The 71,796-nt window shown below is 44.5% G+C and overlaps 2 protein-coding genes, 1 long non-coding RNA gene, 2 other non-coding genes and 1 pseudogene across 5 annotated transcripts; 4 read left to right on the top strand and 2 right to left on the bottom strand.

Annotated features, from left to right (window-relative positions):
- Nucleotides 1-20,544: 20,544 nt before the first annotated feature.
- On the bottom strand, nt 20,545-23,628 carry LOC123123061 (uncharacterized). The gene is made up of 2 exons (XM_044543489.1): nt 22,197-23,628; nt 20,545-20,825 (listed from the first exon to the last, which is right to left on the bottom strand). Exons 1-2 carry the CDS (start codon nt 23,261-23,263, stop codon nt 20,750-20,752), a joined length of 1,143 nt encoding a protein of 380 aa, XP_044399424.1. The 5' UTR covers nt 23,264-23,628; the 3' UTR covers nt 20,545-20,749.
- A 1,960-nt stretch (nt 23,629-25,588) lies between these two features.
- On the bottom strand, nt 25,589-27,775 carry LOC123091229 (uncharacterized). The gene is made up of 5 exons (XR_006442970.1): nt 27,425-27,775; nt 27,267-27,336; nt 26,917-27,014; nt 25,906-26,808; nt 25,589-25,834 (listed from the first exon to the last, which is right to left on the bottom strand). It is a non-coding gene; the product is annotated as an uncharacterized lncRNA (long non-coding RNA).
- Nucleotides 27,776-27,861: 86 nt separating this feature from the next.
- Nucleotides 27,862-34,252, top strand: LOC123078465 (cytochrome c biogenesis CcmF C-terminal-like mitochondrial protein). Its single transcript, XM_044500992.1, has 3 exons — nt 27,862-27,926; nt 33,616-33,880; nt 34,068-34,252. The coding sequence occupies exons 1-3, from the start codon at nt 27,862-27,864 to the stop codon at nt 34,158-34,160; spliced, it is 423 nt and encodes a 140-aa protein (XP_044356927.1). The 3' UTR covers nt 34,161-34,252.
- TRNAC-GCA (transfer RNA cysteine (anticodon GCA)) lies at nt 31,554-31,624 on the top strand. The gene has a single exon. It is a non-coding gene; the product is annotated as a tRNA-Cys (tRNA).
- A 989-nt stretch (nt 34,253-35,241) lies between the features above and the next one.
- On the top strand, nt 35,242-36,250 carry LOC123091232 (cytochrome c biogenesis CcmF C-terminal-like mitochondrial protein; annotated as a pseudogene).
- Nucleotides 36,251-51,426: 15,176 nt separating this feature from the next.
- On the top strand, nt 51,427-51,501 carry TRNAP-UGG (transfer RNA proline (anticodon UGG)). Its single transcript has one exon. It is a non-coding gene; the product is annotated as a tRNA-Pro (tRNA).
- Nucleotides 51,502-71,796: the final 20,295 nt, after the last annotated feature.

Consider the following 71,796-nt stretch of genomic DNA (forward strand, 5'->3'; position numbering starts at 1 on the left):
ACGTCCGGGGTTGACACGACGAGCCTGATGCTCAGGGACCTCATCACCTGGAACCACACACAAGAACACGCAAACAACCAGAAGGAACGAGCATAAGCCACAAAACACGAGCAAAAAGATCACTGAAAGGTAGAAGTAGAGTGGAAGTTGGTAGAGAGCGGTAGTACCATGACCAGATAGCGGTAGTACCGCCACGAGCGGTAGTACCGCTCCATAGGGAGCGGTAGTACCGCTCCAAGCGGTAGTACCGCCCTGGAGAGGGCGGTAGTACCGCTCGAGACGGGGAAACTGCAGTTTCCTACTACCATGGTCAGATCCGGCACTACCGTCCTACCAAATTCAAAAATACTCCAACCAAACATCAATCCAAACTGCCTAGAAGCATTCTCCATCCTACTCAAGCCTAGATTTGGCCAAAAATCTAAAGATGCAACTGCTACTGCCCCTACGATGCTAGATTGGAAACCTAGACAAAAAGAACAAGAGAACGGGGGCAATACCGGCATCCATGGCAAGAGGACAAGGTGGGGATCGTCTCCACCGAAGGGAATGGAGAGGGACAGCCCGGAGAGGGAGATCCGCCGGAGCCCTCCCGCGGCGCCGGTTGCTAGAGAGAGAGAGGAACAGGCGAGGGGGCGTGCGAATGGGTATGGGGGAGAAGAAACTCCACCTGCCCCCGATATAACCCCCGCCCGCGCCTCTCAGTGGTAGTACCGCGCTGGAGGGCGGTAGTACCGCTCTCCAGTGGCAGTAGTACCGCCAGCAACCAAAAATGCTTCTAGACCAAAAAGAAAACACACGAAAAGAACAGGAAGGCAAAGTCAATAAAAACAAAGACCAACAAGACACCACAAACACGAGCAATGAACCGGAACCCACTCCTTCAAAGCAACCAAACAAAAGAGGAGCGGGCTCTGGCCTCTCTCAAGAGAGAGGGCGGTGGCCGGAGCCACCTATGTTTGAGTCAATTGGTATGGCACCGCGAAGAATTATCCTTGGGCCCATGACCAAAACTCGTCTTTGAAGCACAAGTACCATCAAAAATGGCTAATGTGAAAGAGTTGATCGTTTTATGCATAATGGGGGGGAGGGAGAGTTCATTGAGAGAACAACACTCCCCCTATGTCCATGCCTACACCTAAACTAGACAACAAGTTGAGTGTGGTGGGGGGTGCACGGGTTCAAGTCACATTGCTCAAATCAATGATATTTAGCTCATGCCTTAACTCGTGAAATCTTGCTTCATCCAAGGGCTTCGTGAAAATATCTGCAAGGTTATCATGAGTGTTGACATACTTGAGCTCGATCTCCCCTCGCCTAATGTGATCCCGGGTGAAGTGATACCGAATCTCAATGTGCTTCGTCTTGAAGTGTTGCACCGGGTTGAGAGAAATCTTGATGGCACTTTCATTATCACACCAAAGAGGCACTTTGTCACAAATGACACCGTACTCCTTTAGAGTTTGCCTCATCCATAGGAGTTGAGCACAACAACTACCGGCCGCCACATACTCCGCTTCGGTGGACGAGAGAGACACACAACTTTGCTTCTTAGAAGACCAACTTACCAAAGAGCAACCAAGAAATTGGCACCCTCCAGAAGTGGACTTCCTATCCACTTTGTCTCCCGCCTAATCGGAATCCGTGAAACCTTCAAGCTTGAAGTTTGCTCCTCTTGGGTACCATAAGCCAAAGTTTGGGGTATGAGCCAAATATCGAAAGATTCGCTTGACCGCCACAAATGACTTTCCTTTGGTGTGGCTTGAAAACGTGCACACATCCCCACACTCAACATGATATCTGATCTAGATGCACAAAGGTAAAGCAAGGAGGCAATCATGGAGCGATATACCTTTTGATCCACCGCTTTACCATTGGGATCGATGTCAAGTTGGCACTTGGTAGGCATTGGTGTAGAAGCCGGCTTGACATCACTTAGCTTGAATCTTTTAAGCATGTCTTGAGTGTATTTGGCTTGGTTGATGAAGGTTCCTTCTCTTCTTTGTTTGATGTCAAAACCAAGGAAGAACTTCAACTCTCCCATCGAAGACATCTTAAACTTGGAGGTCATGAGAGCGGCAAATTCCTCATTGAAAGCTTTGTTAGGAGAACCAAAGATAATATCATCAACATATAGTTGGCATACAAACAACTCCCCGTTGACCTTCTTAGTAAAAAGAGTGGGATCGATTTGTCCTACTTCAAATCCACGATCTTGTAGCAACTCGGTAAGGTGGTCATACCATGCACGTGGGGCTTGTTTAAGGCCATAGAGTGCCTTATCGAGTTGATACACATGATCCGGGAAGTAGGGGTCCTCGAACCCGGGGGGTTGCTTGACATAAACCAACTCATTAATAGGACCATTAAGAAAAGCACTTTTCACATCCATTTGTTGCAACTTAAAGTTGTGATGAGAAGCATAGGCAATCAACAAACGTATGGATTCAAGACGAGCAACGGGAGCAAAGGTTTCACCATAGTCGATACCCTCGACTTGGGAGTAGCCTTGTGCTACCAATCTTGCCTTGTTGCGAACGATGTTCCCATGAGCATCTTGCTTGTTCTTGAAGATCCACTTGGTTCCAATGACATTGTGGTTCCCCGATAGCCTTGGCACCAATCTCCATACTTTGTTGTACTCGAAGTTGTTGAGTTCTTCATGCATGGCATTGAGCCAATCCGAGTCTTCGAGCGCCTCATAGACCTTTTGGGGTTCAACACAAGAGACAAACGTGTGATGTTCACAATAGTTTGCTAATTGTCTACGAGTGCTTACCCCCTTTCTTAGGCTTCCAACCACATTTTCCATGAGATGGCCTTGGGTGGTGAGCTTGGAAGCAATCTTCGCGGCACGACGCTCTAATTCCTCCTCGGATGTTGAGGGAGGAGGGTTGACTTGATCATCTTGAGCGCCGTCTTGAGCTTGTTCTTGAGCTTGAACTTGCTCTTGATCTTGAACTTGCTCGAGGGGGAGAACTTGACCTTGGGCATCATTTAGAGGTTCGCCACCATCTTGAGGTTGATCTTGCCCTTGGTCTTGTTCACAAGGTTGAGGGCCTTCACTTTGTTCTTCGGAAGCGTGTGGGTCTTGATGGGGTGATGGCTCTATTTGAGTAGAGCATTGTCCTTCTCCTTCGGCCACAAGGGGTTCCTCAATGGGTAGAATTTGACCAATACCCATTCTTCTTATGGCTTGGGGAGGAATTTCATCACCTACATCACAAGTACCACTTTGCTCCACTTGGGAGCCGTTATTTTCGTCAAACTCCACGTTACACGTCTCCTCAATGAGTCCGGTGGACTTGTTGAGAACATGGTAAGGATGAGAGTTTGTAGCATAACCAACAAATATGCCCTCATGAGCTCTAGCCTCAAATTTAGACAAACGAACACCTTTCTTGAGAATGAAACAGTTACAACTGAACACCCGGAAGTATTTTGAGGTTAGGCTTGTTGCCGGTGAGTATTTCATAAGGAGTCTTATTCAAGCCTTTGCGAAGATAGAGCCGATTGGATGCATGACATGCGGTGTTGATGGCTTCGGCCCAAAAGTTGTACGGAGACTTGAACTCCGCCATCATGGTTCTTGCCGCATCCATCAACGTCCGGTTCTTCCTCTCCGCAACACCATTTTGTTGAGGGGTATAAGGTGCCGCATATTGATGCTTGATCCCCTCATCACTAAGAAACTCATCCAAGGTGTAGTTCTTCAACTCGGTGCCGTTGTCACTTCTTATTGTCAAGATCTTTGCATCATGTTGACGTTGAGCTTCATTTGCAAAGTCGATGACGGTTTGTTGAGTCTCACTCTTCCTCTTGAAGAAGTATACCCAAGTGTATCTTGAATAATCATCCACAATCACCAAGCAATATTTTCTCCCTCCAAGACTATCAAAAGATGGAGGCCCGAAGAGATCCATGTGAAGGAGCTCCAAGGGTCTCTTCGAGTAGATGATGGTTGAAGGAGGGTGAGCCTTTTCATGAAGCTTTCCTTCGATACAAGCACTGCAAGCACGATCTTTGGCAAAACTAACATTTTTTAGTCCACGAACATGGTCCCCCTTGAGAAGACTTTGCAAAGATCTCATATTGACGTGGGCTAAACGGCAATGCCAAAGCCATCCCACGTCAACTTTAGCCATTAGGCATGTCGCGGTCTTAGTGGGTCGCTCCGATAAGTTAATCACATAGAGACCGTTCTCGACATGCCCAACAAAGGCTACTTTAAGAGTCTTGCTCCACAAGAGGGCCACGGTATCAATATCAAAGAATGTAGCAAAGCCCATGAGTGCAAGTTGACGAACGGAAAGTAAATTGAATGCAAGGGACTCAACAAGCATGACTTTCTCGATCGTTAGATCATGAGAAATGATAACCTTGCCGAGACCCAATACCTTAGAATGTGATGCATCACCCCACTCGACATTGGTGGGCATAGATGGAATCTCTTGCACGTCCACCACCAAGTCCTTGCTCCCGGTCATATGATTTGTTGCTCCACTATCGAGCAACCATGATCCCCCACCAGAAGCAAACACCTACACGAGATCAATGCTTGGTTTTAGGTACCCATTTAGTAATGGGTCCTTTGATGTTAGTAACAAGGGTCTTGGGAACCCAAATAGACCATTCAATGTACTCATAAGAAGAACCAACAAATCTAGCATAAACATGTCCATCACTAGCACGGCACAACACATATGACGGGTTAAAGTCGCCGGCTTTGTTTGAGGAAATGCTTTTGCCCTTTTGGACATCAACTCCCTTCACTTTCTCCTTCTTCTTCTTAGGAGCACCCTCTCCCTCTTTCACAAATGTTTGTTTGAGAGGAGGAGGACGATTGGTCTTGTTGTTCTTCTTCTTCTTGCTCTTGGACTTGGGTGCAAACCCAATTCCTTCTTTGGCCACAACTTCCTTTTGATTGCTCAAAAGGTCGTTGAGGTTTTTCTCACCTTGAATGCAAGACACAAGACCTTTCTCAAGTTGATCCTTCAACTTGGCATTTTCCTCCACAAGATGCACATGCTCACAACATGGGTTAGTAGCACATGCATTATCAATTAATACCATATGAGTAAAGGTGGCCTTTTCCTTGATTAGCTTAACTTGGAGTTGAGCATGAGACTCTTTGAGGCTAGCATGAGTACCCTTCAAGACCTTGTGGGCCTTGTCAAGTATCTCAAACTCCTCTTTGAGTCTAGCATGATCAACCCCAAGTTTAGCCTTCTCGGAAGTTAGCACACGAGACATGACAAGAGCATGATCAAGATCTTTCTTTAACTTAGCATGGTCATCATTGTGTGACTCCTCAAGAGTCAAACGATGCACATGCTCTTCCTCAATAGCATTAGAGAGATCCGATATCTCATCAGCATAGTCATGACTATGACCTTCCATCTTGGAGATGGTTTCTTCGTGAGCCTCGATCATGTCATTGGCCTCACCAAGTTGTTCCAAGAGAGCAACAAAGTGCTTCTTGGACTTTCCCTTGATCTTACTCATAAAAGACTCAAATTCATTCACTTCCTCATTAGACTCAACATGTCCATCAATGCAATCCTCCAAGGAGGGATTAGTAATGATGGTGGTTGTGATGTTGGGGGTTACCTTGTTTGAAGCTTTAGCCATGAGGCATCTAGCGGTGATGTTTTCGTTGGGTGATTCGAAGAGAGACACCCGGGGAGTGGTAGCAATGGCAACGGACGCCATGGCCATTGCTTCTTCATTTTCATCATCATCGTCATCCTCTTGGTACTCTTCTTGAACCACCAACCCACGAGTGGGAGTCTTCTTGGCGAAGTTGTTCTTGTTGGGGAAGGACTTGGCTTTGTCTTTTCGAATGAACTTGCCACCATTGTCTTCCCGCTTCTCGTAAGGACAACCCGCAATGAAATGGCTCACATTGCCACAGTTGAAGCAAGTTCTAACTCGTTGCTTGCCCTTGACGCCACTGGAGTTGTTCTTGTTGAAGTTGGGTCTTGAACTCTTCTTGCTCCAAAATTGTCTTGAAGCAAGGGCCATGTGCTCATGGTAGTCAAACTTGGTGTCTTCGGGGTTGCTTTCCTCATCTTCCACTTCTTCCTCTTCTTCCATAGTAACCTTGGCCTTCAAAGCAAGGTTAGGCTTCTTTGCTCTTTGAGAACGGAGCACCGCATTGTCGGCGGTCTTGTCCAAGATGCTCATTGCAACGAACTCATCCAACACTTCACTTGAGGTCATGGAGTGGAAGTCCGGTTGTTGATGAATGATGGAGGACATGGCCTTGTTGTAGGGCATCATGGCCTTGAGGAACTTCCGCTTGATCCAATTTTCATCCGTTTCCTTGCTTCCATGATCTCGAAGTGCGACCGCGAGTTTGATCACTCTTCGAAAGATCTCACGAGGTTCTTCATCTTCTTTCATTGCGAACTCATCGGCTTCATCTTGCACCACTTCATAGTTGGAGCGTTGAATGCTAGCACTTCCATGATAGAGACCCTCGACACATTTCCATGCTTCTTTAGCCATGACATGGGGTCGAAGGTGAGGGAGATCTTCGGGAAGGATTGCATCTTGGATGATGAAGAGAGCACTCTCATTGAATTGATTGTCCACGGCTTCTCGAGGGGTGAAGTTGCTTGGGTCATGAGGATAAAAACCTTCTTCAATGATTCTCCAAAGGTTAGTGTTCACATGTTTCAAATGACGCTTAAAGCGATAGACCCAAGAATCAAAATCTTCATGTTTCTCATATTTAGGAGGAGGACCGGCATGATTCAAATGAGTGGAGGGAATTGGCCCTCCATAAACCGGGGGTTCCACATGGGCAAAGATGCCGGTACCATTTCTACCACTAATAGAAGGACTCTTATCAATGTTAGCTTCCCCCTTGTCGGAGGGAGCATCCTTCACCTTGTTGGTGGGATCACCCACTTTCATCGGCGAGGTAGATTGTTTAAGTCCTTCTAGGAAATCCTTAAACATGTCCTTGACCTCGGTCATCATGGAGGTTTTCAATGTTTCCAAAGCAACATTGAATTCCTCACGTGAGATCGAGTTACCCCCATCTCCCATAGATGAGATCGGATTCGCACCGGAGTGCTCTCCCACCTCATCTATGACATCAACCATACTCTTTGGACGGTAAAGTCCTTAAAAAGAGACGAGGCTCTGATACCAATTGAAAGGATCGATATGGTTGACTAGAGGGGGGTGAATAGGCAACTAACAATTTTTAAGCTTTTCTTTACCAAATTAAACTTTGCAACAAAATAGGTTGTCTAGATGTGCAACTAAATGAGCAACCTATATGATGCAATGACAACTAGCACACAAGCAAGCAAAGGATGTAAAACAAGTAGGCTTGCAAAAGTAAAGGCACGAAATAACCAAGAGTGGAGCCGGTGGAGACGACGATGTGTTACCGGAGTTCCTTCCTTTTAAGGGGAAGTACGTCTCTGTTAGAGCGGTGTGGAGGCACAATGCTCCCCAAGAAGCCACTAGGGCCACCGTATTCTCCTCACGCCCTCACACAATGCGAGATGTCGTGATTCCACTATTGGTGCCCTTGAAGGCGGCGACCGAACCTTTACAAGCAAGGTTGGGGCAATCTCCACAACAATCGGAGGCTCCCAACAACAACAACAACACCACGAAGCTTCACCACAATGGAATATGGCTTCGAGGTGACCTCAACCGTCTAGGGTGCTCAACACCCAAGAGTAACAAGATCCGCAAGGGATAAGTGGGGGGAATCAAATTTCTCTTGGTGGAAGTGTAGATCTGGACCTTCTCAACCAATCCCGAGCAAATCAACAAGTTTGATTGGCTAGGGAGAGAGATCGGGCGAAAATGGAGCTTTGAGCAACAATGGAGCTTTGGGGGAAAGAGGTAGGTCAACTTGGAGGAAGAAGACACCTTTATATAGTGAGGGAACACATCCAACCATTACCTCACTGAGCATCCCCGCACAGAGCGGTACTACCGCTGGGGCAGGGCGGTACTACCGCTGAGAGCGGTACTACCGCTCCCTACCCAGCGGTACTACTTTGCTGGAGAGGAAGCCAGGCCACTGGCCCCAGAGCGGTAATACCGCGGGAGTAGGAGCGGTACTACCGCTCGGAGTGGTACTACCGCTTCTACTACCGCTTTTAGTGCCGCAAAACCCGACACAAGAAAACACCGTCTCGAATCGAGGCGGCAGTAGGCGCGGTACTACGGCTGAAGCCCGCGAGCGGTACTACCGCTCAACGGAGCGGTACTACCGCTGGGAGCGGTACTACCGCTCCATGGAGCGGTACTACCGCTGGAGGGCTTCGGCGGTACTACCGCTGGAGATCGCGGTACTACCGCTGGCACAGGGCGAAGCAGGTGCGGAAGAGAAGTTGTGGCTCCAGAGTTGCGAAAGGAAGACGACGGGTGTGATAAGGATGTGTACGTGTTGATTCCACCCTAGTCTTACCAAAGCGGATCCCCTCTTAATAGTACGGTGACTCCTACGAAACTAGTCCACCAACAACGAAACGAAGGAGCTACACCGTCTTGAATAAAACACTGAGGGGAGGAAATCGTCTCGTGCCAATGGATGATTCTCTGAAAGAACTTAACGCACACAATTAGTTCGCAAAAGCATTGTCATCAATCACCAAAACCACTAGGGGATAAATATGCCCTTACACCTATGATTCATGGCGCTCTCCACCTCAGACCTGGTGGCGGACAGCCTGTCGGCATCCTCCGTTGGAGGAGCATCCGGCTCATGCCTTGTGTTTGCCTCCCCTTCCGGACCACGCGTTGGAGCATGGCTGGCGGAGGCTTGATTGGCAACCTCTCCGGACACTGTCCGGCGAGCGCTCTTTCTCCTGGAAAAGTCATGAGCGTTAATAAAACTCCTATGGATCTTTCCCTTAAAAACGGCGGTGCGCCGTACTGTTGCAGCGACGTTTCGATTCACGCCGCACTCCTCTTCCGCCTGCTGGGCTGAGCTGACCCTTGTTGGTCAGCCGCCGCGGGTTTGGCTTCCCGCCTTAAAGACGCCTCCTGCGATGCACCATCGGTATATGATGGTCAGAAATGAGCATGGATCAAATAATGATGCCAGGACTCCGGTCGTAGTCACCTGGGAAGCCGGAGATAAACCGGGGTAGTCAGCCGTAATGGCGACTAGAGCATTATCCATGCTAAGTTGGTGGAACACCACGTCAATCAGCTCCACCTTTATGTCCGGATCCTCTTTGGAGGCCGGATCAAGGGATCGTCCTGGATCCTCGGGCTGTGGAGTCAGGCTTTGAATGCCCTCCACGTCCCGGCGCAGCTCTTGCGTCAACATCACAAAGTAAGACACTTGACTTTGGAAATACGAATCGGATAGACAAACGTCCGCTTACCCAGCTCCGAGGGTTATTCATGGAGAATCCATTCAATGGACTCGTGCGGAGGAAGTCCTCCTTCTCCCCCTTGTACAAGCCGGACAGGATCTTTACTAGATCGGCGGCCGATCCCGGCCCTTTGCGGCCATGACGGGTGGCGTCATCTTCCCCGTTAAAATCCCACATGGGGTGGCCCCTATATTGGAGCAGCTGCACCCCTCGCATAATGCACGTGGCCACGACTCCAATCATGGTCAAGCCGGAGTGGGCCAGTAACTTAATCCGGCCCATCAGATAATGGACGCTCCCATCATCCTCCCGTTAAGGGCTCCGCGGGCGCCAACTCAGGCGTTTCTTCAAGGGAACGTTGCTGAACTCCGGGAGGCCGATCCGAACTAGATCCGGCAGAGGGGCGTCCTCCATATAGAACCATTCCGAAGGCCAGTCTTCGGACGCATTCTTCGGGGTACCGGATAGATATCCGGTCCCGGCGATGCGCCATATTTCGGCTCCGCCCACTTGATATATCGACCCCTCGTGAGAACGGGGAACGAGGCAAAACAATCTCTTCCATAGCGCAAAATGGGGCTCGACGCCCAAGAACAGCTCGCAAAGAGCTACAAAGCCCGCGATGTGTTGGATGGAGGCAGGCGTAAGGTGGTGAAGCTGGAGTCAGTAGAACTCCAAGAGCCCCCGGAGAAACGGATGTATGGGAAATCCGAGTCCCCTTATTAGGTAAGGGACGAAGCATACCCTCTCTCCTTTGGAAGGGTTGGGGGCGCTCTCTGCCTGCTTTCCACCCCTGAAGGTGGCCAGTCCGGATCGAACCGGAACCATGAAGGCTGGGGGAAGATATCCCTCGGTTTGGAGCGTCACTAGCTCGCTGTGTGGAACTGAGCACCTCCCCCAATCTCCCGGCTGAGGGCTGGGAGCGCGAGAGGAGGAGCCGCGCCGACTATCCATGATGGAATGGATTTTTTGTCAGAGGCGCTTCGATGAGTTCTTGCGGAAGGAGAATGGTGTGAGTTGGATCTAGATCCTCGCCTCTCTTATAGGTGGCTCATTCGCACGGCTAGGGGGTAAAACGTAAAAATGCCCTGGCTTTTCGCATACATATGACACGTGGAAGAGGGCCATTATTGGGCGTAGAAGCCGAGGAGCGCAACATTTATAAGGAAGCCGGACACTATTCGGAACGTACATGAAATTTGAAGAAGAACCCGCCTTGCAACGCCGAAGACAATATACGCGCCGGATTCATCGTCATTGAAGCCTGGTTCGGGGGCTACTGAGGGAGTCCTGGACTAGGGGGTGTCCGGATAGCCGAACTACCATCATCGGCCGGACTCCAAGACTATGAAGATACAAGATTGAAGACTTCGTCCCGTGTCCGGATGGGACTTTCCTTGGCGTGGAAGGCAAGCTTGGCGATACGGATATGTAGATCTCCTACCATTGTAACCGACTCTATGTAACCCTAGCCCTCTCCGGTGTCTATATAAACTGGATGGCTTTAGTGCGTAGGACAGAACAACAATTACAACAATCATACCATAGGCTAGCTTCTAGGGTTTAGCCTCCTTGATCTCGTGGTAGATCTACTCTTGTAATACCCACATCATCAATATCAATCAAGCAGGACGTAGGGTTTTACCTCCATCAAGAGGGCCCGAACCTGGGTAAAACATTGTGTCCCTTGTCTCCTGTTACCATCCGCCTAGACGCATAGTTCGGGACCCCCTACCCGAGATCTACCGGTTTTGACACCGACATGCATCCAAAAACCATTAAACCCAAATCTTATTTTTCAAGTGTCCACCATACCTACCTAGGGATTGAGGAAGATCCCTCAAGTAAGTTGTCATCGGTGCAAAAAGGCAATAAAAATTGCTTCTAAATGTGTGAGATCATTTAGTGTAAGAGAAAATTGAGCGTTGTACGAACTTGGATGACAAAGAATAAAAGCGACAGACTGCATAATAAAGGTTGTCATCTTAAGGGGCAATACAACGTGACGTTCTTTTGCACTAAGGGATTGAGCATACAAACAAATAAGCGCATGGCAACCTCTGCTTCTCTCTGCGAAGGGTCTATCTTTTACTTTTATGTATTTACTTTTATGCAAAGAGTCAAAGTTTTCCTTCTACTCCTTTCTACTTTTCTCCTTTGGCAAGCATCATGTGGTGAGGAAAGATCTAGGCACATATGTCGAGTTGAATATAGATAGCATGAGTTATTATTTTTGACATCACCCATGAGGTGAGTATGTTGGGAGGCGAAACTATAAGCCCCTATCTTTCTATGTGTCCGGTTGAAACGTTTTGCTCATGTGTACGCGGTGAGTGTTAGCAATCATAGAAGACTATAGGATGGTTGAGTATGTGGACTTGCCTAAAGGCTCCGACACGTGACCCTTCCTGAAAAGATGATGAATTGTAGTGGCAAAGTTGACTGAGAACATAGTTTGTTGGTTTCTAATAGAGTTTTTGCTTTATACTTCGATTGTGTGATGAATTGTTACTTATTCATGAGAAGTGTATGATAAAAGTCTTATGTTTAAATTTGGTGTTGTTATAATAATCGACATCATGCTTCTATGTCCATATTTTGTTTTTATCGACACCTCTCTCTCAAAGCATGTGGACATGTTTTTCGATTTCGGTTTTCGCTTGAGGACAAGCGAGGTCTAAGCTTGGGGGAGTTGATACGTCCATTTTGCATCATGTTTTCTTACTATTATTTATAATGTTTTTATCCATAATAATGCTTTCTGGAGTAATTCTAGTGCCTTTTCTCTCATAATTTGCAAGGTACACACCAAGAGGGAGAATTCCAGCAGCTGGAAATCTGGACCTGGAAAAGCTACGTCAGGCTACCTATTCTACACAACTCCAAACAAGTTGAAATTTCACGGAGATTTTTTATGGAATATATAAGAATTATTGGAGCAAATAACTACCAGAGGGGGCCCAGCAGGTGGGCACAACCCACCTGGGTGCCCCCTGGTAGGTTGTGCCCTCCTCGGCTCACCTCTGGTGCCCATCTTCTGGTATATAAGTCATTTTGACCTAGAAAAAATAAGGAGAGGACTATCGGGACGGAGCACCGCCGTCTCGAGGCGGAACTTGGGCAGGAGCACTTTTGCCCTCCGGTGGAGCGGTTCCTCCAGGGGAACTTCCCTCCCGGAGAGGGAAATCATCGTCATCATCATCACCAACAACTCTCCCATCTTGGGGAGGGCAATATCCATCAACATCTTCAACAGCACCATCTCATCTCAGACCCTAGTTCATCTCTTGTGTTCAATCTTGTTACTGGAACTATAGATTGGTGCTTGTAGGTGACTAGTAGTGTTGATTACATCTTGTAGTTGATTACTATATGGTTTATTTGATGGAAGATTATATGTTCAGATCCATTATGCTATTTAATACTCCTTTGATCATGAGCATGTTTATCACTTGTGAGTAGTTACTTTTGTTCTTGAGATCACGGGAGAAATCATGTTGCAAGTAATCATGTGAATTTGATATGTGTTCGATATTTTGATAGTATGTATGTTGTGATTCCCTTAGTGGTGTCATGTGAACGTCGACTACATGACAATTCATCATATTTGGGCCTAAGGGAATGCATTGTGGAGTAGCAATTATATGATGGGCTGCGAGAGTGACAGAAGCTTAAACCCCAGTTTATGCGCTATTCCGTAAGGGACCGATTGGATCCAAAAGTTTAATGCTATGGTTAGAATTTATTCTTAATACTTTTCTCGTAGTTGCGGATGCTTGTGGGAGGGTTAATCATAACTAGGAGGTTTGTTCAAGTAAGAACAGCACCTAAGCACCGGTCCACCCACATATCAAATTATCAAAGTAGCGAACATGAATTAAACCAACATGATGAAAGTGACTAGATGAAATTCCTGTGTACCCTCAAGAACGCTTTGCTTATCATAAGAGACCGTTTTGGCATGTCCTTTGCCTCAAAAGGATTGAGCTACCTTGCTGCATATTTGTTATTACTATCGTTACTTGCTCGTTACAAATTATCTTGCTATCAAACTACTCCACTACTTACAATTTCAGCACTTGCAGACATTACCTTACTAAAAACTACTTGTCATTTCCTTCTGCTCCTCGTTGGGTTCGACACTCTTATTGAAAAGAGCTACAATTGATCCCCTATACTTGTGGGCCATCATGGCGTGAACTTCGTTATGCCATGCTGGATCAGAAGGTGCCCACTTATGGTCCTTATCTGTTTAAGTTGATTGAGGAAACCCGGGCAGCTGAGTTTCCACGGGAGTCCCTTCCCACTGAGCATATGGTGACTCATGGGTTTCTGAACTTACGCCACAAGGAGAACTAGGGTACTGCTCCTACTGCCCCTACCGATGAGATTATACCTACAAACTTAGATGATGAGCCTGAGCCTAATTATGAGTTTGTCCCCTCTCCAGAGAAGGTACCATGTTGGGCATCCAAGCTCAAGTCAAAGATGACAAAGCTCTTCTGCATGCAAGCCAAGGGTCGATATAGGGCTCACGTGGCTGATAAGGTGGCTCGCAAGCGTGACAAGACCATGATGAGGCACATGGGTCTGGAGGTTGCTAGTGGCTCTGAGGAGCGGGTTATGGATGAGGAGACTTGGATCTCGTAGCACTGTCAGTGGTCAGACTCCAAGGCCGAGCGTCAGCGTGAGGCAGCAAAGGATTCTGAGGAGCACGAGGACTCAGATGAGCATGAGGAGTACTGATGATGTCTGGAGCATCTCTACCACCTTGGAGTAGTTTAGTGCTCTTTGCCCTTTTGGTGTCTTGATGCCAAAGGGGAAGAGAGCTTAGCGATTTGCTGAGTCACGAGTGTGTCTTCTTTGCCGTTGCTTTCGTTCTCTCATGCACTGTTTCTCGTTTGATTTGCTTTAGTTTGTGTGTGGAACCTTAAGTACCTATCATATGGTGTGACACATGTTCTATCCTATCTTTATCTTTATGTCAAGTACCTTCTTAGCTTGTGAGATGTTATCTATCTTGTGCCCTATCTTTGTGCTCACATGCTACTTTCTTGCATCCATGCTTATCTATCTTATATTACTGATGCAAGTGTTATCAGTCTATAAAATATAGGGGGAGTGTTGATCCTAGTGTGTGTGCTTTGCATTTCAAAGGCATACTTAATTAGTGCACACATCTAGGGGGGCGTCTATATTTTGTAGATGTTGGGTTTGCATATTATCATGTTTCATCCTTGTGCAAATCCCGCATTATCATCAATCCACCAAAAAGGGGGAGATTGTTAGGGCATATTTCTCCCTTAGTGGTTTTGGTGATTGATGACAATGCATCTGCGGACTAATCGTGTGCTTTGAGAATTTCAGAGAATCTATCATATGGTGCAAGACGATTTGTGCCCCTCGGAGCTATTGGGAAGACGGTGTTTTTCTTGCATTTCATTTTTGGTGGATTTGAGTCGTAGGATCGCCGTACTATTAAGAGGGGGTCCGCTTCGGAAAGGTTTGGGTGTAATCAACACATACACAGTCTTTTCGCACCCTCTTTGTTTCCTGGCAATTGAGCTTGTCCTTCCTCTATGCATGGGCTTTCCAGAGTCACTTAAGTGGTAGTACCACTCTGCTCAGCGGTAGTACCACTCCAGCAGTACTGTCGCAGTTCAGTGTTGGCAACACTTCCGCTTGTTTTTAGTGTTCTGTAAATGGGTGGTGGTAGGGCGGTAATTCAGTGCGGTAGTAACGCTCCAGCGGTACTGCAACCCTGACTACCACCCCACTACCGTAGATTTACTGGACTTCCAACAGCTAGGCAGAAGTACCGCTCCTGTGGAGTTGTAGTACCACCCCGGTGGAACTACCGCTGTTCCACTACCGCAAGGAGTACCGCTTATATTTTGCTCTCTGGATAGCACTGTCGTTCGACCAGAATTAGAGCGTCAGAGCAGAAGTACCACTGGTGGGAGCGGTAGTACCGCTCCGGCAGCACTAGGGCTGGAATTCGAGCCGAGTCGAGCCAGCTCGGCTTGACTCGCTAGAGCTCGTTTCATTAACGAGCTAGCTCGACTCGACTCGTTACTATAACGAGCTCAAACCCAAGATTGGCTCGACTCGTATAACTCGCGAGCTGGCTCGTTTAGCTTGTTAAGCTCATTTAAGATATATAAACATAAAGCCCTCAAATATGATAAAAATAATTATGTATATATTAAACATATATATCACTATACAATTGTAATTTTCTTGTAACGCGTGAGTCTCCTAGGAGGCTAGGCCTTCAACTGCTCGGCCTTGGGTTGTGCGCCTGGGACGTACGCTGTTTAGTGGCTGGTCTTTCTTTGTATTGGGAGTGGCTGATCTATTGTATCGAGCCTAACGAGTTACACGAGTACTTGTGAGATTGGCTCGTTTAACTTGGTCTATAAACGATCTTAAACTAAAGCTCGGCTCGACTCGTTATTCTTCGAGTTCGAGTCGATTCGAGCCGAGTCACGAGCTACTTGTTTAGCTCGCGAGCTTCGAGCTTTTTTTCCAGCCCTAGGCAGCACTACCACCTCCCTGATGTGTTCAGTTAAACACAGCTGCAAAAATCTTTCGTGCCAGCGGAAGTACTGCTTGCCCGAGCGGTACTACCACTTGTGCACGGGCTGAAGGGGCATGATGGTTGGATTTCATTCCCCACTATAAAAGGGAGTCATCTTCTCCAAGTTGACTTACCTGTTCCTCCCCCAAGCTCCATTGTTGCTCACAAGCTCATGTCGCCCGATCTCTCCCCCTAGCCAACCAAACTTGTTGATTCTTTAGGGGTTGGTTGAGAAGGACTAGATCTACACTTCCACCAAGAGAAATGATTCCCACCACTAATGTCTTGCAGATCTTGTTACTCTTGAGTGTTTGAGCACCCTAGACGGTTGAGGTCACCTCGGAGCCACATGCCATTATGGTGAAGCTTTGGGTGGTGTTGGGAGCCTCCAATTTGGTTGTGGAGAGAGCCCCAACCTTGTTTGTAAAGGTCCGGTTGTCGCCTTCAAGGGCACCACTACTAGAATCACGTCATCTTGCATTGTGCGAGGGTGTGAGGAGAATACAATGGCCCTAGTGACTTCTTGGGGAGCATTGTGCCTCCACACCGCTCCAACGGAGACGTACTTCCCCTCAAAGGGAAAGAACTTCAATAACATATCCTTGTCTCCACCGGCTCCACTTGTGGTTACACTTTTACTTTGTGCAAGCTTTACTTGTGTTTTATCTCTTGCTTGCTTGTGTGGTTGTTGTTGCTAGCATCATATAGGTTGTTCACCTAGTTGCATTTATAGACAACCTATTTGTTGCTAAACCTAATTTGTTAAGAAAAGCTAAAAATTGGTAGTTACCTATTCACCCCCATCCCCCCCTCTAGTCAACCATATCGATCCTTTCACTCTTGTTCCTCATGATTGGCTTGTCGTTGAGGACGAGGGTTTCGTGCCCGGTTCCTCCTTTCTTGGCGCTCCTCAAGACGAGCGGATTCATCTTGTATCTCTTGACGGAGCATTTCTTCTTGTTCACGCACTCGAGGTTGCGCTCATCGACGACACGAGTGGCCTCTCGGAGTGCATGTTGTGATTCAAGCGCTTGTTCCTCACGGCGTTGTTGCTCTTGCCGTAGTGCATCATCGTCTTTGTTGCCTTGGTGTTGGCGTCGTGGGGCTTGCTCTTGTTCCATGGCACCTTTTTCTTGGCGACGAAGTCGTTCGCGCTCTCAAAGATAGTCTTGCAAACCATTTCCATGGAATGGATTTTCTTGAGCTTGGCGATCTTGATGGACATTGCGGCGATGAGAACGAGCTTGTTCAAGACTTACATTGGAAGAAGGGTACGAAGAGTGTCGACTAGAGTGGCGTCGTTTTGATAAAGATGATGTGAATGACGTGTGGTTAACCATCATGTGACGAGATTCTTCCATTTGTGTGGATAGCTTGGCATCAAGATAGTCCTGGTTCCTTGCTTTCGGTTGACGAAGGTCCATGGAGAGTTTCCCGATGCGGTCTCCCAAAGCTTCGCTTTCTTGATGTAGAGCTCGTTGAATGCCGAAGAGATGATTTTTGGTGGCGTAGTCATGCGCTTCATCTCAATCCTCGAAGAGTGGGTTTGCCGAAGTGCTTGGCCTATCCATGATAGTCAAGTGGTGGTGAGTAGGAAATGAGAGAACAATACCGAAGTTACCTTTTCTAAAGATTGAGGATGTATCGAGTATAACTCAATATAATGCTACAATAATAGAATTGGTACAGGGTTTGTTTCTCACACCTACAAAAGTAAGGGATTATCGAGGAGCTTGGTTAGGATGCGTGGCACAAAATTCAAGCAAGTGTTAGTCAGGATACTGATAATGCTAAGAAGGTTCACAAAATTACAAGTAATGCAAATATATCAAAGCCTAGGATGTCACTTGGAAACACACACATGAAAGATAAGTGGGATCCGCGCAACCAAGGAAGGAGCAGAAAATGTGTAATCACAGAAAATGCTCTTGTTGCATGGATACAAGAGAGACAACAGCTCGATTGCTCAAATGGGCTAGATACGCTTGTGCACCAACCTATGAGAGTAATGTGCCGTCTTCAATACAATTTTGTTATGTATGTATGATCTAATATGATGTAATTATGCAAAGATGGCTCAGTGCTATTGCTTACAAGCTCTTTGTTTCTCCTCTTTTGCCTAAAAGCTTTGTCTTTCTCTCTTTTTTTCGTCTTTTTACTATGCCACAATGCTTGATTTGCAAGCGAAAATATGAGACAATTATGTAAGATATGCACAGGACAGATTTATGGCACAAAGATGATAGCAAGATGATTTTCACGCTAAATGTAGCTATGTGGAGTAAGGGTATCACTATGGTGCACAAAGAGTGTGGCCCGGCAATTCTCAACTCACTAGTCTCGATAGGTAAGTGACACAAAATGGATGGGGTTATCAATACAATGGCAAGGAAAGGTACTAGGTGTCGTCGAGGTTACCATCCTTGCTTACGGTTGGTATGAGGATGAAGTGCTCGTTGTCGATGTCGAGTCCGTGGTGATGATGAATAGTGGTGTTGTCGATGTCAAATTGTTCCTAATTAGCCGAAACACCTTAGGAAACAGAAACCACAACTCAAAATCGATCAAATGCAGAAGGTGGATGCTTTTATGGTGAAAATTTTTATGAAAGCAAATGGTGGTGGTAATAATCTACGTGGATGAGGAATGTCAATAGCTACAAAACGAGCTAAAGAACAAGCAAAACAAACTTCGGGAGTGAAAGTTATGATGAAAACGATGTTAGGTTTGGGCTGAAACTAGGGGGTGCGGGCACCCGGGGTTTGGAGGGTGCGGGAGCCCGGGGTGGTCAGCGAGGGTTGGGCAAAAATTTCCCAGGGATTCGGGTGCCCGGGGGTAGCCCTTTTGGGCGGAAAATTAGGGGGGTAGAAAAATTGGGTGGATTTAGTGGTGGGCATGGTGTGGATGGTTGGGGAGAGGCTAGATCCACTTGCCAAACAACAGATCCATGGACCAAAACAATAAAATCTCACAAGAACCAACAAAATGCAAAAAAAATGGTAGGCTATTTTTGTGAGGATTTTCAAATTGGGACCAAAAGGCAACAAAATTAGGCTCGCAAATGGGGGGTATGGACTCCAAGATGTGAATCGACCTAGTTCATGACACCAGGATGTTGTAGGGTAGAACCCCAAGTGAGGATGTTTTCACACTTGGAGGGGTCCGAGCACCCGGGTAAAGAGACCGTGCATCAGGGGGGTCGCTGGGAGGAGGGGGTCGGGCACCCGGGGTCGCGCCAGGTGGGGGGCACCCGGGGTGTGAGGGCTCGGGCACCCGGAGGGGTCAAGGGGCAATGCCCCTCCTGTGGTCGCCGGTCCGGGCACCCGGGGTGGTCAGGGAGCTCACCTGGGTGGCGACTAAGGGCCCGGGCACCCGAGGTGGTCCGAGGCCTTCGGTTCTTTGCGTATGGGTGTCCTTCCTCCTCCTCCGTGGGTGCTTGGGTCTCCCTAGAGTTGGCAATGGGTACCCATTACCCGCGTACCCTGCGGGTGAAATCCCTATTAGGGCAAGGGTATGGGTCAAAAAAATACCCACGGGTACATAAATAGGAAATTTTCATACCTATGTACCCGCATATATTTTGACAAATAGGCCTTATATATTATTTATTCACATATTAAAAATACCATGTGTACATAAATCCCACAGCCCTAAAAGGATCTCATCATGCATTCATGTTAGGCCACCGCACCACAATAACTAGCCCACGAATGAGTATGTGTTGTTGTCATGATGTGTTGTTGTATATAAATTATTATTATAAGTTGTTATTTATGACTGTGTAATGCTCAAATTGATGTGCTGCAAATCTGGATAATTTTACCCGCGGGTACCCATTTACCCTAATGGGTGACGGGTATGAGAAAAAATTATACATGTCAACGGATATGGGTAAGGGTGATGGGTAAGGTTTGGGATGACTGGTAAGGGTATAGGGTAGCTCCACCCATACCCAAACCCTGTGGCACCTCCTTCTCCCTCCTTGCCTCCTCTTCACAGCCTTCTCCTTGGTACCTAAGAATGCATAATGTTTTGTTTGAGGTAGAAGCCAATTCTCATGTGAATCCAAAGAATGCTTAAAGAGGAAAGAGTTAACTTCAGTTTCAATGGCACGTGCTCGTGCTCTCATCATTGGTCCGCTTCATGTTTACGGTGGTGATAGAATGTCCATGCAGATGCATCAATTTTGCTGGGATGCAGACGCATCAATTTTGCTGGGATGCAACAAAGAACATGCATCGGTGAACCAAAACAACCGCTAGACAGTCTTACTGGGGTTGGGATCCTCTGCAGTACCATATGATGCTGTAGTGCCGATGACATGTGGGGCCAGGTCCCACATGACAGTGACTGTACAGCACTGCAGAGGATCCTAACCCGTCTTACTGGTAGGCGCAACATCTAGATGCCACGCTGACGGGCAGGCGTGGGCCACGGTCAAACGCAGCACGATGTGCCAATCCAACGGCCCAAAACACACCACGATGTGTCAATTCAACAGGCTGATTGGACGACCCATATCCACGATGTGCCCATCCAACGACACACCACACCAAAGACCCTGAGGAGGTGGGTCAACAGCACCACATACACTTCGAGACACTACGCGAATAAGCTATTACAAATTGAAAGGACACTGCAAGATTTCCTATATGAAACAAATACGAAGTAATTTCATGGAGTCATCTACCAGATGTTCCAAAAGGTGATAAAAATTCTGCATTCAAACAAAACATGCACTTTTCAATTATTGCCCGTCCTTTCACGTTGTTGCTTGACGCATAACATATCTATCAAACTGATAACTTCATCACATTAACTTCCTCTTCTTTTCAGGTACTGCAATACCGATAGCTTGATCGCTCCCGCCTTGGAGAAGACCAGTCCTACAAGAATACTGCCAAGTTAATAGAACGCCCATAGTTGATTCAGATAGGTACAGTGCAGAATATCACCAGTAGGGTTGTATACCCAACATGGGATAAACAAGGGTGGAAAAATGTACTTCCAACTGTGAAAACAAAGACTACTTTACCACAACTACATTAGACACAATGTAGTGAACCAGTTATCATGTAGAAGCATTTGCTTTGGAAGAGCAAAACGCAACGCAACCATCCTTCCAACACAAACAGAACAGAGTTACATACACAGAACATAGAACCGTTCATGTGCTAGACTGGTGTTTTGGTTGCTTGCAGACTCCAGGCAGCATAAGATATGAATAGTAGTACAAATAGAGAATACCAATGTTTCACTATATAGATGATGGACTAATCCAATTTTTAGGGTTAGCCGCTCAGAATGAACATACATAGAATCTTCCGGATATCAAGTCACATGTATGTCTTGACTAATAAAATTAGGTCAGACCCTCTGTGATGTCAATTGTTTTGTAATGCAAATGACCAGACCTCCATGTGATTGTCAGGTACAGTTAAGACTGTGTGAGGTAGCAAATGTGCTGGCGTAAGGGATGCATGGGCCGTAATGGTGCAGGCAGGCTGTTGCCAAAGCCATGGAGTTAGACAGGTGAAACTATGGCACCCAGCACCATGGGGGCAGTAAGGACTTGCAAGATGATAAATTACACATTCTACAGTAACAAGGTGGTGCAGTGCCATATAAATGGTTGCATCCAGGTCGGATAGAATTCCCTACTCCGGGTGAATGCATTGTCTTGAGCTCTAGAAAAACACAAGAAACCCACCAACGAACAACAAAACTAAGGGCATTGTATTACTATATAAAACTATGAGTCCGGCTGCTAAAAGATGACACCAAACAAAACATCAAACAACAGAGACATCTCTCTGGCGGATTCCTTTTTCTAAAGGGCAGCATCTACACCTTGTGTCTCTCCCACCAACATTGTCTCAAAAAGAAGTACCCAAAGACTCGGTGGTAGAAGGTGCAGCTTGACTTGCTGGAAATTGCAGGTAGAAAGATTTGGTTGAAGCCTTGAAGGATGGCCATCATACAGATGTGACAGCTAATATGAAGAGAAAAACTGAGAGTAAGACAGTACTCCTATTGGTCACAGCCAACTAACATCTGTCTTCAAAATTTTGATTCAAATTCCAAACTCTAGATCCCAGGTTATTTTTGTTTCCTGGAAGTAAGATCAAGACTGCCCTTGATTGACACAAACACCAAATGGGGCAGGAAGAGTCTAGACACATAAGTGGCTGAGAAAACAAACAGTCCATATGAATATTGTGCACAAACCACAAAGTAAATTCATGAGAAGCAATTACCTTGTTCCAAGCAAATTGAGGTGCTTGGAGAACTCGGCAGGAAGAAAGGTAGAGTAAACCTGGGGTTTTTCTCTGGCAAAGTACAAAGCTTCATCAGCACAGAGGTCCCCCACCTGTTCTGTACCATTGATGTATGCAGATGACGACTTCACCTTGCCATTGCTAATGTCAATGGCAACAATCCATACCTTATTATACATGTACGATGCTTGGTCATGCCCGATCATGAAGTAAATGACACTGGGCTCATACATGCTGATAACAGGGTACTCTAATGGGGTACGAGGAAGATGTGTGAGTCCACCAAACCCTATCTCACTGGATCTAATAGATGCATCCTGCTTCCACTTCATCACGCCGTTGCTTTCTGTTATTAGTGCCCAGGAGGTGATGGTGAAATCATCACTGGCAGGTTCAGTGGTTTCAAAAAACTCATCATTGCCATCGACAACTTTGACAAATTTCATAACCTCACCCTCTGTGACACCAACGGTGTGGTACGCCTCTACCCATGCTCGGCCCTTGTGTCCGGCCCATAATATGGGCAATTTAGCCGGGAGTTCCAGGTATAGGAGCTTGGGGCTCTCATTGAACACATCGCAGAACAAGATACCAAAGGAGTAATCAACCCAACACAGGTAACTCTTGAAGGGGATGACTGTGTGAGCATCAAAGTTCTTAAAGACCTCCTCCAAATCAAATTCCTTCACATCGTCGCAGGGTACGATGGGCGGATGCTTGACCTCCCAACTGCGAGAGATAGACGGGCACAGGACCTGGAGTTTAGGTGGCGCCCCGGACTCGGTGATCTCGAGCTGTGCGACGGCGACCTCATCCTCTCCGCGGCACAGGACGCCTAGGTCAAGGCACTTCAGCCTGCGCAAAAACTGATTCGTCATGACGTCAGCACTGGCCTTGATTTGGTCCTGGACCTGGGCAATGGTCCCGTCAAGAGGGGGTAGCCGCTGTAGAGACGGCGGAGAGCCACCACCGGCGGTATAGTAGAGGAAGTAGTCGATCATCGGGATGGTGTTCTCGTAGCCTGGCACAAGGATAGGATAACTCATCTAGAGGAGCACCGCGGCGCGGTGGGCGGCGACGATGTCGAAGCTATGGGACTGCGACAAGCCTTCATCCATCTGCAGATAAAGGCGGGACACCTCCGGCGGCTCAACGAGTTTGAAGCAGATCTGGAACTTTTTATCCATGGAGTTGGTGCCGGTGGCCAGGGTTGAATCGGCGTCCTTGGGGAAGGTGAAGTTCTCGCTCCAGAACACGAAGCGGTCGAGCATCAACCAATCAGGTAAGGTGGTGCTGGTGGAAGCCATGGCGGGTCGGGCAGCAGCGGCGGCGAAGGTGAATTGGTGAAGTGAATCTCCCGACAAGCTAGGGTTTGCTTGTTTTATCTCTTTCAGAGCGACGATGGATTTGTTTTTCTTTTTTGTTCGGTATATATTCTTACGACCGCGCAACGGCGCGCTTGGCCCAGGAAAGCCCATTCTGGCGCCGATTGGCGGTAACCACCTCGCCGTGGTGCGACAGCCCAACTCTTACCTCCTCAAAATAAAAAAAGTACATAAAAAGGCACATAAAAAATAGTTTTACATCATCAAAAAGTGCATTATACATCAGTTTGAGCATGCCCCTAAAAAAACATCATCTAACATGTTACTTTAACCGATGATATAAAATAGACACCATTTGCTCCAACAAATGATGTATATTGAGCATGATAATTGCATACATATTGAACATATTCGTATCAAACTCATCTTCTCAAATAAATCATAAACACTACAAACAAATTGTTCATCACACATCACATACATTATTCAAATTATTACACAAATTTTTCATCACACATCACACGAGAAGATGAAATTAGGGATGTTGTTCCCCATGTCACTTCCACCATTCCTCCATGGCGTCCTTTTAAAGATCACTAGGTGTTGGGGCGCGCCCGTGGCGCGCCTCTTGAGGGAGAGCTGGGCGGTGCCTAGTTGTAGTCGCCCCTTTAACATCTATTTCTATTCTAATTAGCGTTTGGGATGATTGCTTTAATTAAGAAACTTAGCAGCAGAAATAGAAATATATATACAGAGAAAGCCTATTATGAATCTAAACATGAAATATCTGACTGAGAATAGTGCATTTAACATAAGCAGCAACATAGGTTTAGCGTCTTGAAAAGCATGTGATAAGAGGGCCCAAAAGCAAACCATAGGTTATCACAGGATAGAGCATAATTAGGAGTACTTAGTGGTACATCTCTACCTAATAATAAAGCAAATTGGGTTTCGGCGGTACGTCACGCACTTTTGCAGAACCCCCTGCGTTTTCTATGAATTAACCCGCAGTACACATTTAAGTCATAACCGAACCGTTATTTTAAATTTTTACGAAAACCCCCCTGACGTATTAGATAATTCACCCGCCAATCATATATAAGTCAAACACATGTTTTTTCTAAATTATCCGTATCTCTTAAACCGTAACTCTGATTTTAACATGTTATATATGAAAATTGATTAGAAAAATGTGTAGAATCTGAATATGATGTTATTTTGTTTGTTAAATATTTTTTAAATATTATTTTGAAAGATATTTAAGTCAAACAAATATTTTTCTTAATTATCCATATCTATTAAACCGTAACTCTGATTTTAACATGTTATATATGAAATTTGAATAGAAAAATATGTAGAATTTGAATATGATGTTATTTTTACCTATTAAATATTTTAAAATATTATTTTAAAAGCAAACTTGTAACCTATAGGGCACGTCCATTTTTCTTTCGTACCGCGATGATCTGGATTGCAAATAAACAACCACTAAAATCATAAAGAGACGAAAGAAAACATCGATAACCACACATGAGCACCTCTGAACAAACTGGCAGGGGAAAAACAACATTCAAACACACTTTGGTTTGTGTGAACACTGAGGCCACTGAAGGTGAGAAGGAGGATAAGTGGCAACACAAAAATGATGCCTCGCTAAAATAAAGGGCATGAACATATTATGGTTATTGGGTTAAGAGTGTGCGTTATTTTTTTTCTCCCGTTGCAACCCACGGGCTCTTTTGCTAGTTATATTAGATTATACTGACACAGGGGCTGCAGTGTCTTCGATGGTGCATCTAGAGGCGATGCACGGTGAGAACCAGGCGGCGCTTTGAAGTGATCCTTGAGTGTATCAGCAAGTCAGATGAAAAAATGTCCATGAGCTGATGTTATTTGTATGTATTAGCAAGTCAGATGGATAAGCCCAGAAATACTAAGATTATACGAGTTGATGTCCATCAAAGTGATTGTACTGGTGTGCGGATTATATTTGTTTGAAAAGCAAGCATGTATATAAACACAAAAGCAGCCGAGAAATTATGAGCTCAGATCCATTATACTAGTTGTACATGTAACGAGGACCACCCATTACAGTTTGTCCAAAAGTAGTGTAGCACATATGTCTCTTGTATTTATAGTACAGGAAAGAAGAAATCCGGACAACTCTTATTACTGTCACAACATTAAATGATCAGCCTCTGCTCAAGTGCTTGGCATGTAAGATCAGATCCAGTGCGGCGAGACGGTCTGAGCCCTCGGCTCATACGACTGGGCTTCATCAGTATTGCCTACCTGCTTCTCCAAGACAATTCAGAAAAATTATGAAAAACAACACAATGTCTTTGTCTTAGTAATAGACTTACTAATATCTAATTTATTTCAGATGTCCGATCATTTGAAGATAACACAACTTGAATTTCCTAGGTAGATATCTCAGTCCCCTTCAAATTAGGAACAATAACAGCAATGAACACCAAGCTTTGAACGATTTTTTTTTCAGAAATGTCACTCAGGCCTGATAATCCTCCTGCAAAGATGCACAACCTTTGTCCAGAAAAAAACAAACACTGTGAATACAACAAAAGAGGATGAGAGGAAAATTAGGCAGGCAAAGAACATGATGAATTGAAGGCATCACCTTCCTGGTGGCATCTATTTCATACTCCCTCCATTCCGAATTACTCATCACAGAAATGGATGTATCTAGATGTATTTTAGTTCTAGATACATCCATTTTTGCGATGAGTAATTTGGAACGGAGGGAGTAGATCAGCACTCCAGGCTGCATTTATTTATTTATTTTACTTGAAACATCATGCATGATTTCTTACTGTTTTGTTTTTAAATTAGAATTTGGCAAAAAGAACAAGAAATTAGTTACCATATCAAAAAATCACTTGACCCAGAGTACAATTAAAATTCACAGTAACCGAGATAAGCTTAGTCCCTGAACAACCAACAAAAACTCATGCAATATTTTGATATAAATGGCACAATGAATGTCAGAGTTAACCAAGAGGAGGGCGGCCGCGTGACCCTCATCAGAGTTGGTGAATATCTACGGTGCAACGACAAGCTGTAACTGCTGAAGCATTTAACTGTCACAGACCCCTCGCTGATGTGATGTAGCAAGAAACATCAGAGGGATTTTGAGGCATCGAAAGCAGTAGGTTCCTCAGGACAGGGTCCGGCTTCAACTTCTCATATGGCAATTTACCGTGCATGCTGGCGTGGAATTCCTCGTAGTCGAAATCATAGCCCATAAGCTGGCACATCAACAGGATTATGAAAAAAAGTTAGAAACAGAACATGTAGTTGAAATACTATGAAACTAACAGAAACTTGTTAATCTAAGCGTTGTGGGACATATATACCTTCAGACCGGCCATTGTAGTTCCTTATTCCCTGTACAAATTTAGGCACATCTTGGGGACCAAGCTCTCCTCAATCTGAAGCTTGTTCAGCATGCAGTCTGCGATTTCGTAGATACAACTATATGAGCACACAAATTCTGTAGCATGAAAACCGAGGATTGGTGTAAGTTTATTATTTTTCGTGCTCGGCTGGGAACCGCTCCGCTAGTTTGTCACGCTGGGCGGCACATGATATGATAATGCCATTGTGCTACTACTAACAGTAGGTCCATGTAGGACGGATTATCTGAAATCCTAATCGGATTCAAACCTAATGATGGTATACAATCCTTCAAAAGGCAAGAACATACTCTAGAATTTGACACATTAATCTTCTTGTGCGACTGAAATGCTCATTTCCTTGGAGACATCCGAAAAATCCTAAAGGAAACACACTTCAAGTTATAGAAGACTTATAATTGCAAGTAATCAAAGTTATGAACCAAAAAAATTGAAATGGCTACTGTACCTCAAAGATTTGCTTGATGTAAGGCTTCTCTGGAGGCTTTGATACATGCATCCAGAGATCATTGCTCCAGGAACCAATGATATTCAAGTAAATTGCATAGTCAATAATATCACACACATGTTGGTCAAAACTTCAAGCCACTGTAACAAAAATTGATAACCTTGCTAGTTCCATTTTAATTGTAGGGTCAGCCAGATGTTAATCCAAAGAGAAGATTAAACTTGCTTCTGGTCTTAGGGCTTGAATAGATGTGTGAAAAGATCCTTGCAATTTTCAGAAGAGCTACAACTCCGCTTCCATTGCTATGACTTCCCACGGAAAGCGCCTGAGAACATATGTATTATGAAAATATCAGAAATAATATCAAAGAAGATTCTTGGAATATTTTTTCAGGGTTACATACAGGTGCAACACCAAAAGTGTCAAAGTCTGCAACTATGGCAATAGTTGGCATGGATGTGAGTACACCATACACCATATTCAGAGTTGAATCATTGAAAAAGCTTTCAATAGTCTTAGTAAGTTTCAGAAAGGAGAATACCAAGGTTGAATCGAAGATAAAAGTCAAGCAGGTCACACCGCCGTGTAGGAAGGATTGCTTGTCAAGCTCTTGAGGAATTTGGACTTATTATTTTGACTTATGGCTCTGAGAAAAACCCTTTTCTAGATTAGGCTTTTAGATCTACGAATTACGAGAGAGATCTCCGAAAGTATAAGCGAGATGCTCTTACACTAGAAAGATAGTATAAGCTAGTTCTCACTAGCCGGGCCCTTACTCCTACTACTCACCAGCCGAGCCCTTACTCCCATCTACTACTTCTTATTAAAGCTGCAAGTGCAGAGGGGAATTTCGCAAGCTAGGAGGAATAGAAAATCCTAACTAAGAAACAATCAATCAGTCCACTAAGTCTGTTAAGTAAGAGTTATACGAAATACTCTGACTCAATGTACGAGTGACTCAATCCTAAAGGTCAATCCAGCCAGCCGATTTTCAACAACAAAGGAGTTCACCGTGGAAAGATAAAGTCTAATGACAGACACTGGTAATTCTCTCACTGGGCCAGCCACTAGAATCAGTCAATGAAAAAGCAAGCAAGGAGATGTCCTCACTGGACATTTATCCTATTTGTGAAATCCTTTCTATGTTTCTGAGACCCGGAAACCTGTCAAGTAAGTAGGGATTTCTTTCTCCCCATCCATGGTTTCTTTTACTTTTTGATAGGCGTCCGACGCATGCATACAACCATTCCTTCTTCTCCTCGGAACGTCAGGTCGGTCGGAAAGAAAGCGCGGTGTAGCTGGCATCAGCATCTCTTGTTAGGTTCGCACGCACAAGGGTGGTGGGTAGGTCTCTTTACGTGTCCCGCGAGGCAAGGAATTCTTCGACCAATGATATCATGGTATCAGAGTCGCCGATCGAGATTTCTCATGGCTACCCATTATTTTCGCTTGAAAGATCTTCACATGTAGGCGGAGCCGTCCCTTCTGAAAAGTGGATCTTTAGTCCATTCATTCTAAGTACTTTATTATTTATTCTGTAGAATAAGAAGGTTTCGCAGGCATGTGCTTCATGGCGACAAGTCGTAAAGCATGGATAGGTGGAAATGCGCTATAAAGATTCAGCATCGCTCGATCAAACAAAGGGAAAAATCATCAAGAATCTGATCTTGCTCTGAATCATCTACCAAGGGTTCGCTGTCAATGCAATTTGAGTTGGCCAACTCCGGTGCCTCTAAGTCAGAAGTATCTCTATTGGCAAGCTCTCATTGACATAATCCGGTGTAGGTGTAGGGAGCTGACTCTCATGTGGATCAAGAAATATCTCCGTAGTGCTCAGGACAGGCCGTGAGCATCTTATCTGCTTGGATCAGGTAACAGCTTCATTTCTTTTCAGAAGCTCAAACACAGTGTTTTCCTATATAGAAGTGGAGTAGTTCTTGTGCAATCTAGGCATAGGGCTACTAGAATCCATCACTAAAAGAGGAGTTTTCCGAGCTCTATCGACACAACAGGACTCTAGATATTGGCAACAAAAGGGCACTTACCCCTAAACTAGATTACTCTTCTTCTTCCTATGATAAAGCGGGGGCTGAAAGGGACTCTTTAAAGTACTTCAACGTTATCACTAGACTTTCGTGTCAATCCAACTGGAGGAGGGAAATCGGGAGAATAAAGAAGTCTTGCACGAGGGCGGCCTCTTTCCATGCCTTCAAATCCATTTGCCACACTTTCAGATCTCGGATATACAATGATGAATCCCGACGATCTACGATCACAGAACGCAGTAATATGAATGTCTCTCACGAGCCCCAAAGAGTCAATCAAGTATGCCTGCTTTGTTGGCACAGGGAAAGGTAGAACGACCTTCCGCCATGTCAACCGCTCACTAGGCTTCTTGCTGCGGTAAAGTTGCCTCATCACCCGGCTCAACATCAGCCTCATCCCCCCCATTTTAAGTTTTGGTTATAGTATCCTTTAGTTCCACTTCTTCACCGATCTCTCCCGCAATCTTCTTTCCCCACTCCTCATCCAAGTGAGGAGCTACCCGAGATCATCAAAACCCACCACACAAACCCTAACTGGCAAAACCGATCTACGAACACCAAGGGCGGGTAGAGGCGTCAGATGACAATTGAAGTAGGGGTCTGCCTCTTTCAACCAAAAAAAGAAAATCAAAATCAAACGAATCCGAATATAACCAATCTATCGCCTTTGATGAATCATTGACACCCTCCTCAACCCAAGCTTCCATCTCCTGCTCCAGACATCGGCGCTTGCCCGCGCGAGTCCATGAAAGGTGGATGAAGGTGAGTTTGACTACGAACTCGAGGATGCTGGGAACGACCTCTTTTCGGGGAATCACTCCCGTCGAGAGGCCCTCTTCCTCCCTTTTTCTGAATCTGGTAGAGAGGCAAAAGAGAAGTCCAGAGAGACCTCGACTCTTTCAGGGAAAGGAGGGAGATCGAATGCGAGATGGAGTCCCTGCCGAATGGAATGGACATCCTTGGGGACAGCTATGTAAGACTTAATTTACCATAAAATTGGACGGAAAAACTACTAAAAACATCACAAGAAACCCAGCTCAAAGTGAATGGAGAGAGAACCCCTGCGCCTTGGAAGGATCTGAAGTTGTTCGGACACTCATAGACAAGTGAACTCCAATCCAGGATCCCTCGAAAAGTGAAGTGAACTAGCCAGGTAGAACAGTCAGGTTAGGAAAAGAGTCTTTCATGTCAAGGTGAACATAGACAGACAAGGTTAGTTTGTTTTCCTTAATTCTCAGAGAAAAGACTCGTTGCTGGAACCGAGAGCACTGGCGATTGCTTTCTTTCTGACCTTCAGCCGAGAAATTCCATACCTTCCACCGACTTCTTTTGTGTGTGGCCAGAACGTGATGCTTTCCAATGCCGAGTACTTTTCTTAACAATGCATGAAGCCCGTAAAACCGAAATCGATCCAAATCCACGACCTTGACGATCGAGGAAAAAGGGTATGTATTATTATGGTGTGAGCCTTCTTTCTTTTTGGCCTTCGATTATCATAAGCGAGGAATGGTGCGTGCTAGCCTTCAGACTATACTTTATTGTAGGGAAAGGGAAAAAATGGAGAATATCTTTAAGAACCCTAGAAAGAATTTCACTTGGAGCAACAGGGGTCAGGTCACACTATATCAATATCATAATTCTCTTTTTTTAATTGATACTGATTAGCCGTAAATCAATTTGATTTTGTTATGCCATTAAGGAAACACTACTTGGGATACAATACCCATTTTAGAACCGTTCACTACTAACAAATAGGATTTATCAAAATAACAAATAATAACAAATAATATAGTTAATGGTTCCAATTTTTCCTAAATTTGCTGTGACTGGAAATCCTTTCTCTTTTCAATAGAAAGAGAAGGTATTTAAGCAATGTGTGTTTTGAGATACAATCAATCGAAGAGAATAAAACTGGGTCCAATAAAAAACAGGAATGAATTTATTAAAAGGGATTGGAAAGGGATAAGTACAAAGGGATTCAACGATCTAAAAAATCAAAAAGGGTTTCATAATCCCCTCCTACGAATAAAAATTAGTAAAATAATGTGGATGAATAAGATTTTGCTCTATTTTGGATCGGATTTGGCGGCATGGCCAAGCGGTAAGGCAGGGGACTGCAAATCCTTTATCCCCAGTTCAAATCTGGGTGTCGCCTGACCAAAAAAATACTTAGGATTTCTTATTGTACTGATTGAACTCGACAAATTCTTGCCCTGCATAAGCAAAGGAAAAGAACTAGGCCTGTCGATACTGGATTTTACCATAGTTCTAGTTCTAAAAAAGACTGTCAATTTCTTCTTAAAAATAGGGCTCTGGTAGGGTTCTAGGTAGTGGCCCAAACCGATACCAATAGGGATGAGGGATATATACTTATGAATTTCATAATTGATTCTATTCCGCAATTCATAACTACGAAAGTAAGAGGTCGGAAATCTTTTTATCCAAAGGTCCCTAAAGGACATTCCTTTTTTGCTCCTAGGATTGAAGAAGAGATTATACGAAAGACTATCAAGATTTCCTAATTATCTGACACTACCTACACTAAAGTAAGGTCTACTGACTCTGTCTGGAATTAGATTGGATAGGCTGATGGGAAATTTAGGAGTTGTGGAAAGAAGAGACTTTCTTTCCATACTTACGAGAGACTCCGAGTACTCAAACATTCAATCAGGATGGTTGGTTAGCTCTTATCTTTTAGAATAACTTAGTAAAAAAAAGTAAAAGTAATAAAGAAAATGAATCTCCTAACTCGGTAGCCCATGAGGTTCCAATGGTTAGTTTTGGATTTTTTCAGGCAAGAAAGCAAAGAAGAAGGGAGGATTCTCTATTACCAACTTCCCCCATTATCCTGTCCTCATTGGTCATTCATCTTTCCTGATCTAGTGCCATCGTTCTTCAAGGTGCCGGAGGGTTTGAAGCATACCTACTACCCCTCCCCTGAGCTTAGTTCAAAGTTGCCTCAGCGCGCTCGAGTAATAACTGGGAAAATCAAGGCTGGACAGGTCTTCGAGCCAACTTCAGGAAGAAATGCAAGTGAAAGAGAATGCTCCCGAGGGCGCAGGAGTCTTTTTCTGTCTTTCTTATTTGAAATCCAAATCGAAATGCCTCAACTTGATAAATTAACTTATTTCTCACAATTCTTCTGGTTATGTCTTCTCCTCTTTGTTGGAAGATGAGTACACATCGGGTAATCCGCCCACGAGAGCCCAATCACAAGAGGCTCATACAGAAAGCAATCAGCCCATAGCCCAATATCAAGACCACAGCCTATTATTCAAACCACAAAGGATCCGTCTTTCATCGTCCAATCTTCTCGATCAAACATATTGACATCAATACTCCTTTCCATGGCCATTCATGGCCCGCGAAGATCAACCACTCGTGCCCGAGATCACTATCCAATCAAAAACCAGACTTCCAAGATCCATCTCACTCAGACCCTTTTGAATGTAGCGGATAACAACGGAGTGGGGCTATCGAATTGATATGTATTCGAATCTTAGGAGCTGGTAATCACTGATATGCTCATATTGGTGACGTTATTGTTGCTGTAATCAAAGAAGCAGTGCCCAAAATGCCTCTAGAAAGATCAGACAGAAGTAAGACGAGCTGTAATTGTACGTACATGTAAAGAACTCAAACGTGACAACGGTATGATAATACGATATGATGACGGTTGTCATTGATCAAGAAGGAAATCCAAAAGGAACTCGAGTTTTTGGTGCGATCGCTCGGGAATTGAGACTTATGAATTTCACTAAAAGAGTCTCATGAGCTCCTGAGGTATTAAAAATACTAGTAGTAGAGACTATGATATAGTAGGGTATCAGAATATAGATCAATTAGTAGATTGTGTCTAACGCATATACATGAAAAAAAAAGAATAATTAGATAATAATAAGAATAAGAATTCGAATCTTAATAAAAGGAAGGGTTCGAATAGCATATACTAATATTACCGAAAACTTTGTGAAAATACTTCTACGAGAAGGTTTTATTGAAAACGTTCGAAAACCATAGGGAAAGTAACAAATCTTTCTTGGCACATGCCCCTGCTCCTAGTCTTCGAACTAGTCATTAATGGTCGGCAACATAGGTACCCTTTTTCAGTATGCGTTGCGAAGACTTTCATTTTTAGCGTCTCACCTTCTCTGGAGAAGCTCAAATCGAGCGGATAGAGCAGATGGTCCAACTACAGAACTTCTTCTTTTTCATTACTTCCATGGTCGTGCCCCGTGGCACGGCAGCACCCGTACTATTGAAATGGTTCGTCAGTAGAGATGTTCCCACTGGTGCCTCTTCTTCCAATGGTACTATAATTCCTATTCCTATCCCTTTATTCCCTTTTTTGGTCTATCTACATTTAAGGAAATTCATACGCTCCATGGACAGAGCAAAAAGTGGAGTGTTGGTCAAAGCAAGCCGCCCTATTCTATTACCAAACAAAATGGAGAGAAGCTCATCCGCTAGAAATGCTTTATTTCGTTTCGTTCCCGTTCTTCATTTCCTTATTATCGAATCCATGGGGGACTTGTCATATTTAGAATCTTTCTGCGGTCTGCTCTGTTTACAATTCTTTCGTACTCTCTTCTCTTTACCACGCGATAGGTCAGCGAAGCGTGAGCGGGCGCTCCGAAGTAAAGGCCAAACACTTCGGCCTAAGGGGAATGAGCAACAAAATGACAAGATGAGGTGCCCCGGGCACCCCCATATAGAAAGAAGGGTCGAAGGTTTTGGGCCTGTAGCTTTCCCCGCCCCCCCCCCTCGTCGAGTGGTGCTTGTTTGGGGGGTGAGCCACCAGAAAGCGGGCTTGAAGCTCTCGCCTTACCAACGAGCCGACTGCTGATGGCTGTTGGTCACGACTACTACAAAAAAGTGAAGATGAATCTTTCTATTTCACATGGAGGAGTGTGCATCTTTATGTTGGGTGTTCTTCTGTCGTGCGACCCGATGGCTTATGTGCGACTTGCGGCCCACGCCTCCTATTCTATTTGTTCAGGGCGGGCGGCGTGAACTCTGATTCGATCCAGGTATTCAATCCCGCCGCTGAGATGCTCAGTTGACTCCTTAACCTTGATAGGAAGATGGCTTATTCCAAAATTCGTGCATAAGGGTAAGGAACTTTGGATGAATTAATGCGAATGGGTGTAAGCCTCGCTGCTCGGAAACACCCAGTGCTGACCACACTGAGAGACACAAAAGCGCAGGTAATGCCAGTTGGCGAAGTGGCGTTAAGCATCCCTAGCGGTACGCAAAGAGAGGTCGTGATGATACAATCTACGTCCGTACCGCTCCTCGTGGAGTAGATCCCGCATCCAACCAACCCTTTTTTGACCAGGGAACGGGAGAATTCCCACTACCGCTGGCAGGCCAGCCGGGCCGTGAGCGCGGTGGGAACGGGCTTCCCAAAAAGCGAGCCCCGGCCCGGGTCAGCATAGAATGGGGGGGGACGGCCCTAATGTTGTGTTGGCCGGGTTGCGGGCGGATAAAAGCGGACGTGGGGACTCGGGTCGGGGCACAGCGTAACTAAGAGAGCCATTCCATTTAGGGCGAGACAGAATGGGCGGGCACAAGTGGTCTGGTGTCCGAGCCGATTGGTTAGACGACGACTACTGCACATATTAGATTCTATTAGCCGCCTATCCCGGAATGGACTGGGATGGAATAGAAAGAACGCGAAGCAGCAAGCAAGGGATGAGCGCTTTGTTGCTAAAGCGCATACGTTTTCTTGCTGGGTCAGTTTGTTTTTGGGGGGTGGGGCAATAAGCTTGCTTCTTCACCAGCTTTTCCCCGCCCCCTTTCCTGTCCGTCCCGACCGGCAGCAGTTGGGTCTCCCCATCTCTCCTCAACTTCCCCGGTCTTCGGCCCGAGCTGTATGAGGCAGAAACTCGTCCCACGTACGGTTCGGAGGCCGAGCCCCACCCCTGCAATAATGGTGCGTCTTAGGTCAACTAATACGAATAAGATACAGTTCACTCAACGATTGCCCTTGGGTCCCGAACTCCATATGGGGAAGGAATGTTGTTGTTTGCGAGGTCTCGATCATTTACATGGACCCACTTCTCATTCCATTTGTGGGAATTTTATGATTTATAAACCGTCCCCAACGAGCGAAAGGTTCATGTTTGAACATGATGAATCACTTCGTGCCGACCTGTTGCCCATAAACTTTCCTGCCTCATATGAGAATGGAAAACTGGAAGATTTTCTGCATCGGTGGATGAAGAATCACGAACATAAGAATTTCTGGTTTAGCATGTTCCCAGAAAGAAGATACTTTTTTCCATTCGAGAAACGAGGAGCACGACTGAAGTGGCTATACATACAAATCCATTTACGGATCTATATGCTCTGATTGGAACTGGAAGTTCCAGAACTGGCGGCTGGTATACCACCATAATGAAATTGCCTTTTATTTTAGTATTCGGATAGGATTTCTGTTGGCTTCATCGGGAGGCTCGCTTAGTTTGTTACGTCAACTCCTAAAGGATAAGTTGCATTGGAATCAAGAAAGTTTCGTTCATAATTGCATAAAAGGAGTAAAAATAGTGGCTGCGGCGCGTCGAGGGTCAACCTTTGATATCGAATAACCTTTCGAGCCTTCCCCAATGGATCTCTATCCTCCTTTGAAACCAATAGAAGTTCACTGACCATCCCTGTCAAACATAACCCAAGGTAGGATCGAGAGGAGAAGAATAGGACTCTTGCTAGTATCATAACCTCTCGATGGGAGAATGAAACCATTAGATTAGTGGAAAGAAGAAAGAATGGGAAGAAACCAGCCAACTTACCAAGAGGAAGAAATGATGACCACTTTTTGTATTATCTCGAAAGTTTTCATTGGATCTAGAAGTAATCACAACGTCACTTTTCTTAGGAGATTTCATGGTAGTTTTTGGAAACTTCAATTGATTAATGAGGTCAGGAGACTCTATAATTCGAATGATATGTGGAGAGAGCGGGGCGTCTTACCCGCATCAATCGATACCATGGTGTCGCATATACACGAAGGTTATTCTTCATTTCATCCCAAATTGGTATACAAAACCTATAAATATGGTAGGGGTGGTATGACTTTGCAGGAACATTTCACTCTGGAAAGGCAAGATGAGCTTGGCTATTTAAGTGCCAGGCGCCCACTCATCAATGCTGGTGATTGGCCTTGTATGGCCGTGTCATCTCTTCCAATAGATGTACTACCTTTGAAAGTGTTAGCTAATATCTTAATGCGGGAGTTTCTAGTAATAAGAAACAATCTTCCGTCTAGATTATTTTATTATAATGAAATGTTGGATTACCACCAAAGGTTCTGGCATGGTCAAAGTGGTGTAGAGAAAATAGTCTGTGTGGATTTGAGTCATAGTATCCGGTATGTTTCTACTCCACGTCTATGGAATACCTTAAAGTGTCTACACAATCTGGATGTGATTTCCCACATCTTAAAGGAATTTCTATCTCTCCCGATATATAATGCTGCCACTAACCTCCAAATTCCTCATTCGAATTGTATACCATTGATAGGTGAATTGAGCGACGTGCTCCTACATCTCTTTTTGCAACATCAATTCAATAGGGAGGTCCTGAGCCGGTATGAAGGTGTTCTTTATACAAGATGGGACACCAATGTCCTTCTAGCTTCAACACGCTATGATTCATATCATCTTGACCGTCCTCAAATTCTGGACATCTTAAGGCACGTAAATCTAAGTGGATTTATTTCTGTGATCGAACGTGGTGGCGGGGGCATGCACGTGACCCCTGAGAAATCTCAGATATTCCTCAGTGCAGATGGTGATGTTAGTATCCCTCAACTAAGCGAAGGTGAGACTGACTATGATAGTGAATGATTCCGGGGAATTGGATAGAGTAACCTATTCATAATAATGATGAGTATCCCCGGGGGCATGTCCTACTTTGTGAAGTAAGGTTCAAAGAAAGGGAGAGAAGAGATAGATGGATCTGAACCTGGAATCAAAGGGATCTGCGAAAGGGATTTTGAAGAATCTTACGTCCTTGAGAAAAGTTAAAAGATAGGAAAGGGAAGTAATGTCAAACCTGAAAAAGAATATGGCACGAGAGATTGAATATAGGGAGGAATGAATCGGGCATCAAGTAAACTAAGGCATCAAGGAAAGTAAGGCTTGAGGATGGAAGGGAGGAAGGAACCAATAAGCCACCGTCAGTGTACCAGTCATTGGGACAGGTGCCGTGTGTTCGGTCTACCTGCCTTTAGTACGACCCGGATGAAAAGATGCTGACTTTTCTTAAAGGTTAGGCCAAATGATTCTAAGCTTGAGGACCCATTCTATCCGGGCGTAAATGCTGGAGTTTCAGAATTCACTCTACTTCTTACTGACTTTCACCGAATATATCCTATGTGCTTAACACATTGACGTCGGCGGCTAAGCTTTCTTTCTAATGGTAAGCCGGGGATCTAATAGTCCACTTCACCCTAACAAACTTGACCTCGATATAGGTTGCTTTTTGATGACTAGTTAATAGAATAGACGGTATCTATTATTTTCTACCTCCTCTACCTAGATCTCCTTTTCCTAAGGAGGGAGAGAAGACGGTTCTTCGGGACGGAAGACATCTCTCACTCGTACATATATGGATGGGTTTTCTACCACAGAAAGGGATGAAACTGAGCAGCAGAGATTGCTAAAATAGCAAAGGGGATCCAAATTATTTCAGAACTCCAACTGAATGATGCTATACTCGAATCTGATTCTGCTGCAGCTTGAGAAGGACCTGTGAAAATGCTGATATCTCGAATCCCTATCTTATTAAAATGGGGTAGCTTTACTGAAGTACTGCAAGAAAATTATGGAAAAAAGCATAGTCGGTACTTCTTAATGCGGTACGTAAGATGGTTATCCTGACTAACAATCATGCCTTGCTTGGATTTAGGGATTAGGAATTCTTATTGGGAAAGAGATTGGATTGGCATTCAAGTAGGAGTAGATCCTATTGGTCCAAAGTAGGCATTCTTGTATCAATTAAAGTAGCTATCTTCATGAAATAAGCGCTAAGATTCTAGTTCAAAGATAGGAGCATTAAGCTCTAAATCCAGTCAGTCCAGCTGGAAGTTTCACTAACTACTTAGGGAACTAGGGACCAGACCAGAGTTATGATTGGTGTATTCCATTCCTACCGTAATTGAGACTTGCCCTCGCTCGCGGGTGATTCCTTATAGCTTGATCCATGTGATGGCTGTTCTCTGCAATGAACCACAACATGTCCATGGACTTGACAGAGAATTGAGTGAATGCACTAAAAACCAAGAAATGACATAGTGAGAACTGAGTAGCTCGAAAAGCTTGGACTTCGTATATAGAAAGTAGAACTAAAAGCAGATGAGTAGAGATTGAATCGAGCATAGAAATAAGAGAGTTTTGCTTAGCACTGTTCGGTTCGTCTTTCTTTACAAGTCAATCTATGCATAATTCTATTTCTTGCAGCACTGAATCCGCTTTTGAAATACAGATCAGGGGGCGGTATTCTTATTCCTTGGCTCGCCACTTATGAAACAAAACTAGATATTTCTTATTATTTTCTTAGGAGCTGAGCTCCGCATGCGGTTCGATTAAGATGCGACAAAACCTTATCCATTAGTCTTGGCGATGCCAGGGATGGAGGGAGTTCAGTCGCACAAGCTTATTGCTAAAGCCAAGACAGGACATAATAGCTTCTAAGTAATGCCATTGTACCCGCTTTCATCATGCCCAACTCAAAAACCATTTATCCCATACTTCTTCTTTTCTTGTTTCGTATACCATCAACGGAGTCAAACCGCTAGAGGGTCACATATATCTAAATACTAGTTCCGATCATACCAGTACTTACTTCCGTGGAGATACGAGAAAGGGGGAGAAGATGCGATTTTGTATCATAAATACTAAGGCCAGACAGACTAAAAGGGGCTTTTGGATACGAAGAAGGTTTTCACGTCTTGCTTTGGGTGGTATGCTTCCTCACTGTTGCTATTCTGCCCTTTCCCGGTAGTCAACCACCAACGAACACAAGGAGATCTGGACCTGCATGTAATGTTTTTTTTGCCAATACTCTAAAGCAGCTTCCTTACATCAACATGGGATTGCAAAAGGGAGGGAATTGAAAAAGGCGACTCCTCCTTAGTAGGAATAGTAGCTGAGGCTGCTTCAACTCATAACAAAGCTATTCCAGCACATAAGTCCGGGATGATCTGAGGTCGCTGGTCTCACATGGAAGAGATACGAGCCTCCCCTGGATAAACACCAGAACTGGTATCGGCTTCTTTTGTTCGTAACGAACAAGCAACGGATTGGGGATTGTCAACCAGGATCACCCCCATTGTAAAGAGAACATGGCACCCATTTCCGTAGGGGCTCGCAAAGGTATTATACTGGATGTGCGCAGAGAGCTAATGAAACTCCATTCCTTTTTCTCTATACTCAAGGATCTACTATAGCTTGCTTTTCCAAGAGTATTGTATTGACCTGATTCCCCAGGAAAGAGTTGATGGCATCTCAACGCAAGAAGGTAGAGAAGAATCCCTAGCGAAGATGTGCCGAGAGCGAGAAAGCCTGTCTTCCCCGAGATTATTTATTCCTCTTATTTCTTATATGAATAACTGAAATCAATCCTCACTTGTATTAACTTCATGAGTGAAGAGATAGAGAAACCCTCAATACCGGCACTGCTCCTATCAAAATCAAATAATTGGATTTGTTTCCCCACTTCCTCCACGGGATTCGTACATCGGATGAGGATTCCTACAATGGTACAACGGATCAATCCATTCAAATCAATGAAACCATTAGGTACGCCCCGGGATCTACTCTATTTTTAGATTTGCTAATGCCGAGATCCAATGCGAAAGCAAAGCGAAGGTTGTTATTCAATAGTTGTTGCCGGTAAAGGAACAGCGGAACGGGTATCTTTAGCAAAGCAATTTGGATTGGTTGAATCATATTGAGTTCCGGTCTCTTATAGGGTCTTTCTTTGTCCTACTTATAGTATCTTTCCTCCAGCCTATCGAAACTCGTGTTTTTATTAACCAACAACACATGCACTTTGTTAGAACTAAAGAAAAGGTTATTCAATCCACTAGTGCAACTGAAGTGAAGGAATTACCTATTCTGAACCTCCACAAGAAAGAGCTCATAACCACTGCTTGTGAACAGTTCTCCTCAACTGAAGGCGCACTACTTTTACTATCAGTCTAGTCTCTCGAGGGCACTCTTTCGATCTCGAACAAACTTACTTCTCCGGAAGAGAGATATTCAGAAAACCCGATTTCCAGTCCTGTCTTAAGAACCCGAATCCAAAGAAAGAAAAAAGAAAAGCGGACTAAAAGAGAACAACAAAAGAGAGATCACTTTCGACGATTGAACAACACTTTGATATCCAGATTGGAACTGGACTTGAACCTCCATATCCAGATTTCACTCCACTTTCACTTTCATATCAGGAACGTCGACTTGCACTTTCAATAGTGAATTATTCACTTTCCAGAATTGGCTCATATTCACATAGGCCAAGAAAGACGAATAAGACCTTGAACTCCCTATTTCACGTATAATCGAGAGACTCATAATATCAGTCCCTTGGGTAAATGCCTACCAAAGGGAGAAGATTACCGAACTTTTTTCTGTCTTCTTCGCTTCCTAAAATATTTAGGGAACAGGCTAGCTTTCATGTTCATAAGTTCTCTTTGTCACATACATCCATCGCTTTCGTCTTTCTTGGCTTACTCAGGTGATCTAATTAATGGGCAAGCCCCACTCAAAGCAATTCAGTCCCGGAGCTCTTTCTTCTAAATGCGGATTCAATAGCACCGGTGACGAAAGCAAAGGATATTCAATCCACTTGTCGTCTTGTGGGCCTGCTTCTTTCCGTTCTTTCTCTTCTTTTGCAGAGGTGTGTGTTGCGCCACGCATAAAAATCGTTATTTAGCCAAAGGGTGACTTTACCACTCGCTTCTGGTTCCAATGGATATGGGTTAGATGGATGGAGTCTTCCTTATTGAAGTGGGCAAGGCAAGCAGCTCCTCTCGAATAGGCTGATCGGTGATACGTGATTTTTGAATAAAAGCTAGATGACTCAGCCCTCTTCTCATCTCAAAGCTCGACTTCTGCCACTACTATTGCTTCCCTAGCCAAGCCATACTTCTCATTCTTTGCTTGAATCCATCAAAAAACAAATTCCGTCGAGTTTCCTTGCATGGGTTGATTGACCTTGAAGTCCATATATAGATTCCCGTAGTTCATCTCAACTTGACCAAATATTGAGAATGGAACAAATAGGGGAGATGGAATTCTTCTATATTGTCTTTCAACCCTTGCTCTTGCCTTGGCTTCGCCTTCCACCTTCAGCTAAGCACCTAACCCGTGGGACGGGACCTTCGGTCTAGCCTTTCTTCGGGTATGGGACCGACCTAGGATTCTTCCATCCGAGTGAGTACCGCCCTTCTGATTTGGTTTGAGTACGGGACCGACCTTCTCTTTTGTTTGTAATTGGGCTTGCCCGAAACAAAGGAACTTTGGTGTGAGAACCCACCCGAGTTGGTAACCCAACGTTTTCACCTACGATTTCTCCCTCGTCTTCTTTGCCTAGCCTTTAGCTTCTTTCTTGTCTGATCTTAGATTTCACTGTTAGGAAATAGGGCATTACCTGTCACTCTGCCTTTCTAAGAAGGCATTTCGCTTAGTTGTCCTTTCTACTAGAACTTCCCTTTAGCAGTTCTGGAACATCTATAGTATGCTTGAATGTCGGCAATTTTTCTATATTCTCTTCCTCCTCGTCCATTAGTTCAGTTCCTTTCCTTAGTGAAATCTGCCCCCTCCATCTTTCGAGAACAATAAGAGGGCATTCTCAAGCAGGCGTATTCTTCTTGACTTCCTAAGAAGACATTTTCTTGCTAACAAGCCATTCTGGCAAACAAAAGAGCTACTTCTATCAAAGAGGAGCAAAGGCCAAGCGGAACTCCTCCCTTCGTGTCTTCTTCCTTTCCAAGCTTGTTGCGGGGAATCTGGGCTCTTTTTCAGCCTCTAAGGACTGCTACTTTGATGAATGAGGCCTGACGGTCTTAATTCCTAATGCTACTCCTACTGCTATTGCTATTGTTACTGCTTTTGGGAATTGGCATCTTTCTTCATAGGGGCCTAGCCAAGGTAAGCTTTCCCATTAAATGAATGTGCTTGCGTACTCTTCGATTCCTGCGGGAAGTGTGGGACTAATTGAATTTCATTCTTGTCTGCTAAGAGAATTATTCTTCCTTACAGCTTGCATTCGATGCATCCACCGTACTAAGAGCTCCTTCTTGAAGAACCGATTCTGTAACAACCCCAAAGGCGAATCTATCTAAATAAACCTAAATAAAACTCCCATTATGATTTGAGATTGCCTTTCCATTGCGCCCCTTGCCTTTCTTACTGGATTTCCAGTTGATGGGGAAGGCTTGGCAAAGAAGTTTGTGTCGGAAGAGAAGTGGAAAACTAAGATGTTCGGGCTTAACTTAAACCTGATTGCCCTAGTAGGAGTCAGACTAAGGTTGAGGCTTGAAGACAAGCAACTGACATCTCGGATCTTGCCATTGCCAGGAGCATGGATGCCCAGAATGCCCTCGGTCTATGTCTGTCTATATAGGCTTTAAGGAAAAAGGCAAGTAAGCCGTAAGCCACAAATCAAGGCTTTTAAGGACCTTCGACAGCTTACAAATAAGCTAATAATAGATCTTTTGCGTCTTTCGAGATGCGAAGAGAAGTAAGAAGGTTTACTATTGGGATAACGAAGATATGACCATATTTCAAATCAATTTTCAACAGAGGAGATCAGATAGTAGAATAGAGAGAAGGATTTGCTGCTTTCTTAAAATGATAGAGAGTCAGGAGAGGGTCTATGTTAATAGAGCTCTTTAGATAGGGAGAGGAAAGATGTAACTAGACCGCGGAAAGAATAGAATCTTTTACCGCTACATCCGCTGGAGAAGAAAACTCAGCAAAGGAGATTCCTATCCTTTCTCTAGTTGAAGACTAATCTGGATATTCCCGAAGATGCTTGACTTCGAGTTCTTGGAGTGACAGCTTTCTTTGTAAACAAGGGTCCCTTACTCTATTACTTTTCCACTTCATTGATCTGAAAGAAGTGACAGAAGAAAGCTATGGGCATATACCCCTACCCCGGGGGAACAGGTGCCACCTCAACAGCTATATTCTAAATCGTTAAGCCTCGCAACCCTTTCCTTTGTATCGGACCTTTCCCGCTTTCCTTCCTCACTCAAACTTCAAAAAGTCCTTCCATGAATCTAGGGAAGGAAAACCACCTCTGACTTCACCAAGTCTCCCTTTCTTTGGTCGAAGGCTTCAGGTCAAGATCCTTTTTCCTATCTATTGAAGATGCAAAGAGAGATGCTTCTTCCTCTTCAAGTTGGAAGTGCAAGAAGAAATGCGGTAAATAGGAGTTCCATCTACCACGCACTCGCCCCACACTCCAGCTAACTTCAGCATCCATACTCAGCTAGGAGGAAGGTGCCGGGGACACTATGAACACACATGTACTTGGTTGACTTCACGTCCCGTCTCACAACCGGGTAAGATCAAATAAACAAACAGCTTGCTTGCCCAATCCCTATTGAGAGGATTTCTTGAGCTTGAACTTCCTTTTGTAGCTTTGCTCACAAGGACTTCTTTTCATCCGCAATGAAGCTTATACCACCACTTGGTCAGTAAGGCCTGATTAAAAAAAGATCAATCACCCCCTTCCCTACTTCAATGGAAAAGGGGGAATCGCCCTTTCACAGCCGCCCCTCCACAAAATTTATACCTATCGTTTTGCCTAAGATGATCACGAACGAAGACAGAGAATTGTGTAGATAGGAGGAGGAAACGAACCAACCCGAAAAAACAAACAAAAGGGAATGAGAGAAATATCGGAACGATTGAGGAAAGAAAGAGAATGGCGGCCCCTTTCCTTTCGCCCAGGGGGCATCGTCGTCGGGGACAGGCTTCGAGGGTTCTTCCATGTCTAGATATAGAGATAGATGATGATAGAGATCTAGATCTTTCTATAGATAGATCCTTTGAGAAATTTCTATTGATCCGCTTTCAAGATCTATGAACAAGAGAGATCCAAAAAATCTCCATGTAAAAAAAGAGATGAATAGATAGGGCTGAGCCGATAGCAGGACTAGGTACGATGATGGGGCGAGAGAGGGAAAAAACCCTTCGGGATGGATCGGGAAAAGTGACCTCCGGCTCAGCGCACGACTTCCTTCCCTTCGCATAGCTTAGGTGACTCCCTTCCCCCTTTCTTTCCAGAATGAATTAGCCCAACACGACGAATCCCGCCCTCCTGTCTTTCTTTCTCATTGAATGAACCACTGCCTAGGACGCCCCTATGCCTATGAATTCAATGATTTAAGGGCCCCGGGAGGAAACTTCGGAAAGAAAGCCTACTGGTTGGTCTGGTTGTCCCCCGGCGGTGCCCGGGCGGGCCTCAGTTCAATCTTGCCGATTCTACCTAGACATGGCTCAAAATGAAGGGGTAAGGCCAAGTGTTCTTAAAACAAAACTCGAAGTGCACACTTCGGAGCACGGTCTTCCGTTAGGTCCTTTACGGACGACGAAAGCCCCTTGGCTATACTCTACTCTTCGCCTCCGGCTGTTCTGTTCTTTTCTTTTGGCCCGGCGGAGCTGAGCTGGGTTCCATTACACTCTGTAGGAAATGCATAGACAGTCCACGCAGCAAACCAAGGCCCTGCGTGCGCCGTACGTACCGCCTACGAATAATAGGTAGCCCCACCCCAGGCAGAATTTGTGAGCCGTGTAATAGGCGACCATTTCGCGCAGTTCGGGGGGCACTTGAATAAGCCGCCGGCACCCGGCTGCGTCTTTACCCCTATCCAATTTTTGGGCCAATTCCCCCTTCGTACTACCAAAAAATGAGATTCTTACTGAATCTGAGTTTGCTGCCCCAACCATTACAAAACTAATACCTATTCTGTTTAGTACTTCAGGTGCTTCTCTAGCGTATAATGTAAATCTCGTAGCGGATCAATTCCAACGAGCCTTTCAAACTAGTACTTTTTGTAATCGACTCTATAGCTTCTTCAATAAACGCTGGTTCTTCGATCAAGTTTTGAATGACTTTCTAGTCAGATCGTTCCTGCGTTTCAAATATTCAGTCTCATTCGAAGCTTTAGACAAGGGTGCTATTGAGATATTGGGCCCTTATGGTATCTCGTACACATTCCGACGATTGGCCGAGCGAATAAGTCAACTTCAAAGTGGATCTGTTGTGCGAAGAGTGCGTTATGAACCGTGGCCGCCTACCTGCTTTGGTTGGTGGGGGTGGCTCCTCCGTTGTGGGTAAACGGGAAACCCGACTCTACGAACCCGAGGAAAGGCTGCACAGCTTCCGTAGGGGCGTTAATACCGGAGCTTTTTGTAGTGCTAGCAGGAATGCAAGTGAATGAATCCAATCCCATCCCCTTTAAAATCGGCGAGGTAATACCTTATTGAAGTAGGGCACGCTACGACAACACAGGACTGCTGAGGTGGGGGCTTGCTGTCTACTTGGCGAGCCTTCACTGCCCCCTTCTGTAACTTCCCTTCTTTCGTCCGTCCATGAGGCAGTCAAAAGAAAGAGAGAAAGGGGCGGCTATAACGCAGGAGTCGTGGCGGTTGTATGCCACAAGGTCCCTATAGACAAGGGGACAAGTGAATCATCGCTTTTGGGCGCAGGCAACCCTCTACCATCCATCCCATTGCATTCCTCTCGTAGAGTACTGTACCGTTTCAGACCAGATACATCTATGGAAAGAAAGGATTTCATAGAAAATCTGCATTTTTCTATTTTTTTTTATCCCCATGCATTCCGTTATTCCCGTAACTATGGATTGATTGTCCCTACCTAACTAAATGGTAGTGGTCTAGGGAGCGCAATTGCTAGAGCACGGGAGAATGAAGAGTAATGATTTAAGCAAGAGCAGCCGGACGGACTACTATAGTCAGTCTAGTGACTACTATAGTCTTTTCTTTCTTTGTAGTTAAGTAATAATGTTTGGTATAGCAGCCTTTCCGAGCGAGTCTCTGGGATCTCCTGTAAACCCCCATGATGTGGTAAAGGGAGGATATTAGGGGAAGCAGTGAGTGGAGATTCCCCTGCGGAGAGCCGGATGAGGGGAGACCCTCACGTCCGGTTCGGAGGGCGGGGATATCCCGACCCTACTATCATTATGCCTTTGCAATGTTACTTGGTTCAACTCCATTTGTGACCTTTTCTCATATGTTGGACTCTCTATCTTCTTGGGTAGATTCTAGATCGTCTTCCATTTTGTTAGTGAGTAGTTTTCTTATTAATAAGTCAAGTCAAGAGTAATAAGAGAACTGTAGGAGCTTGCCAGGATGGCTTGGTAAGCAAGCTACCTATTATGTAGGCGCCAACTCCCAGTTCTTTCTCTTCTTTCTTTTTGATTTTTTATTCTCGTTTTTTACTAAACGTACAGTCTCCTTTCCGGGGAAGGGGTAACATAGACGGAGGCACATGTAGACAGATACAGACTTTTTCAATCTTTTGCCTATGCGAAGTAGTTGATCCCTCCGAGGTAAGGGCGAATCGAGACCGAAAGCGACTAATAAAATAGCATAATCTGAACACATAGCTGAACACATAGTTTAAGTAGAAACTGTTAAAGCTCCCTGGTCTCGAAACGGCCGGCTTTGGTTCAGCTCTCGGGGCCACCTTACACACTAATAAAATCGTCAGCTTCCTTCCCCACTCATCGCCCTCACTTTAAGACGAAAAATCCAATTCGATTCAAAGATCAGAATCATACCTCCAGCGGGCAAGGTCGGCTCAAGAAATGGAAGTTGTGAGATGGAAAGAAAACCACGAAAAAAGAACTAAATTAGGGATCAATCCATACGCGGCTTGCCTTCTCCCCTTCCCCATAGTAAGCCAGCCAATAGAATAGTACCCTAACTTAAGAAGTTCTCTTAGCTAGCGCATGTCCATTAATGTGACCACCGCATGCTCCTGCATGAGTTTCATGAATGGTTTGTTTTCAAATCCTATCTCTCTAGGGAAAGGTATCTTTTTTCAGTTCGAACAACGGTATCCCTACCTGGCAAACTATCCTCGTTTTCGAAGTCCCTAGTTTTGTCCTCTGCTGTAGTATTCCGGTTAGTTGACGGCTTCCTTCATTGGAAATCTAGCCAGTGCTTTCCATTAGGTGTGCAATGAAGGATAGCCTTGCTTTTCTTCTGATTCTGATTCAGTCCAAAGATAGAGACAAAAGAAAGGTAATTATTGAATCGGACTTGGCCTCTTTTTCGGCATGGGCAAAGGTTTGGCAATTCCACCATTAGCAAAGGTTTAATCGGTTGACGATATCCTTGGCGAAAGGCACCTGGTGAGAGTAGCTGCTGCTGCGCTACCTCCAACTATGAAGTTCAGCACATGAACAATACAGAGTACTTTGTTTCCAAAAACAATACAGAGAACAAGACCACAAGAAAACAATTTAAAAGAACTACTTTTAGGCAGCAGCATCTGGACAACAGGCTTAAAAGCTTCCAGAAAAATGATAGCACAGACATCCGAAACAATTTTCCTAATATTTCTTTAACTTGACCTTTTTGCAGTACATCTAACAGCATATAGGGGAATGCCTTTTTTATATTACATTTGCACCAAACCAAGCTATTCTTAATACTAATTCCTTTGCATAGATACTTTCCAAAGTGCTGAGAATAGCAATAGAGAGAAAACGCTGCAGAAGATATCACAATTGAATTAATAACCTGGTACTTGTTCATAGATTTTCTAGCATCTTCAATAAGCTTTGATTCTTACTCAAGTAGTTTGGTTTGTAGTGTCGTTTTTTTTCTTGACTCTAGTAGTGTAGTTAGCATGCCTTCCGTTCCTTGCTTGCTTATGCACTTTTGAATTAAAGACGACCTTTCAATTCATTATTGACTGGATAAAGTAGTATTAGTTAATATAGGCTGATTCAGACAAATCAAAAATAAGAGACAGTCTTTTTCGATACTGTATGCTGGGACAGACCTGTAGGTGAGCACAAGCACATCCAGCCTTCCACCTCTTTATACTTATGTTTAGCAGTGTACCTGGTCTTACTTCTTTTTCAGTTTACGCTTGTGTCCCAAGATTGCAAGTTCGAAGAAGAGTATTGTATTGACCTGAATCAAGTTGTTTGCCTACCCGCCGTTATGTCTTAGCTAGGAATGAGCTGTGAACAAAATCGAAATAGTTGTTACTTGAGTCGATAATGACTTTGTGTCGGTTTGCTATTTTCTATAAATTGGACTGGTACCATGTATTGTAACATAAGCTTTTGTATAAGAGCTGAGATGTAGTTAAGATTACACTGGATCCTCTCTCTGTTTTGTTGCTTCCTTCCATTATCTCCAACAACTGGTATCAACACTAGGAACCTTCACGGTTAGGGTTGATTTTCTTAGACCACTATGAACACTTGTAATTGGTTCTTTCTACTTCAGGCATGTTTCTCTCTAGTTAGTGGAAGAGTGTACAACATAGGGATTGGTATCAGTCACACATTTAGGAAAGAAAGTGAAAGGGGAGGGCAAGAGCGGTTCGAAGGTCAATGAAACGATAAAAAACCACCAGGTCGAGTTTGCTTCTCCCTTCCTTTTGGTGTTTAGGATGTGAAGTTTATATAAGAAGAGAGGAAAGGGGAATTGAGCTAAATGGATAATTTCATCCTGGTGATGGGCTATTCCAATGGGCATGCATCTGAGATATGGGCTTTGAGCGTAGGAACGCCCACCTTTACAAGAGCTCAGTTCTAAGATTGTTTGCGCGCAGGCACCACTACTATTCTGTCTTTTCTTGTTATGCACCCGGTCCTAGAAATATTTTTTTTTCTGATCGGAGGAAGAGAAATAAAAACGTCACTTCGCTCGCCTTGGGGGACCTAATTAGGAGCTGATTGATTTCTTTAATAGATATGAAGATGCCTTGAATGAACCCAAGCAAGCCGAAATAGAATACTATAAGTATGAAGTGGACATCTATGGTTTAATTGGAAACATCTCTTTTCTATTTAGATTTTGCCAGTGCCTCCCTTTGTGGCAGAGCGAGCGCCTTGACTAAGATAGATTGACTCTTTCATTCTTTTTTTTAATTTTATTCTGGTTCCAATCATTTGAGGAAAACCCCCTTTGGCATCAATGAAACTCTGTTATATAGGAGTTCAAAAACCTCATTTCGTTTGAGAGATAGTGGAATTTCTTCTTTCAACACGTACATCGACGAGGGTGTCGATGACTTGAGTGAGGAATGGTCATGTGCTAGAGACCGTACCTTTGGAGTAAGACCTCCACAAGGGGGTGTGCAGTTTAAATGTAAATGACGAGCATGGAGAGGCCAAGGTCATTTGTAATTAGGTGCGGCTGATGCAAGAAGACTGGCGAGCTGTCCATGGTGAGAAAAGTTGTGATGCTACTGCAGGGGGCATCCTGGTGTAGTTGAGGGCGCAGAACTTCTGTGCGGGTACAACTGACACTTAAAAGACCTTCCGTGTAGATGAGTTCTCTTGAGTGAGACTAATCGAGTTACGAAGAAACCTTTGTGATGGTGCTGTGCAGTTGGGTTCTCTATGGAGGAACTTCGTTGTGGGGACCAAGGGGTCTTCTTAAGAAGAGTTGCTTTGATGAAAAGAGTGTAGCCATGATGGCAAGTCAAGGTGGGGCCCTGTGAAGGCAAGCCTTGTGTATGTTGGCGTGATGACGAGAGAAAGGAAATGCCCAAGAACAATAGCTGTCCGTAGCACACCCTGCAATGACTTCGACCAGCGGACCAGCCTATCCAATACCCTACGCCATGACCTTAGAAGTTCGTACCCCATGATATTCAATGACACCCGTAGACATTTGATCATTCATACCTCATAGTACGCTTTCTTTCTTTTTTTTGGACTTTGAATTCCAAGCGAAGGAAGCTCAGTGAAAGATAGACTGGGATTTGACAGCAAGAAGAAAGCAATCATAGTACGCGGCACACACCGCTGACGAATGAGATTGATGTCCCAAACCAACACAGGTTCAAGACTAAGTGCAGAACCAAGAATTCCGTGGATAGAAAAGTGAGTGCTTCCTCAAGCTTCATGAAGGAAGGGTCCAAGGACCTAAGCGACAACCTCTACGAAAAAGAAAAACCTATATATAGATAGTGGTATGTGTTCGCTGACACTAAATAGACTTGGCTCGGGGCAGAACTGAGTGGCTAGGCTAAGTTCCCTAGTCTTCTATTGGCCCACCCACCCCTACGACATGGAGGCGCTTACCCTTCTCCAACAAGCGTTCCACCACGCGGCGATTGATTACCGCTTTCCGTCTCAATCCGTTCTAGACCAAGCCCCTTCTCTGATCGGGGGAAGGTCATTCTAAAACATCAGATCTCCCATTGATGCTGGTCAAAAATAAGTTTATCCACCTAGAATATATGATAGGTACCGAAAGATTGGATGTCATTTCTCAACACTAGGCGGGACGAGCAGCCCTATACCACGTGTAGCCACACTCTAGTGTCCTTTTCTACTTAGTTGGACAGATCACTTCAGAAAATCGTATAAAAATCAAGCAAGAAAATGGATGCGCTAACGTGCAATGGCTTTCACGCTAGTTGCTCAAAAAATCGTATAAAAATCAAGCAAGAAAAAGGTTCTGGCAGGCTGCGTGGGACTGTAAATCCTCTTTCGCTGGCTGGGCCCTTTGGACTCGAAATCCAAACGGAGTGAGTGGTTCGATTCCACTCTCAGAACGAGACTGAACGAAATAAAATGCAAGTGAAACGAGACGAGAATCAAATTGTAGGCTTCTTTCCTAAAAGCGGTGGTTCTCGCCTCCCCGTGCCCAAAGCGGGGTGGGCGACAGCGCTGCGGTTCTTTTCTTTATCGATCGGGTAGATCCATATGTTCTGAGGGGGGGACGAGGTGTAGCGCAGTCTGGTCAGCGCATCTGTTTTGGGTACAGAGGGCCATAGGTTCGAATCTTGTCACCTTGATGTGGTATTCACACAATGGGGCCGAAGTGCAAAGCCCCGCAGCCTATCCGTGGTCGGGAAGGCAGGGGTATTAAAAGTGAAACTTGGCTTGCGTGTGCATGCACACAAAGGAGACTGAGTTGGATTGCAAAGCCTCTCAGACGGAAGGAACCTGTTTTAAAAACCCCTTTCTACAATCTTGAGAAATCTCACGCAAGCAACTACACGCCGCAAGTCTTCGGTATTGTTCGCAAGGAATTTGAAAAGATTGACTCTGCTTTTTTTATTTTCGAGCATGCCAAGCCTCCAGTAGAGCGGAGTTCTGTGCATGAAGTAGGCGCAGTTTACAAACTAGTGAATGGTCAAATGAATAGGCTCGTTTCATCAGGGGTAACCAAGGAGTAAGAATGATTTGATAAAGTAAACATTCCCTTTGAGTGCGGTTCCTTTAGAACAAGCTCTTCCCTTTTCAGATTGCTTCTTTGGGCCACTTGAGCATCGACTGGGCAAGGTTGGATTCCCTCTACTTCTGGTGGCTACTATTTCTCAACAATGTTTTTTCATTTGATCCAATAGCCCTCCGTTAGATAGGAACAACTTTGCTAAATACTGAGAACTCTCGAATAGAATATGAGAAGGGAAAGATCCTTTACATAAGGAACTATTGATCATAGGCGTACACTCTGAAAAGAATTGAGTGAAACTCTCTTGTTTCATCAACTTTGATATCATTAGCTGTCTCTGTAGCTGGCTCTCATGTCTGGTGTTCCAAGTAAAAACTTTTCAACTAGCTGGGTCACCGCTGTTTTAAACCCTAACTTGGAATCAGAGCCATAAACGAGTGATTCGGTCGGACGGACGATTGAGTTCTTAAAGCTTGGATCGGCACTTCTTGTGTTGAAACAAACACGCTGTTGCTAGCGCCCTCAACGCTCTCTTCGATCCTTCGCAAACATAGCTCCTTCCACGGGAGATAACTTTCGATCACTTTCATCTCAATTCGTTTCATTGGTTGGTCGAGTGGATGATTAGACACAGGTGGAGTATTCAAGTTGTCCCTACTTCAAGTTGTCCCTACTAACTAACAGGTCTAATTATCGCTGGCTCACAGGCTCCTTCAAAGCAAACATTCGCAGCGCCCCTCACATTCAAGCTCTTGCTTTGTCCTGCGGCCTGCCCTTTAAGCAAAAGCAAGATCTAGACAAGAGTGAAAAGCAGTCAGAATATTAATAATCTAAAATGGCCTTCCTTGGTTGTGTAGCTAATCCCCCTCCTTGACAAGAACAGAATTTTGCATCTTCAAACTGTTTATGGGTGATAGCCTCATTCCCCATTAACTCACTAGAAAGCCCTTTGAATAAGCCTCAGGAACACCCATTCCTTTCGGATCAGGGGGTGGTTGTTTTAACTACTCGTTCGGGGAACATTAGACAAAGTTACTTATTTGAGAAAGTAAATGAACCTGAAATAGGACCTATGTGATAGTTTGCAGCATGAGCATGTAGATGCTGGTTATGGTATCAGATCTGAGGACCAAGAATTTCAAAAGGATAGTATTAGACTCAATAATAAGCTTTCAAAACATAACTTCTCATATTTGGTCTGTGGGCTACCATGCTTAAGCTTTCTTATCTTACTCTTTCCACTAACGTTAGGACTTAGGCGAGCTGCTGAATACAAGACACTTCTTTCTCGGCCGTGCGTGGTCTTCCCTCGGGGATGGGAGAATATAGAAGGTGGGTGGGTGGATCTCTATTCTCCATAAGGATAGGGTTGATTTGATTGGCATTCACGCCTTTTAGAAAGAGCCACTCAATGCAATTCTCTTTTAGGCGAAGAGAGTATGCCCAACTGGAGTGGTTTCCGCCTATATTCCTACTAATGTAATCTCCATTATAGATGGACAAATCTTCTTATCCGCGGATCTATTCCATGCCGGAATTCGACCTGCTATTCATGTGGGTATTTCACTTTCCAGAGTAGGATCAGCGGCTCAAATGTGCCGCAATGAAACATGTAGCTGGCAAATCCAAATAGGAACTAGCTCAATTCGCAGAGTGACAAGCCTATTATTCGCCTTTGCTCTCGATAAAACTAGCCAGAATCCATTGTTTTTATGACGGGAATTGCTTAAACAATCCCAATCAAACCTTCTCCCAGTGGAAGAACAGATAGCTACTATAGCTACCGGAACGATAGGATATCTTGATTCGTTCGAAATTGGACAGGTCAAGCTATTTCTGGACTGGATGAGTTACGTAAACACCTCAAAGATACTCATTCCAAGAAATTCGATCTTCTAGCCAGCTTCTAGCCAGGTGGATAAGGATGGAATCTGGTATCCAAGAAGAGGATGTTGGACATTCTTCATCCCGGAGGGCCGGGAAGAGGAGAGATAGCATCACTCTGACTTTGCCGGAAGGAGGAAAATCCAGAGTTGGCTTTGGGAGAAGAGAAGGAAGCTCTCAGGTTTAGTGATTCATACCTGTCCTGTCTTTTGTTTCCAGGGTTTCGATTTCTGGTCCAGAGCTAGTCTACTTATTTATTTTATACGGAAACAGAATTTTGCATATTATACGGAATTTGTCATACCAGGTTTTCCTAGAGTTGAGGAATTCTATCCATTCTAGGAAAAGCACTGGTTTGAGAAACTACACTACAGGAAAGTACTAAGGAATAGGAAGCTGCTACTTATACTTCTTATTCTTGTCCAAAGATGCCAGGCCGAGACAGAAACCCAACTAGTGAAATAGAACGGATCTCTCTAATAAACTGGGGTTCTTCTCTTCGGGTTGCTGGTATCCTTATATGGATCCGTCTTGTCTCCTCGGCTCGATAGGCTAGCAAAGTCAGTTCGTTGGATTGGTCTGTCCGGTCAGTCAGTCAGGAAAGCACGTCAAGTCATTTAATAGCTCTGGTCCGGTTTCTAACTCGGTGAATTGGTATGGTCTGGAGGCCCGGCAATGACAATAGCAGACAGGTCAGTTGTTCAAGTCCGTCTGGTTGATAGGTCAGCTGGTATAGAATCTTGTCTGGTTTCTGAAGTCGGTAAAGTCCAATCAGTAGAGTGCCAGTTAAGTTCCTCAAGTAAGGATCTTTGACTCCTCCAATTCGGTAGGTAATCATAATAGTCTCGGCTCGGAATGCGAAGATGCTGCTAATCTGTTAAAGGGATCTAGATCGCATTTATTTGATATGCGTCCCTTCTTCAATCCCGGATGTGTACCTGATGCCAGGGAATAACGTAGTTCTAAAGTAGTGACTCGTGTCTTGGAGGTCGTCCATCCAAATGTTCCTCTTTGCCATTGCCCGCGTCTACTCCTATAACCGAATCGATGGCCTATAGCGCCATGCCATAATGAAATTCTTGATCATTTCTTTGTTCGTAACATGGCGTAGTGTATCACTGGGTGCCACAATCCCATTCAATTCTTGTCCATTCAATACCATGGATATATCGATTTCTATTTTCAGAAAGCTCCTATTTCGATTGATATCTCTAGCAAATATATGCGTAGCGTATGTCAAGATAAAGTAAATCAATCTGTATGACGGCAGGGAGCGGAGGCAGCTTCAACTCAAGTGAGGAGCAAGCTTACCTCGGGCAGGTAGATTGATCGGCTCCTTCATATCTTGGGATTTCGCTTAGGCCACCCAGGCCATACCATAGAAAAAAGATCTGGTTTCCTTTCCCTCATCAACCTGCTGTTCTTTTATTTCACGAAAGAATCTTTCCGTCCGTATTGAGCAACTCAAATTCCTAGAAAGCCGTTGGTGCACCCACCCAGTGAGTAACTACTAATGCAGTGAGTAACTACTAATGTTACGAACAAAGAAACTTTCAAAAAGTGGACCCAACAAGCAAAGCAACGGATTGGGCTGCACTGCCTTTCGGCGTTTTAGTTAGGCGCATCCTCTTGCGGGATGAAAATCTGCCATAGCACGCTCCGCGCCTTTGAAGGAACATTTGCTCGATGATGGTCCTACCCTACGCGGGCTTACTAACGATGGCCAAGCACGCAGTCATTCCTGTTCTATTTGATAGGGGAAGCAAGCTAGTCAAAGAAGAAGGAAGCATGGGTATAGGTAAGTCTAGACATATTTACACGGGCGTATACTGAAATAGGCATAAGGCCGCTAACGCTAAGGAGATAGCACCGCTTCTTTGTTCGTAACTAGGACATGTATTGATGCTAGAGGCAGACTCCTAGGACTTATCACTCCTTAGATGAAGCAAGACAAGAGTGAGTCTGCTAAGGGACAAGTATGACTAAAAAAATGATGGCAGATTTTTATGGAAATGATTGTATTTGAGTATATTGTCTCATTGGGTTTGTCATTATCGATAGCTATTCTTGTCGCCGTTAGGGCTGGCCGGATGATCCATCACATAAATGCTATTAATGTTGAAACACAAGTAACCGATATATCCAAAGATGTTCTTAAAGAACAAATCATTTATCAATTGGAAATACTCTATAAAGTCTATAGAGATACTACTGAGGGTGTGCAGTTACCGGCAGGAGTCAATCTCCAAGAAGTAAGCACACATCTCTTTTTTGTAGACGAGAGAGTGAGCCTTCTAAACATTATCTACTGTGATCTTATTGCAAAGGGAACTGGAAGTGAATACTTTGGCCAAGTTATACAATTTCTTCTGGGATAGCTTGTTGTGGGGCTTTCCGAAGGGTCGTTCTAAGAGTGGTCTCTTTTCTTTAAGGTTGCATATATTGTCGGAGAAGGGAGGGATCCAGGCCAGGTCTAAAAGTGCCGAGTTGGGTTTGGGACAAGATCAGGAAATAGTGCATCTTATATAGTGGGTGCCAACTTGATTGCTGCTGGGATTGCTTGATAGGAAACTTTGATTGATACGAGTAGATGTGAATGAATTGAAATAGTCAATAGTGGTGATATGATCCCGGTATCTACACTCGGATCTACTTTTGCTACCGAGACTGCTGCTACTGTAAAAGCATCAGGAATGTGTCAATTCACTGAATAAAGTGCTCTTTCCATTTATTTATGGATGAAATCACAAAAAAGAGAAGGAACCACCGATTCTGCATCAAAAACAGGGGTTCTGGAGCCAGTTTCTCAAATCGTAAGTAGATCCAATCCAGGGCAGTTGATAAGTGAGGTTCTCCGGTCGAATGCAAATAAGCCAGAGCATATCTCTTGTTTCGAGGAAGAAACAAACATCCTGGTCTCAATAGATCTTGATTCTATGCATGCGTCAGACACATCACGAGCCAGAACAAACGAGTGCTTTCAACTCACGAGCCGGAGCAGACGAGTGCTTTCAACAATAAGCAATACCCGAGCTTCCTTCTACCAACCAGGATTCCAATACCAATTCCAATCTGGCACATCACAAGGAAGTAGCACACCAGAAGAACCAATACGAGAACCCTTCCTTCCAGCCAGAATCCGTCTTTCTTGTCCTTTGCATTCGAGGAACGGGATCTGCCTTGTGGAAACAAAAGCTATTTGTTCGAGTCAAGCAAGCGGATAGTCAGCTAAGAATACTGGAAGAGAACTCTCTAGCCCTGCACTTAAACTAGACTAGAAATCCGAAAAAACACTAGTTTTGGCCCATAGCGAAATAGAGTTTTTCTTCTCCGCGGACTCCCCATGCTTGGCGCCATAGGCTTTAGGACTTTTGGCACTAGGGAATCATACTTTGATCAGATCCGTGGACAGGCTCCCGAGGTCAAATCGGATTATGGACTTTTCCAGCTAAGTGAAAACGCACTTCACTACTAGCAAAGAAGTCAGCTTAGGGCAGGGCCGGTGGTAATCTCAGATAGGAACTTGCCGGGATCCTTCCATACCTGCCATCCACCACTACTACTGATCATTTCCCAGAACGAGCCATACCTTTTCCTAGAATGAGAATATGGCTGAGGACAAATAGCGGTGCCTAGCTTTAGTTTCCACACGACACGATGGATCTATCACTCTCTTTAGCCAGGCCATTCTCTAGAGGAGAGTTCCGAGAATGAATTCCAATCTGGTACCAATCGTAGAAATCGTATTGTAGAGTTCTTCTCACGCCTAGCACAGCTACAAGCATTCCTCGAATGCAGAGACAAGACGGAGGATATCTGATCCCGCGGAACATCTGCTACCAACTACGGATTACCTTGTTTCCATGAAATCCATGTTTCTGGCACCTTGCCCCCCTCTACCTACGAAATTCTGATTCCTATGGTTGAAGAAAGTACAGTGTTGTCAATTCAACCTGAAAAAAGGGGAATAAGTTGACAAAGTCAGCTTGAATATTACGGTATGGATCAAAGGAAGCTATACCCGCCTTGATTTCTATCAAACTTATTAGATAGTAAAGCAGACAAGTCTGAAATGGAATGTTTGATCGGTATATGTAGGGCTCTCAAAAGAGAATCTATTTCAGCATAGTTGATTTTCAGAAGCCAACTAGAACTACGAAGCTGCCGTATAGTTGATTGTTCCCACCAGTTTCATTCTCATCTGGTCAGTTTCACGAATGCAGGGATTTACTATGACTCTCAGGTGTAAACCTTGGTCGTATACAGCGGTGAACTAGCTAAATATAGCTAGAGGAGTAATATAGCTAAATATAGCTATAGGGCATTCCACAGAGGTGAAATTCTCTCGGCAAAGCAGAACAAGAAGCAGCAGAAAGCAAAACAGTATAAGGGTCGTTCGGAGTTCCAGGCACAAAACAATTCTACAGAACTGGGTATACCAAACAGTTGATCAACAAGGCAAATATCCACTAAACCAGCTAAACGGCTCACGAATTGTTTGGAATGCGACGGCAAATGTGATCTCCCAGCAATATCTCGAGTCCAAAACCTCACCCATCTACATATATCATCATCTGCGGCAAGAACATAGCAACACCAAAATCCTACCAGCAACTGCTGAAATGCACCCTCCTCACGACAGCCAACCATCGATGGTGTCAGACTATGATTCAGTTGCTGTACTACTCCTCTTTGTTCTGTTTCATGTTTTTGGCGGTTTCGTTCTTGTGTCTGAGTCCGAAGAAGACGGTGGATGTTGATCGAGTAGCAAAATTGTGCTTCCTGTTGCAGGATTTATGTATCGTGCCGTGCGTAGATACGGACGACATGGAAAAAAATCCAGGTTTATGTATGACATGCTCTTTCCTTCCTTCATTCGGTGACACACAGAGGTGGCAGAGTCTTGTTCCTGGAGTCGCTCACAACTTTTGGGAGCACCGAGATCCTGAATAAGATGCTGCACGAATTGGCTGAGGTGTTGGGAGCCCCCCAATAGAGAAGGACGATGCGGAAAGGGATGATGGGAAAGTGACAAGACTGGACTTCGACTCGTTTAAAAAGAGTTGTAGCCATACGGAATTCCAATTGGAATGGACCCATCTCATGATACAAGTTACCCTGGATTTCTTTCTATTCCTATTTCGCTGGGCAATTCTAGTTTTTGTTATGATGATCTCATGGATAGTAGTATTGAGTTCTATAAATAGATTGATAGTAGGTTTTAAGATAGCTTAGCCCTTGCTATGATTCAATTTGTATTGGAGAGGAGGGGCGCCAACCCTATGGGGAATGTAGCTATGCTGTACTTCTTCCTACTAGCTAGGGTGCAGCACCTGTTCCTAGCTATGATGCTGCTCCTGTCCGCCCCTTGATTTATCACCGCTTTGGTCTTTTATTGGTCATTGATTTATAGACGGGAGGATAAGTACCCTGGCTCGACCCCAGATATCGATTTAGCATTCCATTATAGGATCTCCGAAACGGGAAACAAGAAAAGTAATCGAAATCGTGTGCCAGCGAGACATACGAAATTCACACTTTTTGACTCTCAATCCACAGGTGGAGATACCAGGGGTGGGTTTTCATGGCCTATAGTCTCCCCTGCCGATGAAGCATGAACTACTTGTTGAAATTGCGGATCCAAATCTTGCATTTCTCCTTTACTCGTCAAAGGCCTCGTATTGTTATTCCCATGATTCATGTGGGCTATCTGCTCTTTATTGTAGGGTCCTACTCCCACCTATCCTTAAAAAACACTGTGAGTGGCTCATACTAATCAAATGTACAAGTAACTGACCCTTATCAAGCTTTCCACACATAGTGTTTTGATCTAAGATTGCAATTCTTCCATGTTTCCGCAGTAGCATATTGTTCCATGGAGCTAGGGTCCAAAATAGGAATCAACAAGTGTTTCCACGACTCTACCACCCGGCCAATCCTGTTCCACCGAATCCCCTCCCTTTTTCATGGCCACATATCTTTATGGCTAAGGAGTGGGAAATCTTTCTCCTGCTACACAAATCAAATGTTTCATTTCATCCGGGAAAAGCCACCTCTTTCTCCACAAACAATGTCTTTGTCATTTGATCCTGTTTTTATCCGTTAGATAGGAACCGCTTTGCTAAATACTGAGAACTCTCGGATAGAGTATTAGAATGAAAAGACCATTAATTATATAAGGAAGAACCCAGGGTTCTAGCCCATTCCCATTCCTAAATCAATAATTCGTAGTGCTTTTGCCTTTCTTGCGTACTCCTGGTGAACCAGTTGCTAGCCATATGTTTAGGAGGCTATTTTCTCCTATTAAGTAAGATTCTTAAGCTTAATAAGCCCAAAGATCGAAAAGTACGGACCATTTTGAAATAAAACCGGACCATTTGTAAATCAAAATAGTCTAGCTACTCTCTTCTCTGTCTCCTTCAGAAAAAGAAAGCTAAGGCAATTGGTGTTGAATAAACAAAACCACACCGAACCAGTCAGGAGTTTTCAGAGATTATGCCCAGCGTCACATGACACCACTTCATTGTATGCAACACGAGGAACCGATCAAGAAAGACGAAGCAGACATGCACAAGTTCAAGAGCGAGATCAGACAAGCATGTATCAGAACACCAACGTGATCAAGGCTGCAGCTGCTGCTGTGAGGACTAACGTCTCAAGGGAAATCCGGCAGGAACTGAAGGCCACCGATCCCGACCGATCGCGCGGCACGGACGTCGAAAGCTCCTCCATAGTCGACGGGGGCACTTCACTTGTCCCGGGGCGGCAGCAGCAGGAACATGCGCAACTGATTTCAATTAGTACACACGAAGTATGATCAACGATTCCGCAAAGATATTAATTCCAATGTAGTGTTCAAACAATCAAATGGATGAGATGATCAACAATTGCTCAGATTAAAAAACTAGAAGGTACAGTTACAACTTAATAGATCTGTGCACTCAGAGTTTGAGAAGACTATATATATAGCATCCACATCACCAGGACACTCGATACTGTAATTAGTAGGCAGTTATAAGTTAATAGAACAGATGCTGCGAGTAGAAGAATTGAATCAATAATCAGTTTTATCATACAATCAAGTTTGAATCTGTATTCCTATAGCCCTATAGCAGCATATAACAATAAATGGAGAGAACACCGCAAGTGAAAATAAAAAAATTCCGTTTTGTTGTGGGCAGATGAGCAGGGATCATATGGTGCGAAAGCCGAAATGGCCAAGAGTCTCTGAATGGCATTAGTGGCCGCAGATTCACTGAATTACTAGACAAGCAGAAAAACGTTTACCTGGAGACATTTTAGGCGTGGAAGGTGAGTCAGGTGTGAAATTCATCTCAGGAAGCGACTTGAGCCCTATTTCAAATGGGGGGAAACAAATAAATGAAAAAATAAAATTGGTACATTCAAAAGAACTGCTCAACTGATCAGTAATCATGACTAACCATAGCAAAAAAGCACAGTAATAATATCCCTAAGAGTAGCATCCAGAGCTCGCTGGTAATCCGCGTCTACCACCAACCATCACCAATGTAGCTTCACAAGGACTCACAAGAACAAGGATAGGAGCGCATAAACTTATTTTGTAACTTGTTCGGTGATCAAGAACACGCGCATAGGGAGCACAAGAATCGATTGAAGCATATACTCGCCATCAAGAAGGGACAAGTTTATCCCCCCGGCCCTACTCCCCAACCAACCCACCGAACTAACTCCATACATTCATCATCATACATTGCGTACCGTGCATTTTTCCTCTTCCTTCCATATTGTGCACGAGGCCTTTGGCTACTCAATTTATTTTCTTTTGCTGCTTCTCTATTCTACATAGACCCGACAATCTCCCTCCGACAAAAGCATACTTTTTGAGTACTCTAAAGAAATATAGCCCATTGGGCCGGCTTTAGGATTTTGCTTACTCCTACTGTGGAGAAAACCAGAGGAGTCCGACTACCATTTCTTCGTATGAAGTACGTACTTGTTCTTCACCGTGCAAGCTCTACAGGTTTCGGAATCCGAGGCCTTCAAGTTCAACCGTAGACGTAGAAGCAAACCGGTGCTTAAGCATCGAGCGAATGAGAGACGAGTGAGAAGCCTTTAGCTCCTAGAATGCCTTCTTCAACTTTGCTATACGCAATTCGTGCGCCAAATAGAATTGCTAGACTACGTCGAGTTGTGACCACTCATGCCTCTAAAGAGCGAGGCAAAGGGTAACACTAGGGCGGAGCTCCACCTTTTGTTCTTCCAGCTCGGACTCCTAAACTAGAAACTATATAAGAGGCACGAGATGATCAGGTGTGTGCACTAAAGCTCGACATGATGAAAGCTTATGAGAACTTCACTGCTATAGCTGATACGGGATCTAATGACTTATATCTTAAAATAGGGTTTTGTGACTACCAAAAGTTTCTCTTTTCATGACACAGGGGGGGTCTCTGTGGCCCTAGTTTCTTTGGCCCATTTGAAATGAGCTATGAATAGGTCCTACTTCAGACAATCCTTCGTTGTCCCTTCAGAGGAGATGAGTGGGATGACGAATGAGTTCTTTAAACATCTCTATACTGCTGAAGGTACTGAAAGAATGGAGGATGTTCGTTCTGTCGACAGTTCCTCGGAAAGTATCTCAGGCAATGAATGAGCAATTGACTGCGCCCTTTACTGGTTCTGAAGTGTGACCTTTTTAAGATGTACCCTGAAAGGCCCCTGGCCTGGACGGCTATCGAGCCCACTTTTTTTCAGCGAAGGTGGGATTTCTATGGTGATGAGGTTAGTGACTTCAGTTACCTTCTCGGTTCTTTTCAATGGGGAGCGTCTTGAGGAATTCAAACCTTCTCAGGGACTACGCCAGGGAGATCCAATCTCTCTGTACTTATTCTTGTTAGCAGCAATTTAGGTATTCGAAATAGCGAAATACATAAATTATCTATCTCAAGTACGTCTCGTACTTATCTTGAGCCATCAGTCAGATTGAATGCAGCGCCCTGCTGGCAGCTCCTGACCTCTGTTCCTATGGGGGAAAGAAGGTGTGGCTTTGGACCCCAAACTCTTCCATGATGCCCTTCTTCTTATAGCGTGGGTAAGTGATCAATACAGACAAAAATCACACCCATTGGATCCATCCTGATATGATTGGGTGATTTGCACGTTCCCTTAAGAACAAGCACACACACACTAAATCCTGAAAAGAAAGATAGATGCTCATCTTCACACTGATAGCAGCAGGCTCACTACGTATGTTGTCCAACCCACCTCGTAAGACATCTTTCCTCGGATAGCCAAGCGAAAGAGGAGGTCTCAAGCATGCAAAAACACATGTATGAGCAGGAAAAGATGTGCAATCAAGCTCAGAGACTGCAGATAACGGATCTCTCAGGCACCGGTTTCCCTCAGTTCAGGAAGGGAAGCGAGCTTTCAAGGGTCCAAGGATAAAAAAGGTAATTAATATGTCTCCGACCGAAGTGATAGATAAAGGCTTTACCCATTGGCAAGGAACGCTTGGAGGAGTGAAACAACGATTCCGCCTAGCATAGGACACGTATATTTGATCCAATCTAGCAAGCGTAGCCAGCCCCACCCACGGGTGAAATTGTACAACTCCCTATCTTGTTGAAAGCCCCTTTGCTTACGGAAGAGAAGAGTTGGATGTCGTGGTGGGAAAGCTCCCGTTTCAACTTTGCTTCTTGTAATCTTCGGTATAAATAGTTCACTTGCAGGATCTAATCTCATTCTATGGAACAACTTTCATTTCTATCTTTTGGCTTAAAGTGGTGAACAAATCCTTTCTCTTCACTTTTTGTGCTCCGATGGCTCCGGTCAAGATGTGACTCATCCTGTATATACATAATTAGGAGACCTCTCATGAACTTGTTAAAGAAAGGAGTACCATTTGTGTGGACAAGCCAAAGCAATCCTTTGATGTTCTCAAGCAAGCTTTAATTGAGGCCCCTGTGTTGGTTCTCCCTGATTTTAGTAAAAGATTTGTGCTAGAGACAGATGCCTGTGGGCATTGGAGCTGTGATAAGGGGTAGAAGTATTCGTGTGGGGTGGGTTTCGAAGGGAAGGTTGCACAATAGATCGGAGATCCTTTGAGAAAGACTGAAATGACTATACTTATAGAATGGTCCATATCGAACAGATACGATACTGGTTTACACAGAGAATATCGCCTAGCTCTAAAACGGCAACACCTGAGTGCAACTTAGAGTAAGAAAGAACGACCTTCTGCTACCTTTTTACCGGGGCATTGTTTTAACAACTTTAGCTGATTGATCTACGAATGGAGGGATTCAAGCTTATTTTTGTTAACCGAGATGCAAACGACTAACAAACTGGATTCGAAGCCACCTGTCGTAATATTACCTGCGGGTTCTTTCTGTGGAGCCTTCAAATGCAATAGCTAGCTGCCCAACGGCCAATGCCACAGGCAAATCTCCATTTTCCAGCTTATACAACTCTTTGGGGTCCAAAGATACTCGCCATTGCAACTTAATAAATAGGACCGGTGGGATCGCCTTCAACAGATATATCGGTTTCACTGCTTTCGTACCCTTTGTTTTGGTCATGTGGATGACCCGCAAACCGTAGATAAGATGGATACCCACGTACTGCCTTCAATGAAGAGAGTTTTACCAAGGACCCTTAGACAGATAGGGGGGACAGACAAGAGGTATGCAACCTGCTGAATATTGTCACCGAATCGCTCACTGACAAATACTTGGGGCTCCCCTCCCTGGTAGGAGTGGATAGGAGCGACTGCTTCCAACACTTAATTGAGAGAGTTTGCACTCGGATTAATGGCTGCAAAGAGGAAGGGCTAATTGGCTCCGCCATGGAGACCGAAATACGAGCTTCTTTCATCACATCATTTTGCAACGGAGAAAAAAGAAGAACATAATAAAGTTTCTGAATGACTCAAACGGCAACAGGATCAAAGGTAATGACCCGTTAGCATCTCTGATACAGGGTTACTTTGAGGGACTGTTCACCTCAGAAGTCCTAGCTCCCGACCCTGGGCTACTGGGGAAAGTAAACAGGCGAGTAACTGAAGAAATGAACGCAAGCCTCTTGGCTCCGTTCACGGCAGATGAAGTAAAGGCAGCACTCTGAATTCAATCGAGAGTTAGGTACAGTAATCTTCAGATATGACAATACCTCCCCCAAAGCATTGTCAAGTGTTGGAATTAGGGCACCAACCACGAATAGGAGCTGTATAGAACTCCGGAAAGAGACCTTTGATGAAGTCGACATCCTCCCAAGTGGCATTTGCTTGATCCAAACTAGCCCACTTCCTTGGTTGCTGAAAAACCATGCAACGCAAGTAATTTACCACACACTGATTCACACGTTCTGTCTGGCCATCTGATTGTGGGTGATAGGCAGAGCTAAACCTCAATTTCAGTTGCAGTGCTTTGAAGAAGGCCTGCCACATGTTACTTGTGAATATCCAGTTTCTATCAGAGACTATTGACTTTGGCAATCCATTCCACTTAAAAACATTATCCATGAAAGCATGAGAGACTGATTGTACTGTATAAGGGTGAGCAAGGGGAATGAAATGAGAATATTTAGTGAACCTGTCCACCACCAACAATATGACTTCTCTGCCCAATGATTTGGGAAGACCCTCAAAGAAATCCAGGGAGATGTCAGTCCAAGCAGAAGTAGGTAATGGCAGTGGATCTAGGAGACCAGGGTAGTGGCAATGCTCTCCCTTGACTCTTTGGCAAACTGCACACTCATGTAGAAAAGTTTCAATCTCCTGGCCTGGCGCCAATCAAATAGCTTTTTTACCCTTTGATAAGTAGCCACAATGCCTAAATGGCCTCCTATGAGAGAGTTGTGAAGTGAATCAATGATTTGGTGTTTAAGAACAACATCTGATCCCACATATATTCTTCCTTTATATCTCAAAATGCCAGAATGAAGAGTCTAAGGGGGTGCTGCATTGGCTGATACAGTGAGCTTCTCAAGCAGAGATTTGCAGTGATCATCATTAGTGTAGCTGGTTTCTACAGTTGAAGCCCAAGTAGGAGTAACTGCAGTGACTGCCATCATAAGAGAATCTCTTCTGCTCAAAGCATCTGCAACCTTGTTTTCTTTTTTTTGTATTCAATCTTGTAATTGAATTCAAGCAATTTTCACATAAGCTTGTGCTGGATGCCCTTAGAGACTTTTTGTTCTGTGATGTATTTAAGGCTCTGTTGATCAGTTTTGATCAATAAAAGAATTGGGAACCAAGAAAGTAGTGGCGCCATCTCTTCAAGGATTCACAAATAGCTAAAGCTTCTCCTTATCATAAGTTGACATAGCTGCATTTCTGGGTCCAAGGGTTTTACTGAAGTAAGCAATTGGTCTGCCTTGTTGCATGAGGACAGAACCAATACCTTGACCTCATGCATCTGTTTAAAAAGTAAATGGTAGGGTCAAATCAGGCAAAGCCATAACAGGAGCAGTGACCAGACAATTCTTCAATGTTGTGAAGGCCTCAATTTGAGCATCTGACCACTGGAATGATTCTTTTTTTAGACAGTCATGAAGTGGCCTAGAATTTATCCCATAATTCTTGACAAATCTTCTTTTTCTACAGCCATACCAAGAAAACTCCTCAACTGAGTGATAGTCTTAGGTGCTGGCCATTCTTTGATGGCAACTATTTTGTGGGGTTCTGTAGATAGACCCTATCCTTAGATAACATGCCCTAAATACTCCACTTGAGGGACAGGAAAACTGCATTTGCTAATCTTAGCATATAGTTTTTATGACCTTAGAATGTCCAGGACTAACTTGAGATGCTTGAGATGAGCTTGTTTGGTCTTGCTATATATCAGAATATCATCAAAGAATACCAAAAGGTATTTCCGGAGCAAAAACATGATTCATTAAAGATTGGAAGGTAGCAGGTGCATTAGTGAGTCCAAATGGCATCACTAAGTATTCATAATGACAAAAATATGTCCTAAAATTTTGGAATGTCTTCTCTTCTCATTCTTATCTAATGATAACCTGATCTCAAATCAAGTTTGGAAAACAGTTGTGCACCATGTAGCTCATCTAATAGATCCTCAATGACAGGAATATTGAATTGATTTTCTGCACTTAACCCGAAAGCAAGTTTGAAAACAAGACCTGCTCTGTGAAGTGATGGAAGTAGTGAAGGTTTAGGCTTCGGATCTGTGAAGTTCAGGTTTTGGAGTAGAGGTCAGAGGCTAGTGCGGGTAGCCCTGTCGGAAACTAGAAAGAAGAGGCTGATGCACCTGCCCGGTGGTGGGTGGATTCAGCTCGATCAACTGGGATAGGAGTTTTTTCTCTATCTTGCTCCATGGTGTTCAAGCAGTGCGTCTAGAAAGCTGTGATTCATGGGAGGGAGCAGCTTCAATAGCTTTGGCTGTGAAAACTCTTGGTCTTGGAGCATCAGTGTCATCAGTTCACCCAAGATCAGCAGGACAAATAACTACTAGGTTTGTGCCAGAAAAGCATCTTGCGTGACGGGGAAAGAGTGGAAAAAGAAAGAGATTCATCAGCTATGGAATCTGACAGGTATCGGTATTGAACAGAGGGGGCTGTTCACAAAGCATCCCATGGATGGTAATGGTGCTTCCCCAGCTGTTGTTCCTACTCCTTTGGCTGGTGCCAAATCAGGTGACTTTGAAGTTGAAGCTTGCTCGCAGAATGATGTAACCATGCTGGTAGTACTATGATTGCCTTAGAGCGCAGATGTCTCTGTCCCTAGGAACGTGATGCTTAGGTGCGAGGTGAAACACAAGCAGGAGATCGAGAAAAGAAATCATACGGATTGCAACCTACAGATGAAGAATCTGCTTCATTGTTCCCACCATCTATATCAGATGTTTAATAAGAATAGGAATCGAATAAGCTGCTGATTGACTGAGGAAGCATTTGAAAAGAAAGGAAGGGTGATGCTTGTTAAACAAAGCTGCGTGTGGGGCCGCCACGTATAGCTGTAGTTTCTACTGTAGCATCGGTTATTTTCATTATTGCTGTAGTAGCATCGGTTATTGCTCAGGTTACGAATGACCCAATCTATCTATGGCAACCACCCCTACTTTTAGTAGATGGAGATGCGCACCTAGAAAAGATGGATGAAAGAGAACCTGCCCTTCTGACATCTTCTCTTGTCTGTCCTTTACGCAAAGCGATCTATGGTCTCAACAAGCCCCGATAGCGTCGGTTTTTGAAGTTCAGCACAGTGGTTATGTTATCCAGGCAGGGTTTGCTCGGAGTGATCATGATTCGGCCATGTTCGTATTAGTTTATCCTCGAGGACGTGCTATTCTGTTGTTGTATGTTGATGATATCAAACTGACTGGTGATTACTCCGTTACCATATCGCTGATCAAGTGTCGCCTTCATCAATTATTTGCTATGAAGGCGCTGACGCACCCTAAGCCTTTTCTTGGCTTGGAGGTCGCACATTCTCCTCGTGGATATTTGGTATCTCAGATCAAATAATGTCATGACTTGATCACTCGAGCTCAACTCAATGATGAGAAGACTGTTGACACTCCCTTGGAGCTTTACGTTAAACTCCGTCCGACTGATGGCTCACCCTTATCTGATCCGACGCAGTACAAACAGTAGGTCAGCAGTTTGGTTTATCTGACAATCTCTTGCCCAGATGGCTTTTCCTAAGAAAGTCAGCCTTTCATGGCTGCCCCCCGGTCAGTTCACTTTGCAGCAGTTCATCAGATTCTTAGATATATTCGAGGTACCTTTTCTCGAGCCTTCCTTTTTTCCGTCATCGTCTTCTTTAGAGTTGCGTGCAACTACTGATGCCGATTGGGCCTTCAGATAGGTGCTCAACTACAGGCTTATCTATTTTATGGGGAGATGAGACACTATCTTGGATGAGATAAAAGCAATAGACAGTTGCTCCTTCCACTGCCGGAGCGGAGTACCGTGCCATGGCACACTACTAGATAGATTGTATGGCTCCGTTGGTGACTTTCTAATCGCGGGTTTCATTTGAAAAACCCCAACGCCATTCATCTTGCGTCAAATCCGGTCTTTCATGCAAGAGTTTCATTTTTGGCCGCTACTACGTTCGTCGAAAACTTCTTGATGGCACCATCATCTCATTACCTTATTTTTTCCCTTCGACTTCGGCTATGAACAATGCCCCACCTAGCTGAATAGGCGTAACAAAGCTACCTAAAAAAAGGCAAGGTGCACCTTAGATTGAAATCGACAAATTGCATTCTGCCAGATGGATTCTTTAGAAAGATTCCCGGATAAAGTTCAGTAGAATATTTAGTTAGAATCTAAATAAAGGCGCATACGTGGGCGGGCAGGGGGCCCCACTACTTCTTCATTCAGGGGGGGCTAGCCTCATGACTTCCCACTGGGCGAGGGGTGCACCTAACCCACCTTCTCACTCATCAATTACGGTGTTCAGCTGACTTGCACAGAAAGACCCCTATTGTTTAGTAATTTGGCGCCCCATCTTTTGATTGACTGTTGTCAACTAATCTTTTCAATGTTCAATTCTACTCTATGTTAGAACATTTCTGTGAATGCTATTTCGAGCTAAGTGGTCCTATTCTCTGTCCCGTGCTAGGAAGCATTACTCCTATTTTCATTCCAAATTCTTCAATAAGACCGATACGATTGATTGGTCTGTGCGTTTCTCTTATTACTTTTTTGTATCCCCCTATTCCTCGGATACAATTCGATCCTTCTACGGCCAAATATCAATTTGTGGAAAGCCTTCGATGGCTTCCTTATGAAAACATCCATTTGTATATGGGTATAGACGGTCTTTCATTATTCTTCATGATATTGACCACATTTCTGATCCCTATTTGCATTTCAGTGGGTTGGTCTGGTATGAGAAGTTTTGGGAAAGAGTATATTACAGCATTTCTAATTCGTGAATTTCTAATGATCGCTGTGTCCTGCATGCTGGATCCTCTACTATTCTATGTTCTTTCTGAAAGCGTGCCAATCCCTATGTTGTGCGGAGCTGAGCATCTTCTATTCGCTGGGATCAAGCTTTTCCTCTGCAGGGGCCTTGTGCAGTAAACCCCCTACGGGCGGTCCCCCGTCGTCGTAAAGTAGTAAAGGTCCCCGCGAAGCTTTCAGGAAGAGGGGTAGTCTTGTGCGTAAGCATAGCATTTCTGGTCGAACCACCGAACCACACATCTTTTTTGGTGGGAGGGTACTTCGAGTAGTGGGTACCTCGTAGGACCTCGACCCGCCTACTCAGGTCTTGTATGGATATGCAGGAAGGGGTGCTCCTAGGTGTGTGTTTGTTCGCGAGAATGAATTCCTCGTCAAGTCAGGGGGGTGTGGACACACTTGCGCGAATTCGGGTAACGGCTACAAGGGATAAAAATAAAGGAAACTGTACCCGACCAGGGATGGACGTAAACTCGTAAGCTACCGAGGGTAGGGATAATCGTCCAGGTCTTATTAAAAAAAAGCCGCCCCGCCACTGCAGGCAGGTTAGTTCCTCTGTCATTGCCGGAGAGTTCTTGGCGAAGAGACCTTAGGATAAGTTGCTAAAACAAACGGAGGGGAGGATCGACCCGTTCAGTAGAATTCCGAAGAAAGACTGTTGGCAGCAGGTGGAGACATTTCTTTGGCCCCCTTCCAAATAAATGCGGGCAGGGTAGAGCTCGGCAGAGGGTTCGAGAATAGGGTAGGGTTTTTTACGGTCGGGTCCCCTACCACTAGTCCGGCTAGCCTTCTTTCGGGCAGGAAGCAAGCCTAAACGACGGGCGAGCATCTCCCGCTACGCAAGCAGCATTGTCTGCCACCACCCGAGAAGCAAAAGACTCGAGAGTCAAGGCGGAAAAGACAAGCATAGTGGTCTAATGACAAGGCCCGACGACGGAAGCTCGGGACGGAGCCGTATGATGCGGAAGTCTCACGTACGGTTCCCTGAGAAGGGAGTGGCTACCCACTGGAGCTTCGACCAACTACCACTGGTCAATTCCACTTTGGGGCCACCCCTGACTCTACCATCATTATAGGGGTATGGGGTTCGAGACAAAGAAAGATCAAGGCAGCATATCAGTTTTTCCTATATACTTTACTTGGATCCGTTTTTATGCTATTAGCTATTCTGTTGATTCTTCTCCAAACAGGAACCACCGATTTACAAATTTTATTAACCACTAAATTTAGTGAGCGGTGCCAAATCCTTCTATGGATTGCTTTTTTCGCCTCTTTTGCCGTCAAAGTGCCTATGGTACCAGTTCATATTTGGTTACCCGAAGCCCATGTAGAGGCAGCTACGGCTGGATCCGTCATCTTGGCTGGAATTCTTTTAAAATTGGGAACCTACGGGTTTTTAAGATTTTTCATACCCATGTTTCCCGAGGCGACACTTTGTTTCACTCCTTTCATTTATACTCTAAGCGCGATTGCTATAATATATACTTCCTTGACCACTTTAAGACAGATCGATCTTAAGAAGATCATTGCCTACTCCTCAGTAGCCCATATGAATTTGGTGACTATTGGTATGTTTAGTCGGGCGGCGGCCGTTAGGTCACTATTTTGAGTTATGGACACACAAGCAAGGCCAAAACATGTGTGCTGGGCGTGCGACCCATCAACCTACTAGCAATAGGGGAAAAAACTTAGCATGTCGCAACAAAAGTGTCGATTCGAGGCGTCAGCAAAACACCGCCGTCTGTTCCTAAAACAAAACCCCTTAGCGCCCCGGGACAGGAGTGGGGGACGGCCCTACGCAGACAGCAGCAGCACCGGCTCTACGAAGTCCGAATCGAATCTTTCGGTTGGCTTTCCCGTGAATAAGAATTGTTGGGCGCGGCGAAGCGAGCGCTTCTAGCTGTTTCGCTTGCTTCTTTCTTATTGTGGTGGCTATTATGGCGTGGCTGAAATGAACGAAAAGCGAGATGATTCAAATCGATTGATAGATGGCCTGATCTGTTCTGATAGATCGAAAGGTTTTCTATCAATAATAAGGGTTGACCTCTTTCTATCTATTGATGATACAAGATATCTATCTATTCCGGATCCATCAGAAAGAAATCGATATGTATCT

Source organism: Triticum aestivum, chromosome 1B (genome assembly GCF_018294505.1).
Source record: "Triticum aestivum cultivar Chinese Spring chromosome 1B, IWGSC CS RefSeq v2.1, whole genome shotgun sequence".
Taxonomy (NCBI): domain Eukaryota; kingdom Viridiplantae; phylum Streptophyta; class Magnoliopsida; order Poales; family Poaceae; genus Triticum; species Triticum aestivum.

What these genes read in the sequence shown, in the direction of transcription:
- LOC123078465 (XM_044500992.1), top strand. Translation starts at nt 27,862, where the DNA reads ATGGCAATAGTTGGCATGGATGTGAGTACACCATACACCATATTCAGA. An exon ending in AGAGTTGAATCATTGAAAAA is followed by an intron (nt 27,927 to 33,615) that starts GCTTTCAATAGT and finishes TTAGCGTCTCAC; the next exon opens with CTTCTCTGGAGAAGCTCAAA. An exon ending in GAGCAAAAAGTGGAGTGTTG is followed by an intron (nt 33,881 to 34,067) that starts GTCAAAGCAAGC and finishes TCTTCTCTTTAC; the next exon opens with CACGCGATAGGTCAGCGAAG.
- LOC123123061 (XM_044543489.1), bottom strand. Translation starts at nt 23,263, where the DNA reads ATGAGTTATCCTATCCTTGTGCCAGGCTACGAGAACACCATCCCGATG. An exon ending in CTCAATTTGCTTGGAACAAG is followed by an intron (nt 20,826 to 22,196) that starts GTAATTGCTTCT and finishes GTATTCTTGTAG; the next exon opens with GACTGGTCTTCTCCAAGGCG.